The sequence below is a fragment of the Myzus persicae genome, unplaced genomic scaffold (assembly GCF_001856785.1).
Source record: "Myzus persicae strain clone G006 unplaced genomic scaffold, MPER_G0061.0, whole genome shotgun sequence".
NCBI lineage: Eukaryota > Metazoa > Arthropoda > Insecta > Hemiptera > Aphididae > Myzus > Myzus persicae.
The window spans coordinates 577,733-649,821 of NW_019104333.1; the positions used below are offsets into that span (position 1 = coordinate 577,733).

At 29.2% G+C, this 72,089-nt stretch overlaps 11 protein-coding genes, 1 non-coding gene and 1 pseudogene across 18 annotated transcripts in view; 6 read left to right on the forward strand and 7 right to left on the reverse strand.

Annotated features, from left to right (window-relative positions):
- The window catches only part of LOC111041226 (cytochrome P450 302a1, mitochondrial-like), a 7,231-nt gene extending 5,863 nt beyond the window's left edge, over positions 1 to 1,368 (forward strand). Inside the window, exons 7-8 of one of the 2 annotated variants that reach the window (XM_022325442.1) lie at positions 32 to 238; positions 1,201 to 1,368. In XM_022325442.1, the coding sequence (XP_022181134.1) occupies positions 32 to 238; positions 1,201 to 1,311 (318 nt within the window). In that variant the 3' untranslated portion in view covers positions 1,312 to 1,368. Of the gene's footprint in view, positions 1 to 31; positions 239 to 1,200 lie in introns of those variants that run through there. The other variant, XM_022325443.1, reaches the window with a different exon arrangement.
- A 2,307-nt stretch (positions 1,369 to 3,675) lies between these two features.
- Positions 3,676 to 8,321, reverse strand: LOC111041227. The gene is made up of 2 exons (XM_022325444.1): positions 8,195 to 8,321; positions 3,676 to 5,807 (listed from the first exon to the last, which is right to left on the reverse strand). Exons 1-2 carry the CDS (start codon positions 8,195 to 8,197, stop codon positions 3,882 to 3,884), a joined length of 1,929 nt encoding a protein of 642 aa, XP_022181136.1. The 5' UTR covers positions 8,198 to 8,321; the 3' UTR covers positions 3,676 to 3,881.
- Positions 8,322 to 16,234: 7,913 nt separating this feature from the next.
- On the reverse strand, positions 16,235 to 19,192 carry LOC111041246 (flexible cuticle protein 12-like). The gene is made up of 3 exons (XM_022325465.1): positions 18,170 to 19,192; positions 17,861 to 18,009; positions 16,235 to 16,649 (listed from the first exon to the last, which is right to left on the reverse strand). The coding sequence occupies exons 1-3, from the start codon at positions 18,182 to 18,184 to the stop codon at positions 16,448 to 16,450; spliced, it is 366 nt and encodes a 121-aa protein (XP_022181157.1). The 5' UTR covers positions 18,185 to 19,192; the 3' UTR covers positions 16,235 to 16,447.
- Positions 19,193 to 19,684: 492 nt separating this feature from the next.
- LOC111041247 lies at positions 19,685 to 21,849 on the reverse strand. Its single transcript, XM_022325466.1, has 3 exons — positions 21,681 to 21,849; positions 21,484 to 21,575; positions 19,685 to 20,254 (listed from the first exon to the last, which is right to left on the reverse strand). Exons 1-3 carry the CDS (start codon positions 21,693 to 21,695, stop codon positions 20,095 to 20,097), a joined length of 267 nt encoding a protein of 88 aa, XP_022181158.1. The 5' UTR covers positions 21,696 to 21,849; the 3' UTR covers positions 19,685 to 20,094.
- A 5,648-nt stretch (positions 21,850 to 27,497) lies between these two features.
- Positions 27,498 to 29,179, reverse strand: LOC111041236 (NADH dehydrogenase [ubiquinone] flavoprotein 1, mitochondrial-like). The gene is made up of 2 exons (XM_022325455.1): positions 29,052 to 29,179; positions 27,498 to 28,972 (listed from the first exon to the last, which is right to left on the reverse strand). Exon 2 carries the CDS (start codon positions 28,958 to 28,960, stop codon positions 27,512 to 27,514), a length of 1,449 nt encoding a protein of 482 aa, XP_022181147.1. The 5' UTR covers positions 28,961 to 28,972; positions 29,052 to 29,179; the 3' UTR covers positions 27,498 to 27,511.
- Positions 29,180 to 29,279: 100 nt separating this feature from the next.
- Positions 29,280 to 31,728, forward strand: LOC111041237 (major facilitator superfamily domain-containing protein 9-like). Of its 3 annotated transcripts, none has more exons than XM_022325458.1 (4): positions 29,280 to 29,699; positions 29,789 to 29,856; positions 29,918 to 29,980; positions 30,423 to 31,728. In XM_022325458.1, the coding sequence occupies exon 4, from the start codon at positions 30,441 to 30,443 to the stop codon at positions 31,611 to 31,613; it is 1,173 nt and encodes a 390-aa protein (XP_022181150.1). In that variant the 5' UTR covers positions 29,280 to 29,699; positions 29,789 to 29,856; positions 29,918 to 29,980; positions 30,423 to 30,440; the 3' UTR covers positions 31,614 to 31,728. The 3 variants fall into 3 exon arrangements, with proteins under 3 accessions (XP_022181150.1, XP_022181148.1, XP_022181149.1); XM_022325456.1 differs by having other exon boundaries at positions 29,281 to 29,699; positions 29,918 to 29,984; XM_022325457.1 differs by having other exon boundaries at positions 29,281 to 29,856; positions 29,918 to 29,984.
- Positions 31,729 to 37,435: 5,707 nt separating this feature from the next.
- LOC111041273 (anti-sigma-I factor RsgI2-like) lies at positions 37,436 to 39,548 on the forward strand. The gene is made up of 2 exons (XM_022325510.1): positions 37,436 to 38,260; positions 38,484 to 39,548. The coding sequence occupies exons 1-2, from the start codon at positions 38,207 to 38,209 to the stop codon at positions 39,459 to 39,461; spliced, it is 1,032 nt and encodes a 343-aa protein (XP_022181202.1). The 5' UTR covers positions 37,436 to 38,206; the 3' UTR covers positions 39,462 to 39,548.
- A 3,213-nt stretch (positions 39,549 to 42,761) lies between these two features.
- On the reverse strand, positions 42,762 to 46,239 carry LOC111041263 (putative carboxypeptidase RC0549). 2 transcript variants are annotated; one of them, XM_022325497.1, is made up of 2 exons: positions 45,878 to 46,239; positions 42,762 to 44,251 (listed from the first exon to the last, which is right to left on the reverse strand). In XM_022325497.1, the coding sequence occupies exons 1-2, from the start codon at positions 45,883 to 45,885 to the stop codon at positions 43,189 to 43,191; spliced, it is 1,071 nt and encodes a 356-aa protein (XP_022181189.1). In that variant the 5' UTR covers positions 45,886 to 46,239; the 3' UTR covers positions 42,762 to 43,188. The 2 variants fall into 2 exon arrangements, with proteins under 2 accessions (XP_022181189.1, XP_022181190.1); XM_022325498.1 differs by lacking the exon at positions 45,878 to 46,239 and adding an exon at positions 45,226 to 45,326.
- A 994-nt stretch (positions 46,240 to 47,233) lies between these two features.
- Positions 47,234 to 47,955, reverse strand: LOC111041225 (annotated as a pseudogene).
- A 7,480-nt stretch (positions 47,956 to 55,435) lies between these two features.
- Trnal-caa lies at positions 55,436 to 55,556 on the forward strand. Its single transcript has 2 exons — positions 55,436 to 55,473; positions 55,511 to 55,556. It is a non-coding gene; the product is annotated as a tRNA-Leu (tRNA).
- Positions 55,557 to 56,182: 626 nt separating this feature from the next.
- Positions 56,183 to 60,469, forward strand: LOC111041257. The gene is made up of 3 exons (XM_022325477.1): positions 56,183 to 56,506; positions 57,568 to 57,830; positions 58,300 to 60,469. Exons 1-3 carry the CDS (start codon positions 56,475 to 56,477, stop codon positions 60,111 to 60,113), a joined length of 2,109 nt encoding a protein of 702 aa, XP_022181169.1. The 5' UTR covers positions 56,183 to 56,474; the 3' UTR covers positions 60,114 to 60,469.
- Positions 60,470 to 61,936: 1,467 nt separating this feature from the next.
- Positions 61,937 to 68,013, forward strand: LOC111041255 (isovaleryl-CoA dehydrogenase, mitochondrial). Its single transcript, XM_022325475.1, has 9 exons — positions 61,937 to 62,286; positions 62,827 to 62,916; positions 64,573 to 64,794; positions 64,997 to 65,158; positions 65,317 to 65,479; positions 66,472 to 66,565; positions 66,707 to 66,797; positions 67,257 to 67,425; positions 67,496 to 68,013. Exons 1-9 carry the CDS (start codon positions 62,155 to 62,157, stop codon positions 67,627 to 67,629), a joined length of 1,257 nt encoding a protein of 418 aa, XP_022181167.1. The 5' UTR covers positions 61,937 to 62,154; the 3' UTR covers positions 67,630 to 68,013.
- A 4,015-nt stretch (positions 68,014 to 72,028) lies between these two features.
- Positions 72,029 to 72,089, reverse strand: part of LOC111041239 (bifunctional 3'-phosphoadenosine 5'-phosphosulfate synthase) — a 5,613-nt gene continuing 5,552 nt past the window's right edge. For all 3 annotated transcript variants that reach the window (XM_022325460.1, XM_022325462.1, XM_022325459.1), the window contains exon 11: positions 72,029 to 72,089. This exon is cut by the window's right edge and continues 76 nt beyond it. In XM_022325460.1, coding sequence (XP_022181152.1) covers positions 72,068 to 72,089 — 22 coding nt within the window. In that variant the 3' untranslated portion in view covers positions 72,029 to 72,067.

Genomic DNA, 72,089 nt, shown 5'->3' on the forward strand with positions numbered 1-72,089 from the left:
AACTGACAATTTTTTTTCCAAACACATATAGACAGTTGTCGTCACGCAAAATCAGGTGAGCTGCCGCCTGGAAGAATACTTCCGACGACCCGACGAATTTGTGCCAGAGAGATGGATAAAGGGCAGCACCGAATACGATAAGGTCAGTCCGTATTTGGTTTTACCTTTCGGCCACGGACCTAGGACGTGCATAGCGAGACGTTTATCTGAACAATTCCTGCAGATTGTGCTCATAAAAGTAAGTTGTATTTACGAATCGCATGCGGTCAGGCGTATTATAATTTATAAATGCCTTATCAATAGGCAACGGATTTATGTGCGAATGCATATTTTTATTAGAACAAGATATTTAAGATTCGATAAGAAATGTTTACGATTTAAATCATTCTTATTAAAATAACTCCAATTTTATTTTACATATTTTTACAAATTCTGCAGTATAATTAGGTACACATTTTTACATGTTTCACTAATTTGTAAATATTTTCAAACATATTATATCATTTTATCATTCATACGTTTTGAAGCCAAGCCGAGGTGAACTAAAACAACCATTTATCGGTATGTTATCGTTTAACAAAAAAAGTCCTTAAATAATAGTATGCAAAAGAAATTTTGTAATAAAGAAAATTCGTTCTAATACCTACAGAAAAAAATTCGAGCTATATTGATTTTAAAATAATCATAGAAATAATGATTGTATGATTGAACCCTTCTAAAAGTTTGGAATTATCTCTTTCAGAAATTACGCGTTTCTAATATGCTCCAATTACACGTGTTGATGTGAAACGATCGTTTAGCCGTTTCAAAAATATTTTGAGGCCGAATAGGCGAAATTTCAGATTCAATCATTTAAAATAAATTGTAATTATTCAATGCAATACATCATTCTACAGTATTTTTTGTATAATATTATGTCTTATATAATATATTTTAAATATTATATCTGATATTTATACAATTATATTTAACGTATTTTTCCATATACCTATGCAATCTACTTATGCAGAAATAAAAATATTTTTGCCCACATATTTTGATGTTTTTAGCACGTATTTTATAAATTATTTTTCAATATTTTATGTACATATTTTTGTATTTTTATTACCTACATATAAAGCCGTTCCCTACTGATCAACATACATATCTACCCTGTGCAAATTATATCGTTTTAAATACAAGTTATAACGTGTGTTTTAGATCGTCAGAAACTTGGAAATGACTTGGACGGGACCAAAATTGGACAGTAAATCCTTATTGATAAACAAACCGGACGGACCGATATCTATAACATTCAAGACCAGAGACTGAACAATATTATTTTTATTTTTGTTATTTCACTTAATATAAGAACAAGTACCTTTCCAATGAATTTTAATTTATAGAAGATTTATATAACGATGTACCATGAAAATGTTTCAAAGGAAAATTATTGTGTTGAACTACGCGGGCGTCTGTGGATACTGACTTTAAAACATGTTGTTTAGTTATGCATGTAATACAATTTAATTTAGTTCCTCTGACAGGGCTTGAAACCGGTTATAACCTAATCTCGGTTTTTTTTCATATTCTAACATACAGTAATCAAAATCGTAACTTAAAAAAAATATACTCCCAAAACACAAACCATTAAAATGTCACATATTATAAGTTTCAACTTTTCAAGGCTCAAACATTGGCTCTTATTGTGACTTAAATTTTAGCCTATGCCCTAGTAATGAGTATCTGAAGTTATTAATTGTCATATAACAAAATATAACAAATGAAAGATACATTTTTAAACCATCTGAAGTGTCGACCGATTGTAGATATATTATTTAAAACCATTTTTTAGAAAATTATATTTAAATATATGAATATCGGCAGTATAGCTGAATGAAAATATTTTTAAAAAATATTTATTTATATACATATTGATATATTAATATGCCATTATTATATTTGACTAATGGGTATCACTAATATTGGATACTATTATTTTAAAACTCTAAAGTTCAAAAATACCCCGTTCTGATATTAAATTATTATTCAGATGCAATGCTTTAAAATTACACATTTCGTATAAGAAAATTTAAAAATGCAATATTTTATAAACGTAGAGAAGTGTTATTGGCGTACATTATAGTGTACTATAGAGTGGTTCTGAACTTTTGTGTATATATTATGTTATCCAAGATAAAAACAATTTTTCAAGTTACATTTTTAAAATAAAGTTCAAAGTGAACTGTGGGAGGTTATATCCCATACATCAGCCTTAGATTTAACAACTAATTGCAATTCGAATCTAAGATTTATTGCTTTCGAGAACAACATTGTAAATAATAATATAATATATATTTGTCAAGGATAATTGTTTAAGTAAAAATGTCTTATAAAGTTTTTCTTTAAATTTAACCATTATTTATCTGCCATTCTAAAATAAAATAACAAAATATTATTGTAATAATTTGCTGGTGGCCCATACACAACATTTAAACATCGGATTGAGAAACACTTAAATAATATATTATAGCATCTGAAATCCATGTTTTATCAAAAAATCAAGAATAATATCTTATTTGTATAATATCAGTCCATATCAATTTGTTCATATATATCAGGGATGGGCAACTGTCGGCCCGTGCTACATGTTCAAATTACATTATAAACAAAATAAATGGTAATTAAAATGTATATTTTGAATGACCCCCTTTTCTATTTTTTTTTTGCTTTCTAGAGCAATTTCAAATTTTAATAGATATAATTGTTTAAAAGATTTTAATTTTCTAAAAAATGGCTCTCTAGTAACTTTGAGTGGCCCATGCCTGATATATATAATTGAAGTTAACTATTTAAGCCTTAAGGTAGGTATGCAATTCCATTATCATCATGATTCTAAAGATTCATTTTTATTTAATACTATATAGTTGATACTGCGTGGGGATGCTCTTGACAAATTATGTAAAACTGTAATCATGTTCATTAGTATAATTTGGAACCAATGGAATTCACTTCAAACATTCAATATTTGTGAGCCATCAAATTCCCGCGAGAGCTCTCTTTAAAATGAAAAATTTCCTATACGATTACCAATGTTGAATGTACCTGCAAATGTCATTACCATGAGTGTGATAGACTTGGCTTAAACACACTAACACCCCACTGTGCCATATGCAGTACCAATAACATCCCTACAAATTAACTTTATATTAATAGATATTAGATAAGTAACAATTTATCAATTTATCCCAAAGTTAAAAATAATTTACTTGCGATTAATGATTCAATCTTACAATGTAACAAATTACAGATTTTAGTAATGTAAAATAAATAACAATGTATAGGCCATAAATAACTGTATTAAGCTTATTAATTTTTAAATTAACAATCAATAATTGATACAATTTTTAATAAAACTTAAAATAGGTGTGATATATTTTTATTAAACTTGATAAAAATGTTCATATTTTATTTTTTTACATAAACATTGATATAATATTATACTAAATAAATAGAATTATTAAAGATGGTTAAAATAAAATGAAATGAATTAAAATTCTAATATTATAATGTTCCATATATAACAATTTATATAAAAGTGTATAATATATTATAGACTTAGAATGTGAACACAAATTTAAATCCATAAATATTTTATACATTACAAGTTTTGAATAGCTTTTGTTATCTTTTTGATTTTAATTGATTGCTGAAGATCTTGATTAGTTTTGGAAGTGGTGAATGATGACTAAACTAATAATAACGGATTGAGATTTCTACTCATATAAATACCAATACCTTTTCATCTATTGAAATAGGTTCATATTTTGATCTTGATTCTAATAAAAAAATTTGAAATTTTGAAATTTGTGACAAATTAATAGTGAACATTTATTTTTAAATTAGTAGGGATACTCTGAAGTAGTAGTCTTGGTTAGTGGAGGAGGTGATGGCAAAGTGATTGGTTGTTGTTGAACATATAATGAATTTTTTTTCTGAGGTATTAGTTCAGTGTTGAAAGTTTTGACTAGCTGTAGAGGTGCGGCAACTATTTTTTGTTTGTATGGTAAAGGTATTGATATTTCCTTTTGTATTTTAATTTGTTGAAGTTGTGGAGGCGGAGGTGGTGAAAGATTAACTATTGGTTGTTGTTGTTCATACGTACTGGACGTTGATTCTGCATTTTCACTCGGCATTATTTGAGATGTTGATTCACTGTTGTAAGACTCAGTTATTTGAGAAAGTGAAGATGAACTAATTGTTGATTGTTTTTCCTCGTATGGCACATTCACTGATACTACTGTTGGGACTGTAGTTTCCTGATATATTGATTCATTGTCAGGAGTCTGTATAAGTTGTGGATCTTGTGGTGGCAAATAAGCTATCGGTTGTTTTTGTTCTTTCGGTGCTGATGTTGAAACTTCTTTTTCGATTGTAGTGGGTCCGTGTACCTTTTCTGTCTCAGAAGTTTTTATAAATTGTGTAGGTGGTGATAAATCAATTGATTCCTGTTGTTTTTTAAATGGCAAATATATTGAAACTTTTTTCTCAAAAATTTTAATCGGTTTAATATTGGTTTCAGTGTCAGAAGTCTTTGTAAATTGTGTAGGTAGTGATAAACCAATAAATTCCTGAGGTTTTTTATGTGGCAAAGATATTGTGACATCTTTTTCAATTGGGGTTGGTTGAGACGTTGATCCAACAATCTTGACTATTTTAGGATATTGTGATGTCAAACCAATATTGGGTTGTGGCCGTTCGTTTGTTGAAGATATCGATACTTCTTTTGGGACAAAAACCGTTGGAAGTATCTGTTTGATGACAGGAGTTTGTATTAACGAAGGAAGTGTTGGCTGATACACGATAGGTGGTACATGTCTGTCATAAAATATGTCTACAGGTTTGGGCTTATTAAATTGAATTGGTGAAAGGGGCGAAAATGGTTTGTTTTTTACTATCAAATCTTTCTGGTAAGAATTGTTGTTCGGTATATATGGTAAAAATTGAGGCAATTTTGGTGGATTACTCTGTTTGTCACTATCTGTTATCAACCCTGCTGAATCAACATTATTTACTATTTCGGTTGGCCGTATTAATGGATTAATTACGGGATACTTAGTAAATTTAGGAGGTAATGAAAGAGTCAGAGATGGTTTGGCTAGTTTATTATGTAGACTTTCATCGACTAATTTGTCTGATATTTTTTCACCTAACTTATGTTGTTGTGTAGAAATTAATGATTTAATTTTGTTCGCCGTATCTTGCAAATTTAATTGAAGTAGTGAGTGTTTTGGATTTTGACTTATAAAATTTCCTTTCGTTAAAAGTGGTACAGTATGATATAACGGTTCTTGATCAATCACTTTCTGCGAATTAATGTCAATTTTTTTTAGATCTACAACTTTTGGTTTTTGAAGTGTCGAATGGTTATACAAATCACCATATGCGTCGTTTACAGGAGTAGATTTCATTTGCCACTCACTAGTTATTATATCTGGATTATTAGGCTCGTGATTTTCTTGTGCTGGACGGTTATAGCATCGTAAGATAGCATGCCTTTTAACAGGATTTGATGGTTCACTCAAATCCTTAGCTAATCTCCCATTTTCATCTCCATCTGAATCTGGTAAAGGTTCATAGTTATTATGATTAACAACCGGCGACGAATTTTTCAAACGATCGCAAATATGTGTTGTGTACCGTACTCGATCGCGTAAACTATTTAATAATAATCCACCATCTTCATTTAATTCAATACTCTCAGATAGAGAAAATATAAAGTTCCATAATAAGACGTGAATAATTGCTATCCACAACAATTTAGGTGCCTGGAAAGACAATAAAAAATTTAATTAGTACAAATTGTATAAATACTTAATACGTAAAAATGTAATTAAAAGCAAGTAGCCAGTAGGCAGTACATATATTTAAATTATAAAAACGAACAATTCTTCTTCAATCTAGCATAATATTAAACACCGACATCAACATGCTCAACTGAATTCTCCACAATACACAATCTGAATAAAATAACTAAGAAAGTGGCAAGTAAATATCCACTCTACTGTGGGTGTTAAATGTAGGTACCTCATCATTGAGTAATGAGTAGGCAACGAGTATGTAACTTTTATCTATGGATATGTTAAAAATTAGTTAAATTATAAAACAAGTATTGCATACAACAACAATTCTAAACTTATTAATGTGCATAATTTACTAAAGTTATATATTACAATTAAAATAATTTAATTCATGGTAGGTTCAATTATTTTTTTTCAAAAACATTCTCATTTATAATTGATTATAATTATAATAGTACCTAAATATTTATATGGTATATTAAATTGTTATTAACTTTTGAGTCGGCAAAATCCACCTTACGGTAAAACGATGTGAATAGCTTAAAATTAGTAAATACATTTGGAAAATGCGATTATAATATTAATTTTTAGATTTTTAGGATTTAGAAAGAATTACGTTTGAGGGGCATTATAATAACATTTTAAGCTTTGATTGTAGAAATGAAAGTTATATTTAACTAACTACAAAATAATTTATGTTTGTGATTTTGTAAAAATTTGAACCTTAAATATTTCTATAAAAAATCTCCCCTCGAGCATTCACTTCCAATAGATTTACGCATATGCTTATTGTAAAAATGTTACAGATTATAATATATATTCTAAAAAATGTTTAAAAAAAGTGCTAAAATAAATAAAAAATAATTCGTAGTCTATGAACGAAGTTCGTAATAGTCTATGAAAATAAAACATTACTGTTAAAGTACCTAAAAATCGTAATAGGTCGTACGTCTATCCAAAATAAAAAAGTATTTCAATTAAAGATACTGAACTTGCTATCGAAGTTTTTGTATGTATAAAATATTTTAACTTATAATTATTATTAAAATGTAATAAATCTCTAAGTAATAGGTAAATATTAAGATTTCTATCCAAATATATGTTTATAATTTATTTAAATTAAATAATTTGTATTATTTCTAATAGGGTCTTAAGACTATAAATTATTAGGTTATTTTTAATGTTCTGGGGTAGATTCAACTTAAATATTATTTTTAAGATATTATTATATAAATATTTTATAATCATATATAACACACAATAATAGGAATAACACTTATTATGTAATGTACGAAAAAACTTTAAAAAAAACATATTTAATTTAAGATCGTGATATACATTTGTATCTACTGCAATTCACAGTTTTTTTTATTTTTATCTACATATCTCAAATTCCAAAACAATAGGTAGTAAAAACTCCAAATTGTCATGATTCATATTTAATGCTAAGATATCACGTACAAGCGTTCATATATATAAAACTACTTATAAATTCAGCTTAATAGATTCAAATAATCTACCAAAAAAAATTATAGTTAGTTGAAAATCACAGTTTTTACTTATTAAAAATCAGGACCAAGAAATGTGAGATACTCGTATAAGTATATCTATAACATTGTACTTAAGTATAATAATAAAAAAAAGAATATTGACGAAAACGATTTTTCAAAAATTGATCATTTTTGAATTTGTTTTATTTATTGTTGTACGTGTATACGGAAGATTAATTCAAAATAATTATACACGGTAGAAAATCTTTCTTAAAGAATAATTATTAATGATCATTTATTTTATTATTGTCGATATGCGTATAGTTATAGTTCTAATCAGTTATTAGTTTAGCCGTTTATTAAAATACATGAAAAATTAGAAATACATTTCCGTCAAAATCCTTTCATTCATTTAAATGTATTTAAGATCAATGAAACAACATATTTAACAACTTATATTTTATGATTTATGACTATTTAGATGTAAACCCTTTGAACTTGTGAGTATTGAGTACAGTACACAGTAAGTTAGTGTACCAATGAGAAAATTATTTTTTAATTTTAATTCATCAGAAAATAAATTCTTCAATAAATTGATAAATAATTATTGAATAATGTGTTGAAAGTGACTATTTATTTTTCATTAAGGTGGTTAAGGAAAAGGTTGTGTATTCCTCCTAAAAAGTAATACAATATGACATGAATCCTATAATAATTTATGGACCTACCTACTTGCACATTTTCATAATTACATACAAAGCATAAAATTCATATACATTTAAAATAATAATTATTTGATTTATAAGTCTTCGTATTATAAAATTAAAAAAAATTTAATTTGATCACATGAATGAAACAACTTACCATGACTATTCCGGAGTTCAGCTTACAGTCTTGTCTGTACTAAAATAGCCACCATACACTACACTAAGTTATAAGTAGGTTTCGATTCGAATGCTACTGGCGTTAATAATGATAACACATCCTAAAATCATTAAAACAATATCTATATGTATATATGAATTGTGTTTGTTTGAAATGACATATTTTAGTTTATAACGCAGACTGGCCAGACTGTTGTTTATCTTGAAAAAATTTATTACATTTTCTTCCTAATCGACAACTGTTTAAGATACGCCTTATAAAAAAATCAAAAGAATGTCAAAACTTGGAATTTTTCACATTTTCAGAGTATCATACGTATATTATATAAATAATTTCGATTAACTGTTTTTATTCATAGCTAGTAATGCCATTGTAGTAAACATTTTCAAACATAAATACACGATGTATAACAATAATGAAATAAATCATAATAAAATTAAATATATTTGAATTTTTAAGAATTTTTCTGTTGACTGAATTAAATACCAAGTAGATCTAATAAATCAATAAAAAAGTGATTTCTTATTAGTTATTAAAAATACGTATGACCTAAAGCGTAGGTTAAAACATAGATATAAAATATATTATATATAATAATAATTTGTGTAAATAGCCGTGTGTGTACTTATATTTAATTATTGAAATGTAATTTTGTTAATGTAATTTAATTGTTACCTTGGATGAGATGTTGAAAAATTTAAAAGAAACATAAATATTGTTATATAAGTTAGTCTAATTACGAAAAACTACTGGAAATGCGTCGATAAAAAATATAAAAATAGTGCAATTGTATGGAATTGATTTAAAAAAATCGAAGCTAAGCATCACTGTATCATGCATTAGACGACCATATTTTTAAGGGTAATTTATGAGAGAATATTCTTAAAAGAATAAAAAAAAAATGTTTAAATCGTTTACCTATTGACTGGACAATATATAATTGACCAACCCGTTTGTTATAAAATTTTAATATTACATTTTGGCCATTTTACTTTAGAAGTATATACAAAATTGCTATCGATTTAGTCTTTCTATTCTTATTTAATTTTAATTGTATACATATTAATATAATATTAATTCGAAAATATAATATCATAATGATAGAAAAGTTTAATTGTGCTTTTCCAGTAATTTCCAGATAATATTTAAAAATCCACTGTACAATACATATTATATACAAAAAAATGTTTTAATTGTTTTCAAATGTTTACGTTATTACAGCTATAATGTTGAATACGCTTTTTAAAAAAAATTCTGATTATGAATTTTAAATATTTTTTTAACTACGGTGAGAAATATTATTGCCTATTGGATATGAATAAGTAATTTTTCGTAACAATTAATCATCACAATGTTTTATTTATAATATTTACTTTTACACAAGACGAGTAGATGATTAATTATCATCCCACTCGTTATTTTTCATCAAGAACCATGGACCATGGACGTAATTCAGAGCGTTTTATTTGGGGAGGGGGATATCAAAATAAATATTCATAACAAAGTCGTGGAGAGGGTTCTGCCCCCATGGCTCTTATGACTTATATATTATTATATATTTTGAACTATATATGAATTCATCACAGATTAATATAGTTCTTAATAAAAATAAACTACTTTCAATATTAAAAAGAAAACAGTAGTGTGGTAGTTTGTAGTATTTGTACACGAAGTTGCGAAAAACAATGGACTACTCGACAGCGTGCGTTAGTAGTATTCGTATGACATCTCCGAAGTACATTTTTTTATAACATTTATGTTTTAGGAATTGTGGTTATACCCATTACTCATTATCTTTATGTATTTAATACACAATATGCTAGTATGTAGCCTAGTATAACAGGTTTATAAATAAATATGAAAGATATGTGATAACAATGAAAGTGAAATCGATCATTTATTTTTACATCATAGTTATTTTTTAGCGAGTACACTAAACTAAACATTAACATTTAAAATTTAAAATGTTGTAATAATTTATAAATAAAACCCATCTATACCCCTACCCCTTCTCTCCGTAATTATATACCCCTCCTAAAGATACACGATTAACACTGTCTTGTAGGTTCGAAACATTTTACAGTGCCACCTTAGTTAGTTTTAAATTACAACAGTCCTCTACAGAGATTATACAAGCCTCGAGCCGTTTTCAACACATGTGTGGTGAAATACTTTTTACATCCATTAAAACATAATAAACTTTTTTTTTAAAACCCGATTAGTACAGAAGTATATAAATTCTTCAAAATTGTTGTTCTAATCAGGTATTATATTTGAAAACAACTAATACGTTGTAATCGAAATCATAGCAGAATTCCGTAAACAAATCAAAAGGTCAATGCAATATGATGAATTAGATACTTGAAAGTATTTATAATATATCCCAATTTTATTATGAATAATTCAAATTTCACAGACTGAAAATAATATAACTTCGATTCTGCAATGGGTACCTAATCTTTAGTATTTAAATTTCGAAAATTAATAAACTACAATAAAATCTTCACAATAACATTAATAAATATTCTCGGAGAATTACCTTATGTATTTACATATTAATTTTTTTAGTCTTGTGGATATTTTTGTTACTATCAATTTTGGGATGAAAACATAGAAATGCTCTGAAATACAATTTATTTATCGTTGACTACAGTTCACCGGAATGTGTGTGTAGCCTTTATTTGTAAAATTAATCAATTAACAATTATCAATCAAATACTTAAGTAAAAAAGTGACTATGTATACACATAAGTATTTTCGATATGTTTTCACTGCTATAAGAAATGCATATGAATAGAACCTAATAATTACACTTTCAAGCATTTTGCTCCTCAAAAAAATGTTATAACTTATCAATTTACCTACATCGAAAAAAACTAAAAACAGAACAAATTAAAAAAATCTCAAAAAGAGCCAAAATATTCTAAAAATTATATCGTGTGCATAAAATCGTAATATAAATATTTAGTGAATATTACGAGTGTCTACGGTTATTCCTTTAGAATTAATAACAACAATAAAAAAATCAATTTCCGTCAAAAACGCATGTTTTGTAAATATTTTGGAGTTATCTGGCTGTCTTTAGTTGGCTTTAAAAGTTATTTAAAAAATATTTCAAAATTGAGAACCTAAAAGATCAAATTTATCTACCAAAATCAACCTCAAAGTTGATGATTAAAACATTTTTACCACTCCAACAACTGTCATGTTAAACCCAAAAAACGAACCATTAGCTGTAATACTAATTAATTACTTCCCACTCAAAATCTGAAAAACGTACCGTTGTATACATCGTGTACAAATATTTACTGAAATAGGAAAACGTGAATTCACGATAAACTGGTGGTTGCAACCATGTGTAACACATTATATTTTTAATAAGTTAGATTTGTACCACGGTACCTATATTATGTGTATTGTGCATGTTATCTGTATGAATTGTAAATTTTGATCACACACTAATATTGATTTTTTAGCGAACGCGCCTCGAAGGTGTCTAATATTTATAAACACTAATCTCAGACATTGGCTTATGGCTATCATTTAAAACTCCCAGCTGAGGACAGGATCCTCGCAGTCGCGGTGAATCGAAGTATCTGCAGCAGCACCAAACAGTACAGTTTTTAAAAGTACTACTTATAAGATTCCAAATCCCAAAAACCTAACCTAACCATCATTGTCCACAACGAGAGCAAACAAATTAAAGATTATGACCAAATGATTGAAGTCGCTTCTATAGTATAGACTCATAGTTTGTAAATTTCTAATTAAATGCTTAAGAGATAACAAAGGTAAGCTCAAAATTGTATTTATTGCTTCAGAGAACTAAAATTTAAAATGTTATTTTGCAGATTTTGAGATTTTTTAGAATTTATTGCGATTACTGGACTTTCTGAGATATTTTTGCACTTTAACCTGTTTTTTAGTCAAAATTTGTAATTTTTTATGAAATAAAATTTGAATAAGCAAGTTGTTAATAATTGTCTAATTATAAAAGTAAATGTATAGATTGAGATTATATCAAATACACTAACGCTCTGACGCTATGCGAGTATATTATTTTAAACTTTTTTTATCGTCTACTGATCTCAATGGTTCCATTTTTGCAATTTACAGCTGGAATTATCATCGAACAAGTGATGAAAGCGTTGTATACTGTATTAATGCAGTCGACTAGTGTAATCGTACTATAATAGTTGTGTTTTTGGTTGAACATGTTGTAGTTATTCTTTGTCACATCTTAACTTATACTGAACTTCAGTGGAGTATTTGCGGGGGATCCTGGGGGAACTAGACCCCCTCAGAAACCCCCCAAAAAAGATAACCTTAAAGATATTGAAATTTTAACTTAATTACTACAAACTTGGAACACCACAATGGCGACAAAATTATAAATGATATATATATAATAATATGTATTATCGAATATTATCTTTGTCCACACTGCAGTGTTGGTTAAAACTCCAGTTTCATTGTTTTTAACAGTAAAAAGACGTGGAAAAATGCAATAAAATTATAATTTACGTTTAGCCCATTATCCACGTTATAATACAATTGTATACGGCAGTTTCTATTAAGTACCTAAATAATATACACACTTAAATAACACCCATTGTCGGATTTCAGTTATGCGTTCAACGATGAAACGGGCGAACGGCTCAGACGAAAAAAGGAATACTGGTACAGAATGACGATAGAACCGGTTTCGTTTTGAACCAAGAGGGGCCGTACTCGTTCGTCACCCCCGAAGGCGTCAACGTGAAAATGACTTACACGACTGACTAAAACGGATTCGTAGTGGAAGGATACCCTCTATAACAGCAGTTCTCAACCTTTTTATATCTGCGTACCTACCACCTACACAGTTTGAAAATTTTCATGTACCACTTGACCGTATAATGGTTTTTGTTTTGCTTATCAAAACTGTGGGTAAACGTTATTTTACTTGTATGGAATTTTATTTTATTAGGAATTACAAAATGATGATAATATAAGCATTTAATGTATAAAAAAGAAAATTAAATGTGGATATTGTTTATATCATTATTAAATTTTAATAAACCAAATAATATTTAATGTGAACAATGATCAATCCATTTTTTTTTTTTTTGTAAATGGAGATTTTTTTAGCGCACCACCTATAAGCTTTTGGAGTTCCAAAGTTTGAGAAAAAGTTCTGGAATTTAACATAATTTATAAATTACATACAAATTAATAATATAAAATCAGCTGCGTATATTATAGTTAATATGGATACTATAATATTATTTTTCAGTATATTTTTAACGTAATATTTTTATTGATTTTCTACGTTTATTCGCTCATCATTTTGATACCTAACTAACATTACGCATCATAGGTAAGAATGTATTACTATACTATATGGGTCACCTGTTTGAAAATAAAATGTGCATAAGTTTATCATTATTTGCTACTTATTAAAAAATATTAAAAACATATTATACTTGTATTTATTTGTACTAAATTATTGACATAAATGACAAGTAATAACAAAATATCAAATCTTTAATTTTCAAATATTTTATCAAATTATGTTCATTCTTGACGAATTCAGGCATACTAATCGATTATAAATAGTTGTATTAGTTATTAATGTATAGTAAATAGTAAGTACACCATCAGTCAGTTCGTATGGTTTACAGATAATGGGGCAAGAAGATAAAATTGAAAAATATAGTCGATATTCAGAATTCATATAGCATACGAAGTGCCCCTGGTTATTAATGATTAGGAATTATTGTTTAAGCGAGTTATTCATTTTTTTTAGTATTTTATACAATTTTTTAAAAAATAAAAATTATCATATTAGATTTTTCTTTAGAATTTTAAGTTAAAAGATATTTAGACTCTCCGAATAAATCAATAATATCATTAAATTTACTAATTTACGCAACCTTCGAAGAGTATAGGTATTATATTATTATAATTGGCAAGTATAAGATATTTTATTCTGTAATGAATAATAATATTACGTATACATTATATTTTGGCAGATTAATGCAATTTAATGCATATTTACTTATCAAAATATTAACTATACTAGCAATTAAATTGATAATCGTGCTCAAAACAAAATGTTTAAAGAAAATAACATGATTATAAAATATTGGTATGCGCAGTCTGCAATCTGCACAGATTAGCTATATATAATTTATAATCACATTTGTAACAACTATTATGAAGTGCAAACATTTAAAATAAAAACTATCATTATCATCTTAGCTTAATAAGAATGAAATACTCTCCCTGTATATAGTCATCAATTACTTACATTTCTTTACTAACATATCAAAATAAATGAAATATTATACATTGAGGTAATTAAAATACGTGTAAAATATTAATGTGCTATTTTATTTTTCATTTTAAACTAAGAAATGTATACATTTATAGCAAGTATAATTTTCTAACGTTGAACACTAATTTTTTTGACAACTTTTTTACATGTTTGTAAAAAAGATATTTAAAATATAGGTAGGTAGGTAATACGCATAATTGTAAGTATTTATTTTTCTTTCAACAATCATTTTTAATCTGGCTTTCAAAACATTGTTTTTAATTTCATACCTTCTACCGAAATATTTTTCCTGAACGTTCATATTACACATATTTTAGATTAATGATTGTGCATGTGAACACTGTACCCGGGATTACGTTAATTGTTGTAAACTTGGTTCTGCAGTGCCATGTTAGTAGAAAAAGGTTGATTGTACATTTTAGCCGAAAAAATGACATAAAATGTATAACCTGATTAATCTACAGATAGCAAAATATAATGTAGGTAGGGTATCTTATCGTGTACTAAGTCAAAAATCACTTAAACAATAAAAAATATAAAAATACAAAGCTACCAAAGTATAACCATGGAATACCTCCTCAGAAATGAAGAATGGTTTGAATGGTTCGAAAATAAATAATTTTAAAATCACACAGCTACACTACTTTAAAATAATAAAAAAAAAAACAAAGCAAATACTCGTATATTTACAAAACGTTTTTAAATGTTCATAAATTAGTGAAAATATGAAATTAAAACAAAAAAACATTACTAGAGTTCCCTCATGATCATGATTTAAGTATTTAGGATATAATTAATTATTAATCTAGATTATCAAAAATTCAAGTAATTTAGGCGCAATTTATTTATCGTTTTATATCAGAGCTCAGATAGCGATTCAAACTTTTCATTGCACAATTCTATCGTCTCTTTACGATATTTTAGTTCCACCCAAATTTTTCAGTATGAAAAAATATGATGTATGTTTGATGTTTATGTGCTTATTTAATTGTAAAATACTTATAGGTACTATAAATATATCAATATTCCACTATTTAGATAACAAAATGTGTAATACCGGTAATAATTTTTAAAACACTGAAATGAAATGTTATAATAAAATATGATATTAGTTGTTACCTATCCTCATTCAAATATTTATTATTTTTTCATGTTCTGTGCCTCAGCTCCCCTAACCAGCCTAACCAACACTCAGAAAATTTTAATATTTGAAAAGTAGGAGACCTATAGTGTATAATTGTTCAATTTAAATATAAGTTATATGATGATTATAAATCGCCTAACTGAATTTACAATCACCCAAATAATTACTAACCCAACTTCTTATAATTCTCAAGCACTTCAAATAAACGTAGAGAAACAAATTAGAACGAAAAAATTGTATTATTATTGTGTGTCGCACTTACTGTTATTCTCCTCTAATCATATAATCGAAACTTTATAATCCACAAAATAACGAAACTATTGGTTCAATAATAGATATATTTTGTATTTAACATGTCCTAGCTGTTTTCAGAATATGAAATTAAGTGTAAATATGTGCCACTTAAAAAATGAGTATGTATAAGTAAATAGTAGAAAATAGTTTTTACATAATTTATGTTTAGTTTCACAACTAAACAAAATAAGTTACATACAACATAATATTATATTATTATGGTATAGGTGAGGAAAAATTTTATTTTTTTTAAAATCATAAGTATGTGTTTCAAATGTTTTAATAGGTAAATACCCTGTATATTTTATTACATGTACACTCAAATATATACGTGATTGATTCTACATTACGACTATCTATTTGCGAACACTACATAATCAGTTTAAGATAATAATGAACAAAGCACTAAACCTTATACAATATTATAATGATGCTATGGACATAATAATATGACTATGGACTATGGGCTTTCCAGTTACACTCTGGCGGGGACGTCGTTGCTAGATTCAACAATCTTGAAACCTTCCTTGTCGGCTGTGTATGTCACCGTAACTTTGATGCCTTCGGGAGAAATGTATGAATATGAACCCTTCTGAATCAAAACGTAATCGTCTCCTTCGTCGTTCAAAACCAACGTACCTTCCCTGGTCTGCGATGTTCCATCATCCACCTGATAACTGAAATTGCACATCGTTACGTATATTATTATTTACCAATGGTTTACTGTATATGACTATATAGTCTAAAGTCGTTCAACAAGCATGTTGAAAATAGTTATTATTTATAGTGTTATATGTGTATATTTATTATATTTATATACTAAATTGTAGACATCTGAAGTGTTGAATGCAGTAGGAAATAGTTTTCAATCGGAATTAAAAAAATGTGCATAAATACAACTTTAAAAACATTTCCTTAAAAATTAGTATCTCACCGGAGCATATTATTATATTAATTTAAGATCCCTCAATAATAACATTATCGGATAATCCAGTTCGACGGCGACATTTAAAAATACGTTGGTACCTTCATCTCTTAAAAACTCATTGATAATCTGTCATTGATTCCAATTGGATACTTGGATGGCTCTTTGTTTTAATTTTTTTGTCCACTACTCCAATATGTATTATTTTTACTATGTATTATTATCTTTGTGTGTATTATACCCTTATAAACGATTTACTCATTAAGCTTCAGTATAGATGGTAAAATATATTCAGTTAAAAAAAAAATTAACTAATATTCAATCGTGTTGAGTTGTTTTTTTATACTTAACTTGTAATTTTTAATTGTCAACTTAACTTAGATATTCTATACTAATATGTAACTTTTAACTTTCAACTTAACTGACATATTCTATACTAACTTTAACTTAACTAGTTAATAAAAAGTTAACTTTTCCAGCATTGGTAATTAATAATAATATTGACAAAATGTATTTACTTAACTATTTAGAGTAAAAAACTATATGTGGTAAATGTTGGTATCATTTAAAAAAAAAATGTGTATCACCACTGTAAGTTCACTCTTTAGACTGTATATAAAATCACAGTATTTGAAGATATGATCTTAGGTATTTTTAAAAATTTCAAAAACCTAAATTTAAATAAATTTCATTTTTAATTGGGGGAACTATGTGTGTATTCTCGCTGAATCACAGTGTATTTAATAGTTACTTAGGTACATAATGATAATATTTTTTCAATATAGATAATGTATTTTATTTAGTAAAGTCAGGAAAAAGATAATACATTTTGATTTTTTACGGATAACTAAGGAGTTTATTTTATTTCCATTGACATAAAATAATACCTAACCATAATATTCTAAAAATCGATGAGACGAAAAAACTTTAGGTGTGTTAGTTTATTAACTATATGTAACTCACTTGAGGCTAAACTGTCCACTGTTATCGTAGACATAGTCGTTTCTCAAAAGTTGCGCTACGGCTGGGGTCTTTGGTTTTTCTGTCGAATATGTGGTCACCGCAGCAGTGGTCGACCATTGCGAGAAGACGAACACCGCCAAAACTACTATCTGTATTATCGAAGACACAAAAAAAGTAAGAAAACAATTTTAAAAAAATAAAAAAATAAAATTTCAATTTTTTATGTATAAATTATTATTACATTGTAATATTATTACTTTATTGTTTATAACTGCAAGTAAAACTGTAAAATGTAAATAATCGGCTTACCGTGATTGTATTCATTTTGTTTTTCGTCGATTGATGAAAAAAAATTAAGGTTGCTTATAAGAATGTCCAATAGTAATGGTTCCCGTAACTGAACTGACTGTGTGAACGATGTACATATCGATTTTATAAGTTTTTTTCGATAACAAAAATACCTTATTTTTCGAAATGAAATATGTAGACACATTAGGTCAAATGACGTCTACATCGGCAGATCGAAAAACAAAGATAATTTCGTCTACATCGCCCATACTTAAAAACTCATTAATTTTTACCCGTGAGTCCCCTGCATGCAGTTGTATTTTAAATTGTTAATACAAGACTGACCTCCAACTTGATAATATTTTTATTCGACCCGTGTAAAATAATATTTTATTGAGTCGAATATTAAAACATCGCATACCTTCGAAATAAATTAGTCTACGAGTAATATAAAAACTAGTATAGGTACCAACTCGTAAGATATAATTAGGTAATCTTTAATTTATTATATTGTATTAATCGTTATATAGTAATAAATTGGTGATAAAAGTGTAGAATAAAATTCTAGGCTATAAGTTAGATATAACTTATTAAAATCAATCACAAATCCTTGGTGAGACATTATATAGTATTATGTTATATAGTATAATATTAATATTTCAATATTTGAAATACGATCACTGAAAAAATAAAATATATTATTAAAAAAAGTACCCATGCGTCCACATATTCAGTATGGGAATAATGATAAAATATCATACTAATATGACATTTGTCATATTATTATATTAATTATATTACTAACATTAATCTTAAGAAAAACATCAATATGACAATATCAGTTGACTTTCCTCGGATCTGTCGACTGTCACTGCTCTCATACAACTAGAAACTAGAAAAGTTCTTAGTGTTACGTTCATGTGGTAGGTACACCAAAAATAATTGTATACGTCGTATACACGTATTAACACAATTAACAGTGTATAATTTGTATTCCATATAATTGTTATTATAATTTAAATTAAATGGTAAAAACTTTATATTTTTTTTCTAATATGAGACACTGCTTATTTTTTTTTTTTTTTAAGTATTAATTGATGATATATTTATAGATATTAGTATGCTTTATAAATATATTTAGTTTAAAAACAGTTAAATAATTTTAAAAGAAGACTATTCAATAAATCAGTGCAGTGGTATAAGTATAAAATGTTGTTATTCTTAAACATATTTTTTATCCCAATAAATAAATAGTGGAAATGAAATAACGAGATTTAACTATTTAGAAGATAGATTTCATATTTTCATATCCCAATTATGGCGTTTATTTTGTATGATAAATACATATATTTATATAAAATATACGAAACCATGAAGTGGTTATGAAACCGTACAAAGTCTTAAATAATAATCAACATAAGTAATACTATTTTCTATTCCAACTGTATTTTAGTATATTTATTAAGAGAAAAATCAACAAAAATCAAAAAAAAAAAATAATAATAATATTCAAATAAATAATCAACACAAACTATGTATTCGTGATTACATAATATTATATTACCTTATATAAAATATTATATTCCTGTTGTTACTAGTCCAATAGTATAATACACTGAGATTTTTTGTGATAACTCTGACCGTTAAAATAGGAATATAATATAACATATAAATCATAAAAAAACATTATGATATATCTAATTTAAATCGGTTCTGAGTTGTGTAAATAAAAAAAATAGTAAATAAATATTATAATAATATAATATCAAAAATATAATTTTTTGTACCTTACGTGTATTATTGTTATATTGCACAGTTTCGCCCGTCATGATTATATAATGTATTTTTGCGGTAAAATCAACAAGCTGTCTAAGAAAACACAATTAATATTATAAGACGAACGGTTAAAATTCGAACATATAATATTAGGTGCCCCGATGTTGCCGTTATATGGAATTATCGGGAGAGAATATTTTCATCAAGAGTTTGACCACGGTTTTGACGATTACATATAATGGGTGCTTGGTGCTTATCTTATTGTAATGTCCATTAGACCCAGTAACTCGTACTTGCGGGATCATGCCATCGACTGGCCCGGTAAGTAAGCTGAAACCAATAAATTGGGCATATTAATCAAGGTGTTATATTATAACGCAAACAAGAAGATCCGTTCATGAGGATCAATAGTAAATTCAGTGTTGGTCTGTCCTAATATAAAAGGTCTAGGTCGAGGTTTTCCTCTAAGTCCTCAATTTTTTTCTTCATATTTGATGACATTTGTATAATATATTAACAAGGACGTGCCTGGGAAGAGATAAATGGGGTATTTGCTCTTCACTAAATGTTTACAAGTTTGTCTATCGACTACTGGTACTAGCGAGAATCCAAAGATAAATAAAATACATACGTTTATAATTGATAAAAATAATAATTTATACCGCTTCCGAAAAAAAAAATTTTAAAAACGCTCGTACACACTACAATACATTAGAAAAATAGTATTTTTACCTCAGATTGATGAAAATACTTTGTTTTAAGGCGGTTTCAAATGTATACAACATTTCCCTGAGAATAAATTAAAATAAAAAATAATCATATTTGAATAAGACAATAAGTACATAATTTATCTGATCTAACATTTTTTAATTTTTCAACACTTCATTACTAGTGAAGATTACTAACTTATTGTTAAGCACTTTTCACAATATGATTATCATATTATCGAAAAACATGCTGAAAGGTCATAAGGACATAATAATTAGTTTTTACGTATCCTTTTCAACAACGTCAAAAGTAATTACTTACAATCACGTGCCAATCAACAACTGTTTACTTAACGAGTTACTTCTTATTTCAATTTAAAGTAAGCTCCACGAGTTGTTTCATGTTTTCCTAACACCACAAATTTACCAGTATCACGTTTGTTTTACTATATTATTAATGTAACCCTGTATTTCAACCCTAAAAAATCGCAAACTGTGTAAGTTACTTCAAGATGTGTTTACATAATATAATAATAATTAACAATTTCACTTATTTTTTTAAACACAATTTAAAGAGCCAACCTAAATAATCAACCTAAAAAACCCATATGAGTAAAACTGTGTTTAAAACCGATATTTTATGAAAGAATAAGAGGAAAACAATTTAATATTTTTAATAATTCTATATGAATAAGTATTTTCACACAATATCCCATGTCAAGATGTTCCAATGGGCGTTATAATGTTTGATAAAATATAAATTAATAAACCATAATATAGTATTATTCTTCGATAATTAAGTATAACACCATGTGATAATTATTACTAATATATAAATATTAAACAACGTACAACATATCATTCGGGTCTTCATAATCAGCAGGGGCTGCTGCCGTGTCCGTGGCGAACACGAACATGATGGCCAACGCTACAGAAATCACCACCTATATCAGGTGAAAAATGTGATAGTCGTATTAATGTTCGAAAAGAAAAACAAGTACCTACCTAGTAATTTTTTATAACAAATAAATCAATAATGCATGACTTACCACAAATGATTTCATTTTGTATTTCGTTTGGATTTAATTGTTCGATGTTGTAAATAAAAGATGAGTGATTTTGATGTTCGAGCGTACTCCGAAGAATAGACAATAATAGATATTGGTAACACAAGCAATGACTCTAAATCGGCGACTGGCGAATGAAGCATTCAATGTCTGGCATTTATTTTAATAAAATAATTGACTAATTTGTAATTTATATAATAACTATGTTATTGAGTACAATAATATCTAATCTACATATACCATTACAAATAGAAACGTCGTTAGGTCAACTGAAATATTTTCAAAGTAGTGCATCATCTACTCTGTACAATTATAAATACTTAACAATTTGCAGTAGATTTATCTTTAATAATATTGTACATTCTAACTTAGATTCAGAACAATTTTAAGATAGGTAGCTGAGGGTATTAAACTATTAATTGCAATTTATATGTATTCTTAATGATTTTTGCCAGACACTGCAATATTTATCCTCAAGGCTACATTTTTTGATAGAACGGTTAATTTGTTTTGAGGACTATAATGTATATTCATTAACTCATTTTTAAAAATAGAAAATAATTTTAAAAATGTGGTTAAAACTGAAACGATTTACAAACTTCAATAAAATAATTTCAGCTTTATTAGAAAATTCGAATATGTAAAACTATACTTGTATATTTTCTACATATTTGTAAAATATTAGCATAATATATGCTAGGTATATACTGTATATCCTGAGAAAAGATGAACAGATATCAAATAGGGCACTCTATATCGATGTATCTTGGTTTTAGTGAACCTCAATTCAAGAGCAAAACGACATCAGTGTATCAATATAGTATCTCCCTTTGTAAACTAATTTAACTAAGATTGCCAAATCAGCCTGTTTATTTAACGTGATTTAAACTACTCTTTAAACTGTTCTGATATCTCTTAATTTTTTGTTAAAATCGGTAAATTAGTTTTTGTGTCTATAAGTTACAAATATAAGGACAGACTCTTGTTGAAAATTTGAATAACAAACAATAAATTAAACATTATTTTCTTTTATTTAAGAATAATCCCATAGCAAAGTATGATGACTTGGCTAGCCTATTACAAATGTTAGGTTCTGAGTTTTAGAAATTTATTGATTTTTAATGATGTGTGCTTTTTTGTGTCAGGAGAAACTTTTTCTAATAGCTAGAAACGTTTCTCTTAATGGAGATTTTTGGTAACAAATTGGATCTAGTTGATACTTTTTGGAAGTCAAAATTGAAAATTCTCAGTCGTTTTTAAAATAATAATAAAAAAAAAACGGAAAAAAGGTTGTTAAAATGTTGATAGGTACCTACTATTATTATCATTTTTATTGTAAACCTTAGTTACCAAATTGTTAAAACGTCTTCGCTTGGATCGTTTTCGATTTATTTTAGTTTGTTTTCTATAAATATTGAAAAAAAATTATTCGTTCGGTCAAAAAGCTTATCAGTATATTACAAGGACCCTCGTAAGTAGTTCACACTGTAATCAAAAAATCACTGATAATTTTAGAATAATAGGTATCTAAGTATAGGTATGCAAATGCAATGTTTTTTTGCAAAACTGGATTTAACCTACCTAGGTACCTACTATATAATTATTAGTTACAACTAATAGCAATACTAATATAATTTAAACATATTCTAGGCTAACACATCATTGTCACAGCACAAAATCATTTTTTGTATACAATGATATATATTATTGTTGAATCCAAACTTAACACATCCATTACAGTGGCCCCTCTATCTCCTGAATAGCAAAATAGAATCAACTTCCATACCTTTTTTTTTACATTGTAAATAAACAAAATGCATTCGATTATCGACTATCGTAAGGCTAACCTAACCTATAGGAGTTGAAAAATAAGCTTCGGTGCAGTTTTTTTCTGAGATTAACCGTTACAAAAAAAAACCAATTTCAAAATTGCATTTATTATTATACCCATATAGATTTATAAAGCTATAATATATACAAGCATAATATACTACATAAGCATGTTATCATATAATATTATTCCTACTGTAGTTGGTAAAGTTGAAATAATTGTAGTATGCGTTTATTCAATTATTTAGTATGATATAATAACATTAAATTATTAATTATAAGTATTATAAATTATTCAATTATATAAGCTAAAGCCATGGACTACATTAAATTTAATTAATTAAGAATGTGGTATGGTTTTATAATTGTTCATAAAATAAAATGACTTAAATAATAATTTTTTATCTTTGTTTTTGTTTTTATAAACAAATACACATTTAATAAATCATAATACTCAAATAGTATAGTATTCAAGAATAAAATATCATAATATTATTGGATATTATAGAAACTTAAGGAAACTTATTTGATTAAAAATAATGAAAAATTAAAATAAAACGTTTAAAAAACACCCATTGTTGATAAATAAAATATGGTAACATTATCTTACTCTTAAATATTTAAATATTGTAAATATTATATAAAAATTAAAAATATGACATGACTATTAATACACAATTTTTCATATTTTGTACCTACTACCGAAGTTTATTTTATTTTGTTTTATTGATAATATTAAGTTAATTTTATTATAATTTGTTAGCATAATTTTTGATTAAACAAAGGGCAATTTTTTTTTTTCTTGAAATATTTACACCAATAGTTATTTATATTTGTATGCATATACAGTCTATTTTTTATTTTTTAATAATGTGACTGGGTTCAGTATTGCAATATTTTATTAAGTTGTTATACAAAGTAATCAGACAAATCGATAATAGTGGGGTCTTAAAGCCATTGTAGTAGCCAGATATTATGGTCTTCACTCTTGAATCATAAAAAATCTTTAATTTTAAGTAAACTACATTACAAACTACATAGATACAGAACTAGTCACACGAATATCATATAATCACATAAAGTAACTATATAATTAATTCACAAACGATTTGAAAATAATTTTCAACCTTTTAAATTGCTCCTCCCGAAAACTAGACATTTTTGACAAGTCGTTTGTATCAAGCATTAATTTTTCATTTTCACCTTAAAATTCTTTATAGTTTAGTCTATTTGTTTGTTATTTTTTATTAATGATTTTTTTTCATGAAAACTCAAAACTCTTTCGAAAAATTATCAATATACCACTTTAAGGTATTCCTACTCCCAAATGATTATAAAATAAACATTATAGTTAATTACGATAAGCGCAATTTCATTTCATTAATCAAATTAATGACACCAATAATTATACCATAAATTATAAATCATGATTTAACAATATGGTACCTAACAAAATAAGTATAAATTTAGTATGTTGACATTTGTAATTATTCTTATTGTGAATGCATTTTTATTAAAATAACACAATTCATTTATCAGTAAATGTAATTTATTTGTTTTTATTTTCATGCATTTGTAACATTCTTGTATCATCATTGAAATTAAGAATAATTGTACGTAATAATAGGATAGCTAGTTAAGTATTAAAAAGTTTAGTTAGTCTAGTAAAAATGATAAACCGGGAATTAATATTTAATAGGTACCTACGTTGATAAAAACCCGAAGGATTAACATAAGTGAGATACCTAGGTAGGTATTTTAAATATACTATTAAATGTTTTTGTAATTGAAAAGTAATTAAAATTACAAATTAATGTAACAAAACATAGTATTATAATTTAAAAGTTTATTGTACCCAATCGATATAATATTGTTGTATCACAATCATGAATACGTATGAAAAGAGCATAGGACCCAGGCAATTTGATTCTCCACTAATTTACTTACCACGGACGTTCGAAGCTTAATACATTTAATAAATAACTTTGACTGGTCATTTTGACAGAAAAAAAAATTATTGGATAATAATTATTCAGTTTTTAGTAAATCTCAAATCTCAATTTTTATTCATAAAAAAAAAAAATGTATTGGTCAATGATTTGTTGTGGCCATCCCACCATCTGATTGGTCTTTTTTTAATAGTTATTGATACATTAACAACACAATACAATAATCCATTTCAACAACCATTAGAGAGATGTTGCTGTTGATTCGGAGATAATATCTGAAAAAAATAATTAATCGAAAATCAACTTAAATAAATTATAACTTCAGTTAATATTATGATTCTATTATAACACCACTGTCTGTCAATATTACTCTTATAATATATGTATATTTTTATTTTTACCACACATGTTTGTTTTTGTGTATATACTATATATGTTATATCAAATTAACTTATTGTGCTTTGAAGTAAATTGTAAATAAGTATTCAAATTGAAAAAAAAAAATAACTAATTTTTTTCTACTTATAACATTTAGTAGTTACAATAAAAATTAAATTACATTTTGATATTTTAACTTCACTTCACTAGTTAAAATAATAGGTAACTAACACACCATATTCTTGAAATTATATAGGTACTAAATAATTTAGGTAAATGTAAACTTAGTCAATACTGAAAAATGTTTAAATGCTTGTATATTAATGTACCAATATTGCCTATATATAACGCCGTACAACACATTATGTAAGCAATTAACCAGGCCATGGAAACGACCAATTCCATCTGTTCAACCAGTTCTAATATTGTCCTTTCCATATTTTATACAATATATTGATACATACTCATCATTTGAAATAAATTTTTCTTGTCTTACTCGACAAAATTTTGTTCGTATATGAACAAAATGTAAGTTTAACTTAAAAACTACTAATGAAAAATTAACAAATATTACAATCTTAGTTGAGAGATTAAAACCAAGTATTACTAGATTTAGCCATAAACCAATGAGGTATCAACGACACATAATTGTTAATGTTATGTTATGGCAATAATGCAATATGTATTATGTTACCATTATTCTTTAGAAATGATTATAATATAAATGATTATAATATAAATAATAATACATAGCAATACATAAAAATACATAATAATCATGAACAATATATATAAAACATTTTTTGAAGTATTGGTTTTTCAATAAATAATTGAGACTGGAGTTCCACAAAACACAAACTTAAGGGTGGCGTTGTGATAAAAGTTTGAGAACCGATGCCTATTCCATTTAATACTAAACCAAAACTCGTCTTGTTCACATCCCCCCCCCCCCACAGCATATACGAGCATACAAGTATATTTAATAGTATTAATAATTATACACTAATAATATATACATATTCTATACTAATATTATTGGAGCAGATCATAAGAAATTATAAACTGCACATTGATAATAATTAGCAATATTGGTACACTGTTTGTATAATATGTAAATAAAATGTAACAAATTAATAATTGGTAGGCAAATGCTACTCAATTACTATAATTTATTACACTTTATTATTATTACAATTGGCAAAATAAAATTTGCTATGGAGATAAATAACCTAGAAGAAAATATTCCAAACTAAATTTTAAATTGAGTTTAACGTACATCTACATTCTCAATTGTATTGAAAAAAGTTTATTAATGCAAGTTGGACATAATATGAAATATACATAGAAGTTTTATTTATTGTGTGATTATATAAGTTATAAACATCATTTAACTCAATACAAATTTATAATAAACTGTTATTTAATTTAAATTCTACGTCTTTGATAAAAAAAAAATCATTTGGATATAGATAAAAAAAAAAACAAATTAACATAGTAGGAGGTATAAATATCAATAATACATTTTTTTTTTTAAATTATTTTATTAATATTTATGTATTTATAATATGTAACTAATAAACTTGTCGAAACAAATATGATAAAATCACAATTTAACAATTTGTAGACCAATGTTAGGCAAATACTATTAAAGAACTATTAGTTGGATAAAGCTTGTTTTTCATTCTGCTCTTGGTACTTTTTCATTCTACATTCAAGTTCAGGTCTAAAATGTCTGATCAGCCCTTGCACAGGCCATGCGGCACCATCTCCAAGAGCACAAATTGTATGCCCTTCAATTTGCTTACTAATCTCCCACAACATGTCAATTTCTGAAGACTGAGCTTGTCCGTCAACAAACCTGTACATAATTTTGTTCATCCAATTAATGCCCTCGCGACAAGGTGTACATTGCCCACATGATTCATGTTTATAGAACATAATCAAACGAGCAATAGCTTTTACAATATCAGTTTGCTTATTCATTACAATCAAAGCTGCTGTTCCTAAACTAGTTTGAGCTGCTACCAAACCGTCAAAATCCATAATTGCTGTTTCACAAACATGTTTTGGTATAAGTGGTGTTGATGAACCTCCAGGAATTACAGCCAACAAATTATCCCAACCACCGATTATACCACCAGCATGTCGCTCGATCAACTCTTTCAATGGAATTGACATTTCTTCTTCAACAGTACACGGGTTGTTTACATGACCAGATATATTGAAGAGCTTAGTCCCAGAATTTCTAGGTCTTCCAAGACCAAAGAACCATGCACCGCCACGACGGCAAATGGTAGGTGCAACAGCTACTGTTTCAACATTAGATACTGTAGTGGGACAGCCAAAAACTCCAACATCAGCTGGGAAAGGAGGCTTCAACCTTGGTTTGCCTTGTTTGCCTTCGAGTGATTCAATAAGAGCTGTTTCTTCTCCACAAATATAAGCACCAGCTCCTCTGTGCACAAATACATCAAAGTCATAGCCAGAGTTGCACGCATTTTTCCCAATAAGACCAGCTTGATATGCCTCACAAATAGCTTGTTGCAGGTTTGAAGCTTCATTGTAAAACTCGCCACGGATGTAGATATAAGCAGCACAAGCTCCCATTGCTCGGCCAGCAACCAAACATCCTTCAATCAATTTATGTGGATCGTGTCTCATAATTTCACGATCTTTACAAGTGCCTGGTTCACCTTCATCAGCGTTAACAACCAAATACTTTGGGCGGCCGTCAGATGGTTTGTTCATAAAACTCCATTTCATCCCGGTTGGGAAACCAGCACCACCGCGTCCTCTCAAACCGGAAGTCTTAACTTCATTAATAATGTAATCGGTACCTTTTATCAAAATTTCTTTTGTATTGTACCAATCACCGCGTTTTAACGCACCCTTCAATTGCCAGTCGTGGCGTCCATAGAGATTCGTGAATATCCTGTCGGAATCTGATAGGTTACCGTACGACGCCTTTAATTCTGGTGGAGGAGCCGCTGCAGTAGTGTTTCGGCGTGTCTGCAACACATTTTTAAACGCCAAACTCGGCAGTCCAATAGCTCCGCCGTGACCTTTAGCCACCAGGTTTGACCTCACCAAAGCTGAGCCGTTCATCTTTTTCAATAACTGTAAAATGAAAGCAACAATTAAAACAGAACGTTTATGGAAAAATCAAACGAAGTTGATCAAATGTAAATGTACTTACCCTACGAGCTGGTAAAAAACTCGTCGATTGTCGAAAATAGTAAATTATTTTTCCTTCTCTATTGCTCCTTGTTGTGAAACAGTGATACGTTGATAGTGTTATCACTTTTGACGTTTCGGTTAAACAAACCAAACCGTGGTTACCACATAAAGAATGTTATCAGTTATCACCCAGAAACAATACTTTTAATTTTTATCGTAGATACAAAATATAAAATGTAAATACAAAATTCGTATTTACTATTTAGTAAAATACGACGTAAACAAGGAACAATCCAATTAATAAATAAATTTATGTATCATGAAAGTTGGTACTATGTACCTAATTTTAAATTGAACACAAACTATTTGTATAATTGTTATGTTATGTAATCGATAATTTAGGAAATATCAAATAAACATCAGCTCGTGGACGACCATGGAGGGAGCTGCAGCGTTTCGATCATTTACTGTTCACTGATCATAATTATTAATTATTTTACAAGCTTACAACATAGGTGCAAATTTGCATTTTCAATTTGTGATGTTATCCGATAAGACGGCAGAGATTTGATACCGTCGAAATAAGTACTGACTACTGCATGATTGTGATTTACATAATGTTTAGTAATATATAAACTAAGTAATATCGCCAGTGTACGGTTATAGGGTATGGCGTAATTTATTTTTTTTTTCTTTCGTTGAGTAGGTACTCTATTCAATTGACTGTTTAATACTCTTATATATACATTTGTGCAGGATGATTATCTACAACAATGGTTGAAGTTGCTGATGTGTTCATTATATATCTAAAACTTCGTATTTCTGTGAGTCTTAAAAGTTTAGGGACCCAGACAAGTAAATGGTTTTAAACATTATCCGTTTTAGGGTGTTGGAAACAAAATATTTCTCCTGGATATTCCTGCGACTTGAACTTTTTGAAATTTTTGTGTAAGTAAGTAAAAACCTAATCAGTTTATCATAATTTACTATATTAGACTAAAATGTAATTTATTTTTATCTATCGAAAAATTTCCTACAAAGCTGATAAAATTAACCACTGAATGCTCAAAAGACTGATTTTAAAATGACCTTTCAGATTTCAATAGAAAAAAATTCAAAATTTAACATAATATTATATTTTTATTGTATATCTAATGTGAAATGTCCTTGTAACCAACTTATTTTGCATAGATAGAATATTAAGAAAGTATAAATGATCTATTCCTAAATAGACATAATCACACAATTGGTACTCCCTAAATATATTAAATTTAAATCTTATATTTCAATTCTAAGAAAAGAAAAATAATTAACTGCATATTGGTTTTATACGTAATGTAAAATAATATGTAAATTTCATTGTTAACTTTAATTTTTGTTTGTTTTTTAGAAACTGCATTTTCCAGCCATGTTCAAGTATTCATACATCTATGTTATTGTATTCTTGGACCTAATCAGCATTAGCCTCATCATACCAGTATGGGGCACTCACTTACGTTCTTTAGGCGCTAGTCACTTTCATATAGCCTTACTTGGTTCTACATATTCGTTTCTACAATTCCTATCTGGCACACCAATTGGTGCACTCAGTGATCATTATGGTCGAAAGATTGTACTCGTTGTTACAATATGCATTTGTGCCGTAGCTTATTTCCTTTTGGGCTGTGTGAAATCGTTAATATTCATAGTACTAATTCGTGTACTTCAAGGATGTTTGAAACACTCACAACTTTTGTGCAAGACATTAGTTAATGACCAAGTACCTGCTGACCAACAGACTGCAGTTTATGGAAGAATGAATGGATTTTCATCACTCTCATTTGTTATTGGACCAATAATTGGTGGTCATCTAATGGAAAAAAGTGAAGGATTTTATAGCCTGGCATGCTATACTTCCATAATATTTCTAATCAACGCTTTAGTCGTTTATTTTACGGTCCCTAACACAACTGTACCAAAGAAAGAAAGAAAGAGTGCTTCACCATTTAGTGATTTGATGGAAGTTAATTGGAAGGAATGTTGGCCTGCTTTTTCGCTGAAAATGTTAGGAGCTGCAGCGTTGTTTGCATATTTTAGTTCAGTTGGTCTTGCAATGAATGAAAAGTTCAACTTATCCCCATCAGAAGCTGGTTATACTGGTGCTTTACAAGGACTTACTGGTGGCATAACTGGGTTTGCAGCTGGCAAAATAGAAAACCTCATATTTCCATCTAAAAACCCATTTACCAAATGTTTTTATTCCTTCATAATGTTGGGTATAGGATTTGTTAGTTTAGCCTTAGCACCAAATTTAATTATATTTATGGCAGCTATGATTCCAATCAGCGCTTCAAGTACACTCATAAGAGGATTTAACAATGAAATATTGTATGAACAGTCTTCATCTGACCACAAAGGTCTAGTCGCTGGTGCAGGAGCTAGTTCTGCAGCAATAGCAAGATTCCTTGCACCAATTATATGTGGATTTACAATGGACATGTTTGGGAATAACTCTGGATTTTTGTTGTCTGCATTGTTTTCATTTACTGGAGCAGTGGTGTCAATATGTTTAACCAAGAGATCAAAAGCTCATATTGAATAAGTTAGAAAGTGTGTGACAAACAGCAATGCTTTCTAACTATTGCAAATTATAAATATTTGGTTTGCATTTGAAAAACAAAAGAAAAAAACAAAGTACTGGTTTTCAAATTAAAAGATGCTATTAGTCTTAGTTAATATTAATTATATTATCAATTATCATAATATATGAATATAATATTGTTGTTGTCTAAATTTAAAATTATTGAAAACAAGTAAATTTAATATTTTTTTATTGTTTTTAAAACATCTGATTGTCCAATTCAAAAACTGTATTTTTTATATTTTATTTTTTAAATAAGACATTTTATTCTATATGTGATTTTTAACTATTTATTAAAATATAACAATTAATAATGTTTACTTGGGTTATTTAAAACTGTAAATGACATCATCAATAATTTATAATGTTTATTTTTGTATATGTTGTATACATCTAAAATATTTTTAATTACTTAACTTTAAGTACATAAATACTTATGTATTATAATTATGTGTGATATATAATCTTATATAATTACATCTTGAAGTTTGTCATTTGCGTGTCGCGTGTTCTAAAAAAAAAAATATAATAGTAGTGACTACAGTGAGTATTAGTTTTAGTAAGATGATAAACCGTTAACATATTTAATAATATATCATGATAAAATTTTTTTAAATTTTTGTTTGTAAATGAATTAACAAATCTAGTCAAATTTAGATAAGCACATTAAAAAAAAAAAAAATGCTTATAACAATAGTTATGAGCGAGTGACATACTTTTATGCAGATTGTGTTATTTTATTTCAGTGCTTAAAATTGAGATGAAAAATTTTGATTTCAATTTCACTTATTGATGTTTGTTTGTTCTGATTTAAATTTAATATAATATATTAATTTCATAATCTTATGATTTTTAAATTGTTGCATAATATTAAATTAATTGTATTTAGATTTTAAACATCATTTTTATTTTTTCAAATTAAAATATCAATTTTATATTTCTAACTATGAAAAACCTGTCGTACGTGGGACTGTGTAACAAGCCCAAGAAAACAAAATATTAGTTATTTATTACCTACATAACATGAACAAGATTATAGACCTATAGGCTATTGTTGAATTTTAGATTTTAAATCGAGTTGTATAATAAAAAAATGAATATTATATTGGTACAACTTATTTATTTAAATATACATTTTTAATATTAGAAAAAATATTTGATTTCAAACTTTGTTTTATTTACCATTAAAATAAGTATACATTACTATAATTATTATTTTATTTATTTTATATAATAATTTTTTATGTTAAAATCTCATTTAAATTAAATTTAAAAAGTTGTATTTTTAATAATATTTCTGTTGGATATATATTTTTTGCTCATTGAAGTGCAGAAGTTTAATTGTATAATAAAATATATATTATAATTTATAACATATACCTAGCCATTTATTTTTCAGTAGAAACCTACTCAAAATATCCAAGTATAAAAATTACCAATTGGCTATTAATAAAAACTCAATTGACTAAGTAATTGGTGATTTATGTCAAGATTTCAAGTAATATCTGGTATCTATAGGTAGATACCAACCTATTTGAAACAAATTCAATTAACTACAACTAAAAACTGTATTTCTCATTTCTAAATGATATATTTTATTACTACAATTTATTGTAGGAAAATTTTATTCAAAGAAATTGGTTTAGTTTGGATTTTTTTACCTTTATATAATAATTAATATATTATATAACGTAAATCAATTGCAAATTAATCGGAGGATTGATAACAAGTAAGATATAATAAAAATAATATAAAAAACAGCTTTATTACACATTTCAATTTTTTTATTGATAATTTAAATACATTTTATACATTATAATTGTGCAGATAAGTACTTATATTAAAATAACACAGTTTCATTTTAAAACATTATGTAAGTATTAGATTTCAAAAAAATAAACATAAAAAATAGGTTTTAGGTATGCATTGTAAATTTATAATAAATTAATAATATTTTAAAAAAATGTATATAGATATATATAATTACAAAGGTTTTGATGGTTTCTCCACTAAAGGACTCTTAGAGTTATCCTTGTGATAACTGGTCAATGATTAAAAAATATAAACAAAAGAATCTACTATGGTTAAGTAAATTAAAAAAATGAAGAGGGGAATGGGGCGCCCAATGCCCATGTACAAAAAAAAAATTGAAAAATATACCTACAGTAGGTATTGAGTATACGAAAGTCCAAACCGAGCGCACCGACCAAATCTGGTTCTTCCACTCGACACCTTACCAAAGGTGAACCGGTTTTATGAGTGTGGTGACACGCATGGCTTAAATACACGGAGGGATGCGCAAGACCGGCGCCGTCCTCTCCCTGGACAGATTACAGGTTCATACTGGAGACAGTGAAGACTGCAGTCTATGATCTCCCCATTCTTAAGTACATATCATATTTTTTTTTTCAACTTGTGTTATTGCGTTAACACGTTTTCTTGTTAATATTTATTAATACATTGAAATGCTCAGTTTATTTAAAAAACATACAAACGTAGACTTGGATGACCCAGGTGTGCCTTGTTAGTCGGGTACATAAAAAAACGACATGGGCGTTAATGATTTGGGATAAATTCAAGTGAATTTTGGTCATTACTAAACAATAATTTATAATTGTATAAGGTATTTTAAGTGTAAAGATCGATGTATTAAAATCTGAAATAATGGTTGTTACCACAAAACTTAACAATAGAAAATATGAAAGATAAAATAAAAAAAGATTCCTTTCCAAATTTATACTAACTTTTGCAAATTGCAATTACAATTATTCCGGTGAGCTCTGCTACTTGTGATCAAAGTTTTTCGATAATGCGGCGGATAAAAAACTGGCTAAGATCAAGCGGGCGCCCGGGAATAGGGCCACAATTCACCTTTGTTTCCAAAGGTATAAGGTAATTGGGCCACTAAAATTTTATATTTATTACAGGTAGGCCCGGTAATTGGGCCACTAAAATTTTATATTTGTAACAGGCAGACCCGGTAATTGGGCCACTTTTACATTTTAAATTGTAATAAAATAATATTTAATATAATACACTGCAACGCACACGAAACATTATTCGAAGCGACTGCGTATGATTTATCAAAAGGTAATAAATTATCCAATATCTTATGATATAGAATTATCAATTGTCAAATGAAATGGATAAAAATAGTCTTACGCGTAGTGTGCAAAGATTATGAAACATTGTAAATTGTGATCGTTTAGTTGATTAGCAAACTTAATAGTATTAATACTATTAATAGTATATTTGTGTGCTATACTTCTATGGCCCAATCTCCGGGTACACTTTAAAAATATAGATTTAATTTGTGGCCCAATCTCCGGGTAGTAAAATGTAAACAAATATTTTATACGAAACAGGTAGTTAAAATGTGGCCCAATTCCCGGGCGCCCAGATCAAGCATGCTTCAGCACAGGTTTACTTATTTATCTTTGTTGTGTTATTGAAAAAGATTTATTAAATCAGCTTAATACCGAAACTATTTTGAATAAATACTGCATGAAACCCAGGAAAATTATGCTGATTTAAAATGTAAGATTTCTTAGTTATTTATTAATAAGATTATGAAATTAAAATTTACCAATATGTTATTGATAATGTAGTAAAAAAATAGTATTATTAATTTATTTTATTTTATTTATATGAAATGTGTTAATATATATTTTAAAGTTTAGATTTATTGAGTATTGTGGGTTTAGGTGCAAGGAGGTGCCCTCCACAAGGCTGTGATGCATTCACAGATTTAGCACCCCGCATTTTAGAGAGGTATAGTTGCACCGGTAATCGGTAAAAAAGACCAAGGAAAAAAGAACACGGAAAAAAAGAACAAGTAAAAAAGAACACGGAAAAAAAGAACAAAGGAAAAAAAGAACACGGAAAAAAAGAACAATTTTTAAAAATTTTAAACAGTGTCCCACTTATCAATATTTTTAACACCGTAATGTAATCAAAATTATTTGTTTTGACATTTGTAACATTTGTTTTAAAATAATAATATTATAAAATAAAATATGTTCACTCAAATTATAGCTCTAAAGTATGCAAAGTCTACATGGGAAATTTCCAGTAATAAAATGTTGTTTTATATTTTACCACTAGTTATATTTTATGATAAAGTATGAAAAGGTCACCTATAGTCAACTATAAGGGAACTAGGATTACTTAGGGAATTTCCAGTAATAAAAATGCATCTTAGTATCTTACTCTATGTTATTATACTAAGCTTTATTGTATTTATGTTTCGTATTTTTTTTTATAATAAATAATAATAATAATAATAATAAATAATACCAAAAATATAGCATAAATGTCTACGCATCAAATACGTCAAATTTTTTTTAAAAAAAATATTGATTAGTGGGACACTGTTTAAAATTTCTAAAAATTGTTCTTTTTTTCCGTGTTCTTTTTTTCCTTTGTTCTTTTTTTCCGTGTTCTTTTTTACTTGTTCTTTTTTTCCGTGTTATTTTTTCCTTGGTCTTTTTTTCCTAGATTCAGTTGCACCACTGCCCAACTAAGGCTTTCATGCAAAGGTAGGTGACGGGGGTAAAACCCATATAAAGTCATGAAATGTATACAATGTATGGCTTCAATAGTAGGTACCTACCCATCTACCTAATTATTATTTTATTTAACCTCTTATTATACAATCTAAGTAAAAGTATATAGTTTGTTCTTTGCAGAGGTCGTTTAAAATATTACTTAAAGAAGACAGTTTTTTAAAAAAAAATTAAGACAATTTTAGTTTTGTTAGTTAGCTATACATGAATTTACTCGACCAATTTGGATTAACTAATGACTCGATTAATGCTAAACATTTCACTTGGGAAAGGTTCACACATCATCATCTTCATGAAACTAGGCTTATAATTTTTTTTTTTATAATGTATTATTAGTAACTACCTATTGAGGTTGTGGATTCAAAATTAAAATTATAAAAACATTGAATCTTGAACTTGTGACGGTTTTAAAACTAATGTTAAATTATTACGAAAAATAATAAGTCACATAACTACCTACATAAGTTTTATGAAAACTATAAGATGAATAAAATATGAGATAAACCAAGGTAATTTAGGTTTGTAATGTAATAGTTATAAAGTGAATAGTGATGTCAACTTGGAAAAATGTATCAAGAACATAAATTTATAAATCAACTTTTAAAAATTAAAATGTTACTTAAAAATGATTAAATTTGTTTAAATAATAATATTCAGTTCATTGATGAAGGGATTATAATTCACTTTATAATAAACAATAATATTAGATAGTTACTAACTACCATTAAACATTTTACTTTAATACCTAATAGATCCAATAATTGTTTAGCTACGTTTTAACAACTCGACTAGTAAATATTATACAGACTTTATACTATAGTTTTATTAAAATTAATGAATCAAATAATGAATAGTATTTACTTGGCAAATAATTTCAATATAGAAGTGTAATATGATTTTTTTTAGACGTTTGTTACCTTTGAACAAAATAATGGAACGTATTGATTTTACGATAATATTTGTATTATTATATTTTCAGTAAATATTTGTTCAGGTAGAATTGTAGGTGAAAAGGTACTTACAATTAATGAATAAAATAAATACCGAAATCGGGTTGAATAAAAAAGTATATTGTTAACTAAATATAATTTGATAATAAATAAATAAATAAATCAAACCTGACATTAAATAATTTTATTAATAGTAGATATACACATTATTTAATTTTGTAAATATTTTTTAAATACTATTACAATATTTTCCTTATGGCTGCAGTTCTGTTTCTATACCAAATTAAAATTAAACTATAGATCAATCAAATAATCAATCGAAAAAAAAAGTGACTGAACTGTGTTTTGTTTTTCTCTACTAACTTCTCCTTTAAAAGTAGCAATTAACTCTCCACCTAAATTCTGTAATTATACCTAAACCTCCAATCAATGATCCTTTTACTTAAACTTGTAGATATGTTGGTCAATCAGTATAAACTTTTAATCCTTGTCGAACTTATTCATCATACCAAAGGCAAATGTTTCATAATCAATGCTATTGTAAATAATTTAATATTAATAATAACTTATAAGTTATAACAATATGTCAGTGTGTAATATGGCTATTATGGGCAGTAACAAAGCCTAAAGGTAGTTATCAACTAAAATGAGAATAAAATATTAGGTACCTTGGTGACTATATTGTATACCTACATTTATTATGGCATAGCCGCGTAGTTATATGTCCAAACATAGTATTATATACACAAATTAAAATGCGATAAGAGTCATATGACAAAACATAAGAGATATTTTACTGCTATCGGACTGACTGCGTGATCTATACAATGTCATAACGATATTATCTATTTATCATGACACGCACATCTTCTGTAAATACGAAATTCGATAGTGCGCTAAATGGTATGTCAGCTTTACGGTTTGTTTATGCTCGATGCCGAGTATCGCGTAGGTATAAGTACCTGGTAGTTGTATAAAACATTGGACTTGTCCAAATACAGTCAAACACACTCATCCGAGTTGTATCGAGAATAATAAAATGTCGATCAAAAGGATTTCAGTCATCCTGGTGGTGACAATCGTTTCTAATACGGTACGTTTGCAATTCACGGTATAATACGATTTCGTGTTCACACGGGTATTATGTGGGTAACGTATATAATATTAAATAATAGTATTGTCGAATTCTTTTTTCCTGACGATATTTAAATTACGTTTTACTGTGCGATCGTCATTCGAGAATTAAACCACGACGAACGATTGGAAATATAAATTATTGACCGATTGCGTAAACCCTACAACTTACTTTTTTTCAGGTCCACTGTACGCCCACACTTGACGTTGTACCGGATACGCCCAAGCCAAAGACATCGTTTTCGACGACTTTGCCTGCCTCGAGTGCACACACTCCGCTCAGTGACGAATTGGTGGATGTCCTGAAAAACTTCCACTCATCGTTACCGACCGCAGGACAGAAAACGTCGTCGGCCGCGGAGACAGCGCCAATTTCACCGCCTTTGGTAAACGATCGAATTACGGTTATGCATTTTCCCGCTGCACCAACTCTCGGGTCCAACAACGGCGCAACTCCTCACGCAATGGTCCCGGGTGTGATCCACGAGCGAATACCGTTCGGCCCAGACATGCAGACGCCTGACCACGGCAACAAGCAGATGGCCGAACCGCTACTACAGTCGCGAGAGTCGGCCGGAACACCTCTTCCGGTTTCCGTTACTCCGCCGACCGCCGAAACCGGCCCTTCGTCTGCTCCTGCGCCGGGCCAACAATCGTCACCCATCCCTATTTCCCCGACATCCTCTCGTTCCTCCGACCCGGCTCTAACGAAATTAGATCCCATCACTTTGCCACACAACTTCAGCCAAGAACTGACACAACTTTTGACCGATTTGCGGATGACTCCAAGTTCACTACAAGCACAGGCTGCGGCTGTGGGCCAAAACCAAATGATCCCCGACGGTCCGACCACTCATCCTGCGGAAACTGCCCCATTACTTTCTCCCGGTACACCAGCCTCGCCACAGCCCTCCAAAGTCACGCGACCGATTCTCGGCCCGAATCAGACGCCGTTAGACTACTTATTGAGTCCGTCGTTCCCGATGCACAAGTTGCACCCCTTACCCGATTATTCTACACCACTAACCAATGGGAATGGCCAACCACCGAACGGTAAACCACGTCCAAACTTAGAGTTTGTAAAATATTTACTGACTTTACCACGGTATCAAGATGCTTTAAACGAATTGATTAAAGCTCAATCTTCAATTCCATCGTGAATATTTAATTCAAACGTACCTATAATATTATACGAATGAGTTAAACATAAATTATTAGATGTATTATATTATTTAATCATTGTAACATTGTTTTATTCATTATTTTATTTTATAGCATATAATAAGTCAGCTCTCTAGCTACCATTTACTTATGTTATTTTTTTAAACTATTTTATAATTTGATTTGACACATAGTTTATTTAATCATTAACTTATATGTAATTTTGTTAATTTATTGCAGTTTATTTTATGTATAAATATAAATAAATATAATAGAGTAATCGACAAAACTTTTGCTAAAAAACATTTATCTACTTAAATAGTGAAATGGTGAATTAGTGGAATATAATGTACCTAGGTATATTAATTGTACATCTGTAACATCTGTAAACAGTTCAACGAAAGAAAATAGTTAGCTAATGAAGGCAACCATTACCGTTAGCTGCAGCGTGAGAGCAATTATTTCTTAAAACTTAACAACTTTATCCAACATTATTAAGCTCCATTAAGACAATTAAAATAGGTATGTAGAATAATAAAAAATTTAAATGTTACATATAAATAATTATTTTCTAACATACATTATATATTTTATAAATGAAACTATACAACTTGTATAGAAAATAAAAACCATAATTACATCTTATTATACATTCTCAGTTATGTTCTCACGTTGAGTTTTGATATACATATTTTATTTTTTATATTTATTACTACTACTTACCTAACATAAAGTAAATATTACAATATTTTGGTTCAGCCAATGAAATCAGGTCAAAGAAATATTGTGGATTCAGCAAATTATAAAAATCTGCTTAACGCGCGTACGTATATCTACCAATACGATATTCAACTAAACATCACGTAGGTGATGGTATTCGTATTTCGTAGGTATCGTCGTGTCATCACGTAGGTCTTTCATAATTTACAGTAGAGCGTCGATTATCCGTCGAGTTATCATTATCATTTATTACACAAATAGTAGACTCATGATTAAACATTTTTTACATTTATTTATTTACACAATTGCACAATACCTATCAATGTACGAATTCGCTATAATTCATCTATATGTTTTGGTAGGTAAGTACTATTTACTACCTATATTATTTTATATGAGCTATAGTGTTTATGATTTAGCTGTTTTTGAATTTATTTAGTCGATTTTTTCATTCGTTTTTTTAATAAAAGTTATTTTTGAATAAATACATTTTGTAGATAGCTTAGGTAAATGTACTTCCAAAAATAATAATATACTTAATCAAGGGGGATGGAGTGGCCGAGTGGATAACGCGTCGGTAGCAACGCGCACCGTCGCCGGTTTCGAACCTCGGTCACGGGCGGCATTTCTCTCCGGGCAGTCACGGTGTCTGGAAAGAGGCCGCCATCCCCCAACCGGGCATGGCAGAAACCTACGGGTGCCCACTAGAAATTCTGCAAAACAAACACTCAAGTGTTCCAAACCCTACAGTACCACAACCTACAGTTCCGAAACCCTACAGTACCACAACCTACAGCTAATGGCCTCAGTTGTCGACGCTTCATTAAAACAAAAAAAAATACTTAATCATATAGGTATTTATTAATATAGTTACATCAATCATAAATACATTTATACAACGTATGTGTATGTATCAACACTATAATTTAATTAAAATATGTATGTATTATATATGGTAAGTACGTTTTTAATAATTGTTTGATTACCGCTCACCCCTTGACCTCAATTAATGCGCATAATTGAAGCACCTCTAGTCCATTGTATTTTAATAAGCCTAAATAATATAGTATAATGAGTAATGACATCAGATTTAGCTTAAAACGATAATTTATCAAAGGATTGTCAAAAGCATTGTGCGCAGTTATTGTTATACTTTTATAATATATATTATTATGATTATTTTGATTATTACATTATTATTTATAATTAGGTGCATTAATAAAATACCATTATAACGAGTATCAATAATTATTATGATATACCTGAAAATTAACCCAAATAGCAGTTGTACAAATTCCGGGACGAAAAAGGGAAAATAAAATATCTATGATGTATAAACCATAATGAATACTTGAAAAAGAAGCCCGAAAGCTACTAAGATCACTTAATTTTGGTGGATTAAGCCAGTAATAATTGTCATCCGTGTTGTTGAAAATTGTAATTTTATATCCATACATCATTTACATTTTTAAAGTTTTCAAGATGATATTATAAAGAAATAGAACAACTGGATCATGGAAAAAGAAATAAAAATAGCCATACTCGCCATAGGTCTTCCCATAGGTCGCCATAGGATTTCCTTTTCACGGCTGATACCAAACATTTGAGTTTTAGGACCAAAAATAATATAACTTCTGATGTTAGTAGGTTAATAGCCACAGTCATTTGTTATACAATTGTACGCAGCCTATGTAAGAATCAACGAGGTTAGCGCTTAAAGAGTCCGTTCCACATGCAATTGCTGGGGAACTATAATTAAATAAGCTGGCTATAAGTGCATACCGGACGACTTTTATGTACGGAGTCCCACACATTTACTGGTTGGCGGTCGAAAGATGTTCGGTACTTACTGAAATGGTGAGAGAAATGAGGAAATCAACCAAAACAGACTTTCTGGCGACTACCCTTAATCAGTGGTAAGCGAAATAGGATTCAGAGCTCAGACATCGGAAGACGGCTGACGCGTATAAGTTAATACTGTTGCTGTTTGCCAGGATTCTGAAGAGATACGGCCAGATAAATTTCGATCTCTGCTGTCCCTTGTGGGTCACGGCTATTTCCAGCCATACTAACATCACATTAAGGAGGCTTCAGATAGAGCATATTATCTTCTCGAGGTTATCACTCAACAGGTAGTGGAGAAATGGTACAACTTACCAATGAAAATCGGGTCCATTCTCAGGCTGGACAACATAGTGGGTATAGTCAGTCAAAAGGGCATGGGACGTAATATTATCATACATTATTATTTATTGACGCACTTAAACATAGTTGGAGAAAAACGAGATTCAAATGCAACGTCATACCAAGTAAAACATATACGTGGCAGCTTCGGTTCCTACTTGCCACGAGAAGATGTACTCTAAGTTTCCATCATAATTTGGGCCAAGTGCCAAATTAGTTCCGTCGCTGGATGTGTGTCATTCTTATCACTGAGGTACAGTTTTGTTTTCAAGTTATTTGTTTAGTTGATCCAATGGATTACGAAATTATCATACATAAACTTCATATTGTCTACAGAGTATGGTGCAATTGAAACATTTAGTCCTATACTTTCTAAAAAAAATAGATAATAATACTAATCATGATTTAATATTTATTGTAATAAGTAGTAAATTAAATATCAAATTTTTAATACAACTATAGTAACTTTTTATGTGAAACAAAGTTTGACTTGTCCCAGCACAAGGGTTTTTAACTAGATAACAAAGACAATAGCATATGTGTATAACTTCTTCAATATCTAGTTTCCTAGGTAATTCTTTTGAAATGAAATTTTTAATTTATTTTTATAGAGTAGTTTGACAATATTATAGTTGCTTATAAAAGAAGTAAGAACCATGTATTCTTCGGGGTATAGTATTAAGTATTGGCTTTTTTTCAGAGTCACTGCAGCTTCGAATCATGCCTCAGTGGCATGCCCCATAACTCAGCCCCCGCCTGTGAGAGCTACACCTGCGGACTAAGCTGCTGGTCAAGTGGTGCAGATGGTTGACTATGGTTAGGTTAGGTATTCTTATAATAGACGTTGTCGACGGTCAGGGTGTAAGACGATGTTTCGGAGGCGTCGTCGAACCGCGTCGGTCCCACCACTGTGGCTTCAGTGTTGAGCGGCAGCGGGTTGTTGACGAAACTATGACCTATGCCATCGACGTTGAAGACGGGAAACGGTACAGAAGCCGCGAACCGCTGGAACACCAAGGCTGTCAGGTGGTCGTCCGACGAAGGTCCATCGTTTAAGCTACTCATGGGCCGCTCGTGCACATTGAACGAACCAAACACGACGGCTGTGGTGCCGTCGAACACGCCTGCCAGTTTCATGTGATCGAGGCTTCGTTCCAACGAGTACGGTTGGACGCGCACGTCTTCCAAGAACACGATTTTACCGTCACCACGGAAGCCACAAGATGTGCCCAGCGAGTTCTCGACTAGCGTCAAGTTGCCGCCCGCAATCTTGGACCTCAGCGAGAGCCCGTCCCGGAGGCCGCGGCCGTTGGTAGAGATCAGCCGCAATTCGTACCGGACTCGGTCTGATCGGCCGGTCAACAGGGCCACCAGTGCGTCTACCGATCGCCTGTCCACCGTGCCATTGGCGATCATTTCCAACATTGTGCCGTGAACCGTCTGCCACCCGTACACCGTCTGTAGGTACACGTGCAGTGCCGTCGCATCGCTGTAACCGACCAGTGTTTTCCGGGCGTCCCGGATCCTCTGCTTCCGGTCCGCAGGCAACGCCTCCAAGTACGGTATCAACCGGGACGCGCCTTCTCCTCCTCGAGCACACCACACCACCGTACTGCTGTCCGTCAGCGCGTCCACTAGGTCGGCCGCCCGGAACTGGTCGGTATTCGCGTAGAATAGATCGGCGCCAGCCCGGTATATCGAGTCATCGACGTGCGCCGTCATGCCTGCGTCCCTTAAGAATCTCCTGAACACCTCCAGGTTCGAAGATTTGCCCATGGACGACGGCGCGATCACGCGCACGCGCACGGTAGTCCCGTTGCTGTCACTGCAGTTGTTCGCTATGCCGACTGCTGCACCGCTCATATTATGACGCGACGTATGCAGACTGCAACAAGGAAATCATTTTATTTATCGATCTGCATAGGTATCTACGCTGTGTACCTATCTAGGAGCCAAATAACTATTAACTTCCTAAAAAGTATCGTTACAACTATATAACTATATTTTAACGCAACTATTTTATGGACTTAAAATAACTATACTGATTTGGTTGCTAAAATATGTAAAAAAAAAAGCAAAATACCAAAATGTATTGTCCCCGGGCTCGTTTTGAACCACATACGGTCGCCTATTGTGTTTGTGAGATCCCTAACCTACAGCCTAACCTACCGAGCCACTGCCTAATAGTCCCAATGATAAAGAACGTTGTTATTTAAATGGAGATCTAAGTACCTATTATTTGACTAATGACTAATGAGGAAGATAACCGGGTTATTTGTATATGGATAATTGCATTCCGATATCCGTTTATCGTTAACAATAAGATAATAAATTTATTGAGATTACATTACATAAAAGACAAAATTATAATATACGTATTGATTTTTTTTTTAATAATAGGAAGTTTTCTCGCTACTGAGCAGTGGTTCAAATAAGTAAAAACTATAGCAGCTACAAAAATACAAATGTACAAATAATTTCTACTAACATAATAGTTAAATATAGTAAGACTTAAAAATTAGTTTACTGTATTGTTTAGGCACCTATATAACATTTTTTTATAATATTGTTACCTACTTAATTATTCATTTTGATTGCAAGCTGCATCAATATTGGTAACTAGAAATAACTGAATTGTTGTTGTATTAAAGGGTCAAATAGATCTGGGCTGCTTGTGAATTGTTCATGAAGTTCAATAAACTTAGGTTTTATACTATATATTTCGTCATTTATTTCAGTATCTTACATATATGTATAGTCAAACTAAGATCAGCGAAAATATTAAAAAACATGAATTATGTTTTTCAATACTATAATAAATACAAATGAAATATAATAGGTGACTATTAAAATACTTACTTCAAGAATCAGTTCTAAAGTGGAAAGAATTGAGAGATGATATTCGATCAATAGAAATATACAATATAGAAAATAGAGAATTAAAATGCTCAATAATCAATATATTATTATTATAATATTATATTATGGTAGAGTGGAGTACTGTATAGAAATGTATAACATAATAATATAGTCTGTACTTCTGTTGAACAGCAAAAGTATAAAACGAAATTTGAAAACAAAAATACCGAATAGCGAATACTGCAATTATTAAATTATGCAATTAACTGCAATTGTGTATTGTAATAAAGAAAAACTAAAATTAAGCTTTTTTATAATTATATAACATAACCACACTTGCGGTGGGTGCCATTCGGTCGATGATAACGATTACAAGCAATTGCAGACCTCAGTGGTGTTCTCATATTTGACATTATTGTTGACGGGTTTAATAAATCAACTACATAACTAGTTATAAAAACCTTCATTGATATTTATTTTAACTGTTAAAATAATTCAGATAATGGCCTAAACTTTTAGTAAATTTAACACTCCAAAAACATTAAACTAAAATAATATATAATATTATATTTGCATATAAAAAAAACTTTGTCACGGGCAACGCCGGGTGGGATAGCTAGTATATTTAATATTTATTTATAATATATATTACCTATACATGGACGTTGCAACAATAAATATGTAATTAAAAACAAACAACACAGGTATACATTTCAGTCGACGGGAACCACAAATGACACGAGCTTAGACTTCTGGATAGTAGAATATGTTATATAATTATACATATATAAATATATTTATATATGCACGCAGAAAAATAAACCACTTGCCTAAATTCCAAAACATATGAAAAATGATTTATTCTGATAATAACATAATATATTATTATGCAAACTAAAACGAGAAACGAATGAATCGCGACTGTTCAATGTTTGTACCTATACCATAACCGTACTGCTGCAGCATTTTCCAACATTCGAGTTTTCGATGTATACCATAATATGTCCATGTATACCGTGAACGAATATAATATATACTATAATATAGTATATAGCATACCATTACCCATACGGATTACAAATGAACATTGGACCATTATCATCGGTAACCGTTTCCCATTATTCTATATAACTATTTATTGATAATCGCTTAGCGGCGGGTCAAAATATTAGTACCTAGTTAATTAGTCAGTTTACAGTCTTAATCATATTGTAGGTACACTGTCGTACTACAGCAGTATAACAATGCGTAGTGTTTAAGATAAATATGTTGTTACTAATATTACAATGCGAGGCCAGGCAAATACAAAATAAGAAACAACTTATGTTTACAATTGGTCAATTTAACAACAACTTAACTGTGTTGTAAAATATGTAATAATTTGTACAATCTTGTCACTTTTAATAAAATAAATCTATACATAGAAACTTTATCAGTCACACACTCACACCTCACCTACTCATTCGATAAATCCTATACAATTGTATTAATATTATTATTATATCTCGTCAAGATATTATATGAAAATAATTGCTGAGTCTGTCAATAGATCCAATCGCAGTTATAATCGTACTATGTAGGTGTCCAAAACAATGAAGTGCAACAATTAACAAAGCGTGTGAAAAAATGTATTCGAACCAAAAATTGAGTAGGTACCCCAAGTACTGAAGTACCTATGTAGTATATTATTATGATATAAGTAATACATTTATTATAGAATATTTATACTCCTCAGAAATGTGCAGATATAAAAAACAAAACGCTGCAAGTAGCCGCAAAGAACGCGTAAATAACGTGTCGTTATATTATAATGAATATAAAACATATATACATGTAGGTATAATACAATAAATGCAACAAGTATTATTAATATGTACTGAACATTCTTATTGCGACATAATAAGTATAAGTAATTAGTATATGATGATGTATCAAGCGCATCGATCATGCACTACTTATGCAACAACAGAGACCACGATAATGTGACTGTAACAGACTACTGCAGCTGCTACGGATTCACCGGACTACTGCACATAGCTGTGGGTGCACCGGACGAGTGAGGCTGTGAATGGGCAGGGATAACGTCGTCGGCGAGGCCGTGCACCAGCCTGTGGGCATACATGTTGCGGTTGTTGCCGTAGCGCTTGCCACACACAGTGCACCGTATTATGCTCCGCTGGTGAGGCCGCTTCGGATCGGATTCACTGTCCGTCGTCTCTGTCGTGGTCTCGGGACAGATCTCGAGGGCGTGCCGGCGCTGCACGTGGTCGATGAGCGACCACACGTCACCCTCGTACGAGTGACACACGCCGCACATGGCGGCCTGGGCTTCGGGGTGCGCCGCTTTCACGTGTCTGTCGTACTTGGACCGGTCATCGGACAGGTGGCCGCACAGTTCGCACGTCAACGGCGGCCGGTCATTGGGGCCCTCGATGTCGTGATCGGCGCGCTGAACGCCGCCGCCACAGTGGTGAGCACGGTGATCTGCGCACATGGCCGCAGCGAAAAATCGACGGCCACAGCCGGGCACGTGACATGATAGGGTCGGGTCTGCGCCGTGCTCATCGCGAGCGTGCCTCCACAATTCCGTCTTTCCGGCTGCAAAATGTGCGTAGCACGTTTCGCAAACTTCACCCAAGTAAGGTTCGGTGACCGTTTGTCCGCCGTCATAGGCGCAGGACGCCATAAAGTGATCGGCCACCGGCATGGGACGTGCGTACAACATGTCCATCTGCGGCCGTGAACATAAATCTTATTATGATATTATTATATTTAAATTTCACATCATAAAATAATGGTATTGCATTGATTTTCCATCAGACCTTTTTTGTTGGGGACAAAGGTATAGGCAATCGTTTTCACCGCAGATCAGGTAGTTTTGAAACGTCACCTAACGGAACCTCGAAAAAGTTCAAGGAAAATAATATATATAAGCTTCCCTCGAGCGAAAATTTCAAATCGTAATTTTATCAATAATTTTTTAAATGTCCATTATTAGACAGTATTTTGTTATTATAAAAAATGTATTATATCATATAAATTAGGTCTCAAATATAAAAAAAAAATTTTTATTTTTATTTTTTTTGTATTAACTTTAAAAAGTTTTTTATGTTTGAGTGAGTTTGATTTTTAAAACATCTTTAAATAATCTGGAATCATTTGATGTTGGTGGCTTATGTGCTAAAGTCAGTTAATTTTTTTAATTCCCCTCACTCTACACTTTACATGAGTTCCGATTTTTTTATTGTACTCATTAGGTCCACCAATTCTACAGACAGTATTAAGTTTAGACAACAACAAAAAGGTAAGTTCAAACTGTCCAAATATTTCTTAGGCTATTAAAAAACTATATAAAGCACTATAGGTTGGGTTAGTGGAGTCTGTCCTTTTTTGATTTTGTTTTAATTTTAGATATAAAAAACAACTAGATGGAGGATTGCATATTACATTCATATAGAAACATTTAAGTTGTGCTGTCATATACCAACAGGCCAATGTTTACAAAATAACTCGATAGACATTAGACAATATAGACGTATGTTATATACAACCGGAATATATTATGATGCATTATTTATCTGTATATTAGATAACTACTTTATTCCATAATAATGCATTTTTGAATTTTCTTAAGTCTTATTGAGGAATATTTGAGTACTATTATATTAAACTATTATGAGTTTATTGTATTAATATTGTTATTCTACATTTTTATTTATTAATTATTTTTAAAGACTCACAAGTATTTATGAAATTATATTTTCATATTTCATGGTTAGGACGCAATCGAAATAGGCACCTATACTAAGTATATACTAAATACTATACTTGCGTCCAAATAGAAGACAAGTAATAAGTCTTCTATTTGGACGCAATATCCTGATATACCTACCTGAATTCTAATCGCAATCGGACATCTCCGGGTGAACCAGAAGTCAAAATAATGATTAGGAATATACGATATACAGTTCACTAAGCCTTGATTCTATGATTATTACTTCATGAGAGAAAAGAACACTACTTTAATTGTTTCCAATTTAAATAATATATTATAAATATACGGTATACCTACATCTAGAATACATATCTTAGTGATGGACAATGATGATTAAACAAATGTTTTTAGAAAAATGTAAGCCTGCAATTTGTAATAATATAGTATGATATATAATATTATACTTATAATTTATAATTCATTTATTTATTTACCATTTAATGGTCTATCTATTAGTATTTAATGTAATTCGAAATACTACAATATACCCTTCTCTGTATTTCAATTAATAAAATAATATTTAAATATATTAATTTTATATTTGTATACTGTATAACAGTCATCTAATAAAACATAACTAAGAATTGTGTACTTGTGTCTATAACAATGTCAATAAGATAAGTTATGAGTTATGACTTATGAATTTATAATAGAGTACATTTAGATAGATATAGAATTAAGAAAAATATGGCTCATTTTGAAAATGGAACATATTTTTAATTATTATACAAGTACTAGTTGAGATAATTATAGGTACCTATATTGTAAAGTGCAAATTTAATATAATCTCCATTTTGTGTCATGAAATTTAAAAGATTCTATATACTAAATAACTCCTGTACATTAATGTATGTTTTATTAAACAATAAAAATTCCTAATTTTATAAAATTAAAATTATTTAATATTGTAGGGTATAATTACTATCTCTGAATAGTTCATTTTTATTTTCTATTACGACGATATTTTCAAACGTAAGTAGGTACGTATTGCGTACTTAATATTTTGAATTACAAATCAAAATCGAAAAAAAAACACACACAATTTTTTACACAAAAAAAAATTTAGTGCTCACTTAGAAAGATTGATATAAAGTGAAAACAATAACGTTTGTTTAAAAGTACATATGATAACAAGATGACGGCATTTTGCATAACAACGAATCATCCATAATGTTATACAAGTGTACATAAAATATGACCAGTGTGTTTATAAATACATAAAAAACAACAATTGTAAAATTAAGTCAAAATTGTAAACTTATAATAATAAAATATTATTTTATTGTAGGTAATACATCGTCTAACCTAACCTTGACCGACGTTGAAAAGACACGAGTCTACGCCGAACGTGGCCACGACTTCTTGTCATCAACCAGCCGCAGCAGGAGACTCCGAATAGTCTACCGCCAGTGTTGGTCCGCTGCGGCCGAGCTGCCCTGCAAGCCTTTTGAGCTTTCTGACGTGCTGACACAAAATGGACCCCCATTCAGTCCATTGGACCTCGAGATGTCCGTTCCAAAAGACGCAGGATCCAACGCGGCGCTACAGTATAATGGTGCTGTGAGTTCGATGGATATACGCTGAAAGGAGTTAACACGTTATGGTGGACGTCCCTGTAATCGGCGCCCGAACTACCAGCAACATCGCCCAAAGTCAGGGAAACAAGCGAATTTGAAGACTGTTATAAATTGATATTCAAATAGATTTTCAAATAATTAGGTTCTTTACAGTTATATCATATATTACTTAAAATATGTTTGTTTTGTACAAAGAAAAACTACGTTCTGAAATGAAATATGCAGAAAGTACATAACTCAGGTTGATACTTTATACAACACAATATTTGATCAGATTTGATTCATCTAGTGTGCAAACACAAGTGAAATATCAATTAAAGTCGGTCTTTAGTTATAAGTGTTATAACTTATAAGCAATGCTGGAGAGTTGCAATTTCCTAATTATCATTTATTTTTGGCTTTAGCAGATAGTGCCACTGAAACTCATGTCAACATTATGTTACAATTATTTCAAATATTAAATTTGAAAATTCTGTTTTTTTTTGTACTTTTATTATTTTAAAAATGAGGGAAATATTTTATTCCTATGTTTTAAATTTATTGACCAATTGTCCGGAACACATTATTATTATCATGTTTTGCGACAAAGTCAGTCGCTCACAAAACTCGGACGACATTTGAACGATACTTTAATACGTGACTCGCGCTGTAAATATCATCACATTTTCTTATTCTTATATGGTGTATAAGTCTGCCTTATGCCAACACTGGCTTAGTATATTATATAATGCACAATGTGAGACGTGGTGCACTGATGAGCGATGTAGTACGTGATATTTTAAGTATACCTATTGTATACAATCGCCGGCATTACCTTCATATTATATTATCTATTATCTATTTCTGTGTACTGAGAAATAATAATAATAATAATAATAATAATAATAATAATAATAATAATAATAATAATAATAATACTATATTGACTGTTCCAATGCTGAGCTGTCGTATAAAAGTCAAGTACGTAGGTCGTAGGTATAGGTAGGCATATAGCCATATAGGTATACAATATGAATAGGTAGGTTATAATGTTATATACTCGTATATTATCCTCAAAACTATTTATATTTACGACCTTGCAAGGTTTGCTGTAATGCTGTTTGGAAAATGTGTAATGTATGGCTTACGATTTTAATCACACTGCACATGATTTTGAAAGTTGAACACTTTTTTGTCAACTGCCTAATTGAAAATATTATAAATTATTCGGGTCGACGATGTCGTTGTTTCGCCGTCAGTTATAATTTATAAATAAAGGTAATATAGATAGTTATACTGACCAAGCATATAACACATGAATTACAACATACTTAAACTTAACTAAATGTTTTTTGATATGCACTCACAGAACTTATTCATATAGTGAATAATGATAACAATTCAAAATCTTTGATAATATATAGTAGATATTATTATACACATTGGTATATGACGATCTACATGTTGAATCCATGAAATATCTGTATAAATATATAATAATAATATGAAAGTTAAACTTATGATAGTTTACTATAACAATGTTGATAATAGGCATTCGAAAATGTTTAAATAACATTTAAACGATTGAATTATGCTCTTCTACAGGGTCCGGCAAAAATATTTTAAAAGGCAATTACAAGCTGGATAGACGCACTAACACGTGCCACATTATACTGCGTTGTTGCGGTTAAAGGTCGGCCAGGCGATTTCCTCTTTAGCGCAGAACCCGTTGCTCTAAAGTTTGATAACCAAACTTGAATTGTTTTTCTATCCGGAACAGGATCATGTCAGCCAAGTTGAAATCGAATGCGAAATGCTCGGCGCTCGCTGAGTAGTAATCGCAGAACCACCATTACGGATATATTTCTCCAACTTCAAACTTAGCAAACTATATGGCCACACCCTTTGCCTCTGCAGCTTCTTGATTTTTAGTACTTTCTCTAAATGCATTAAGAACTTTTAAAATATTAATAAAATGATTTTTTTTTTATGTAATACCCTTGTGTTTTGAAACCCACCTTGTTTCACAATGTTGTGCTACTTTATACTTGGTTTCTTGTAAAAAAGCATCATTGTAGATACCGATTGGAATGCATAAATAGCTTCTAATAAACCAAGTATTTCATCTACTTCTAGAATATTTTTCGTTACATCAACTAAAACTAGGTTTAACCTATGAGCATAACAATGAATATACGGACACGAATTTTGTGCTAATTCCCTTATTTTTGTTTGAACACTAGAAAAAGCTCCGGGCATTAATGACTCATCGTCATATGATTGAAAACATTATTTAAAAAAAATATTATGCCATCACACAGTGTTTGAGCATTTAATTCGTTCAATACGACAAAACCTAAAAATCTTTCTTTAATTTTTAAATTGTGCAAATATCGAATACAAATACTCATTTCAATAAAACCGTTTTATTCGTGTGTACTCATTCAAATCAGCACTTATCAGTTTATTTGAGAATAAATTTATTTAAGTAACATTTAACAAGATTATTCATTTTTTAGCTCACATGGTCTGACACAGACTTAATTACTTCATGATAATTAATCGTAATATTTTACTATCTATAATGACACTAATAATCATTTGATAAATATAACTGCATATTAAGACATATCCCTAACTGTATAATGTGTCCCTATTTTTTAAAATAATACAAGTTCAATAAAAAAACAACAATTCAAATTTACCTTATATTTGAGATCATTGTAACATATTGACATGAGTTTCCGTGACACTATATCTGCTAGACCCAAAAATAATAAGCAAATGTTGCAAGTCTCCAGCCCTGCTTATAAGTTATCATACTTATAAGTTATAACTGATAACCGGCTTTAATTGATATTGCACTTTTGTTTGCACACAAAGTAAATCAAATCTGATCAAATATTGTAATGTTAACAATCTGGGTGCCTCACAAACTAAAAATTCGCAAAAATCGAATGCATGCACAGTCGCATCTTGTACGCCATAGATACCTATCTACACTCATAAATACGCCCTATATACAGGGATGGATAGATAGTATTTTTATAGAGAAATATTTTAAGGGGCCCCAAAACTGGTTCTTCAATTTTATTCTCGTACTTTTACACTAGGTACATTTCTATTAAAAATATTTTTACCTAGTTCGATAGTTTGCACGTTGTGGTGGACGTATTACATATTATATAACTGAATAGTTCATACTGTAACCAAAACATCTAAAAAATATATTAACACAGTTATTTTTTACAGACATTTTAAGTTCAAACTTTGACGAAATCACATATTAAAACTAAGAATAATGGTTGTAGTTAATTCTTTGTAATTTTAAAATATTATTTGTGGGTACTTGAGACTTTTAGAGTACATTATTATATTGTATATAGTAAATACACAGTGACATTTTCAAATGCAATTTTTTTGGTAAAAATATATTTAAGATTTAACCTATTGTAGTAGGTACTAATGGCCACTACTAATGCTTAATAATAAAATCAATTACTTAAATCACAATATCATACAATTTACTTTGTAATATTAAAGGCTGACGGACTGTCTTCATTCAGAATCATTTATCGTTTACAATGATTATTGATTTCAAATTTAACCATATCAATGACTCTCTATAGTATCTAAAAACCTAATTACCATGTATAGCAGAGTGTTACCCACTTACTCTCTTTTTTCTTTTTTAAATATTATTATTATTCCCATTATGATAGACGATAGTAATAATACTTACCTACATGTATCATTAGGTAGGAATAAAAACAATTATATTTACCAACGATTATATCTTAAATCGTGGTTCAGTCTGAAGATTGAGAATCCTGATAATTCACCTGGAAAACTGATGACAGATTGTACAGCAGTATCCTCACAAGTTACACTAATATCAAAAATTTTTAAATTCAACTGTTTATTTGCATCTGATATTGGAGTACGCGCACTTGATCCATGGTCATTAGGCTCAGAAACCGAAACAGTTGAAACAGCAGTTGATTTTAAATTACCTGATGTGATTAAAAAACGTTTCATTTCTCAAAAATGAGCAGCGCGACGGATTAAGTAAAAATAAAAGCGAAATATAATCACTACGTTGTACTAAAGGTGTTCGCAGTGACGCAGTGCGATTAGTATTAAACTATTTAAACTAATCGACAATCGCAAGCGTATCTATCCGACTACAACTTATATTACAGTCTCGTTATTTTTGGAAATAATCGTCAATTGAATGGATAAGATATTAAGATCTATCATATTGGTAATTATAGTTGAATATATTCAGGTAACGGGCAATACGGGCTGTCGGGCTATAATATTATATTATTCACTGGCTTTGATGCGCTGTAAATTTCGACGGATGCCGCCGATTAACAGGAATTGATCGGTTATTAAACCACAACACTCAAAATAAAAGACGTGTCATTAACTGATTTGCAGAACCGATTAAAAACCATCGGGATTTAATTTTGTTAATTAAAACCGTATTTACAATATGTTAATTCTATTATTTTAAATATATATTATAGTCATGTACACTACACATTTAATAGGACAAAAAAATTTTTTTTTTGGAAAAAATTGGGTAGGTCTGGGCCTACCCGCTGGCTACGACACTGACTTATTGAATGTGCTATAACAAAAATGTATCAGTAATTTATTTTAAATTTACTTAATATTAGATACACTAAATTACCAAAAGGTGTACTGATTCTGCTATACTATCGATAAAACTCAAACGAAAAATATTTATAAACACGAACTAAAAAAGCATGAATGAAAATGTCAATAAAAAAATGTTTAAAAATAAACAAGTTAGGTATTACTATAGCGATGTGCTCATACAGATAGTTCAATTTGAGCAATTGCCACACATGTCAGGATGGCCGAGCGGTCTAAGGCGCCAGACTCAAGGTGTACCTTGGCCTACCATGTAGGCTTAATTTGAGCGTTCTGGTCCTCATCTGAGGGCGTGGGTTCGAATCCCACTTCTGACAAATTTTTTGCATTTTTTAAAAACTAATTTTTATGATAGTTTTGAAATTAAATAATATATAATTGTTTTTACACATCATAGTAGTTGAGATACTCCCCAGAGGGCTAACGGACTTCAAATTATTTTATTTAGCCCTTCCCCAAAACAATGCTCTATCAAATGTTGGTACATAATATATGTATAACTAATGAACTACTATCGTTGGAAATTCAATTTTATGTATCCAAATACTTTGGAAAATATGATACTTCGTAAATATTAATATCGAATTAAAAATGTATGGAACCATCACTGCATAGTATATATCTAAGTACGTGGTCAGTACAACACCATAAAATAAACCAGCATGGTACAATGTACAAAACTACAAATGGTAGCATTAGATTAGATACATTGAATCCTATATGTATATAAATTTATATAATTCAGATTGTTTGCATAATAATGTTTTCAGTAATTAAAATCAATTAATGTGTAATGTGTATGTTAAGAGCAAACGTTTCTTTATAGGTAATAAATAATAATAAATATTTGTGGGGTCCGTCTCCTTATCTCTTGTAATCTTATACGGTTATTCTGTGCTATCACTCTATTGTCGTTATTTATTATTATTTTTTAGTTGATAACAAAGTTGTTGTCTGCTTATGTTTACGAGAACATCGTATCATAATTTATAACTCAAAAGTTGATGAGAAAGGGTGCAAAACTGGCAAACCGCAAAGTGCAAATGTCTAATTGTAAATTGCAATTATTTGATGCGTTCGATAATTACATGGCACAGTTGGTTATTATAGAGGATTTCAAATATATCGGTCGTTTAGTTAATGACTATAATTTCTGTGTTCTGAAGTGTATGATTATCGCTAACATTATAAGAAATTAAAATTATTGAACATTTTTGTTCATTGTTATTGCCATTATGGTGAACATTGACTATGAAAACATTAAAAAGTAAGTTGGCAGAAAATAAAACCTAAGTAGCTAAGTATTGTCTACAGTTATAAACAGATCATTTTTGAATTTTACTGCAAAACGCTGAATGTAATCACAATATTTTACCATTTTACCATGTTCTGACTTATGATTAATTTTGTTATGGCACATAAAGTCTGGTTAAATATTGTTGACTTGTTGGACATAAAATAATTGAATTAAAGTATTTAGATTCATTAAACATTTTTTGGTCAATTCAACTTGGTAGTTTTAAGGTATATTGACATATGACATTTCGTATTTAAATGGAGTATGTCTGGCATACAATTTAAATGTAATATTGGAACACATATATACATTATTACTTATTTAAACCATAAGTTTGAACTATGTCAACTTAAAAATTAATATTAGATATTTATGATCTTATTTTACTTGCAATTAGCAGTGGCGGACTGAACTTAAATTTTAAATGATGCATTTTCATAATTAAGTACTTACCATCCCCCCACCATTTTTACTAATAAAATGTGGCCGAAAGAGCCAAGAGGTTGGGCCCTGGGAATCGCTCCACGGTCACGAGGTGGCCCCACCTCTTATGAAAAGCTGAAGCAGCTGCTTTAAAATTAAACCCTTTGGCTCATGTAACCCTTACTTTAATATGACATTTCATAATAAATACAAAGTAGGTGTGTAATTTTAGTTTTAATTATTGGTGCCAAAATGTTTGAAGGCTTTTTTAATGATGTTTTTTATTAGTAAATTGATAGTAACATAAATTGTTTTTCAAATGGCATCAATTGCCATTGTAACATTGGAATACCTATTTTATAGTAATTTATTTTTATGTTAAAATCTACAGTTGTTTGAAAGTGTTTGATTATTTAATTATCTGCATTGTACAATATAGTAATATTTGTATAATTTATAGGATAAAGTTTCAAATTTAAATTAACGTATATTAAACTATACCTAAGTACCTAACTTTGTTTATAGAGTGAAAAAAAAGCCAGAAATATAACAATCATAACTATAAAACAAATTTACATTATTATTTAATGTCTTTTAATGTTTTTTAGGTATCCTACTGTGGAATGTGCTCTTTGTGGATTTTTGTTTCGTAATAAAACAAGCCTAAAAAATCATCTTGATTCTATGCACAATGGAAGTAAAACTATATCAGGTGTTATAACAAAAAGACCTAGAAAATGCACTGATTTACAATGTTTGGAAAAAGGATGCAAATGTAAATTTTACAATAAACAGCTCTTTATTAGTCATTTAAAATTTGATCATTGTATTGATTTTGACATACGCTGTCTGAAGTTCTCATTAGAAGATGGTAAGACAATAATAGACATTAAACTATGAATCTTTTCTTCTTCTTGGGCTTTTTACAGGCCTTTCGTGCCCATTGCCTCAACAACCTATTGTCTCCAATCCTCTCTGTGTTTGGCCGTTTCTTCTGCATTCCTAACTCCCAATATCTTTCATGTCTTCTTTTATTCTGTCTGCCCATCTTTTTCTGGGTCTCTTTGTGTTTGGTTTCCCTGCAGTTATTTGTCCTTTTGATCCCCATACATGTGGCTTGGGACATTACTACCCTCATTACTGATTCTAGGGCGATGTTGAACAGTGAAAGTGATTAAGCATCACCTTGTTTGAGACCAGTCGTTACCGAAAACTCCTCAGATAATTCTTCTCCAAAACTTATCCTACTTTTTGAATTATATGTGCATTTTACTCTGAATAATGTATATACATTAATAATCTGTTTTGTGTACTTATCTTAATAGTAAATACATTTTCAGAATTTCTAACATGGAAAGAAGACTTTGAACAAGAAAATAATAGTCGTTACGTCCGCGTTACTGGTTGCAAGACACTTCAGGATGGTAAAAAACTTTCTTATTACTACTGCAATCGGTCTACATATTTTACTAGTAAGTCTAAGGGAGTGCGAAAGCGAAGTACTCCAGTTAAAGTAAAAGGATTATGTACAGCATCTATTAAAGAAGTCCAAAACAAAGATGGCTCTGTTGAAATATTATTGTGTGCTACTCACTATGGTCATGATATATCATCTGAACATATGAGAATGACCAAACGTGAACGAGAAGAAATTACTGAATTAGTTCAACAAGGAGATCATCCAGACTTTGTCATCAACGCTGCTCGTGCCAAGGCATCAGATTCGCTGGGACGTGTTCATATGTTAAATAGAAAAGATATTAAGAATATTGAACGGAAATTGGGAATTCGGCATCCAGAATTTATAAAACAAAGGACAATTAATGATCTCAGCACAGATAGGTGGATTATGAAATTACAACGAACTCCTTACAATCCTATATTGTTTTACAAGCCTAATAATGTAAATTGTGAAAACTTTGAACCTAATGATGTTATGTTAATATTTATGACTCAAAATCAGTACAATTGGATAAATAAATTTGGAACTGATGGAATATTCATGGTGACTGAAATGAGTATGGTTTGTGCTCGATTGTATTTGACTGTATTGTATGTGTGTGATGAATTCAATGTGATGCTTCCAGTATGTTTCATGATGTGTAATGATAGTAAAATTTATCAATCATTTTTTTTAAATACAATTTTTAATAAAATGGGCTCTATTTATGCTAAAGCATTAATCACTGATGACAACTATGACTTATATGAAAGTTGGTGTTCAATTATGTCACCAGTTAAGCATGTTATTAACCAAAGATATATTGATAATCAAATAATAGAAAAGCTTCAAACTGATATTGAAAATCAAGATTTACAACATGAAATTTATGATAAAATATGTTTATTTTTTAATGGATCTGATGAAAGTATGAAAGAAGAAATTATAAGTTATATTAATAATAACTTAAAGATGAACAATGAAACAAAACCATTTGGAATATTTTTTGATCAGATGTTTGCTAGTAGAGCAGATATGTGGGCTTTCTGTTATTTAAAAGAATCTCTTAACTTAAATCAAATGATAAACATTAACACAGTTTATAATCAAATGATAGTACTGTGTGAAAACAACAAAAAACATTTTACTCCAAATTTGTCTAAAAATATGCACATTTTTTTTACAGCTCTCTTAGAAATTCAGAAAAATAGAAAATCAAAAATTGAAGAAATCAATATTAAAATTTCCAACAATCACAAAAACGCCATGTGTTATCCATCTAGACTTATTTTCCCCCTCTCTGATAACAAGTGGCGGGTTACACTAGAAGATGGTACAAATAATGGTTATGTAACAATTACTCGAAAGTTTTGTAAAATCATTGATTGCACGGTCAAGTGTCAAGCATGTTATAATATCTGTGCCCATATTTACGAATGTTCATGCACACAAGGAGAAATAACTATATGTGAACATGTACATATGTTAGGCATTTTTAACAAAAGGTCATTAATTGATATGGATGAACTGAAAGAAGAAAAACTGGATGTTGAAGATATGAAAACAAACATTTTGTTAAAATTAAAACGAATTCTTGGCAAAATAGATTTTGTCAATGATGAAGAAGTTCTTAGAAGAATCAGTGAGTCATTAAGTAAAGTAGAAAGTATTATTGATAAAGTTAAAAATGCAAATGATTGGTATGGTGATTAATTACTAGAAATTTCTCAGTATTATTAAGCATTATCATTGATTTTATAAATTAGGTATTATAAAACTAATGATATTAAAGTGATTAAGCTAATATTTCATAGCTCTTCATAGCTTTTAAAATGTTAAGTGTTTCCTATTTCCTTTGTGACTTATATCTCTAAAATTTACTCTCTAAAAATGACATTATTTTTTTGTGAACAACATTATAACAATATAGTTAATAACTGTTGAGTTTTCTTATAGCGTAGATCTAGGATTTCAATATGTATGTAAGGACCAACTTTTAATTATAAATTATTCATAACTAAACTAACTATTATGTATTATTTAAATAATCTCATCTCATCTCATTATTATATAAACTACTTATAAGAATATTATTTAGATAAAATATGAAACAAAGACTTGTAGTATTATTAACATATATTGTTTTTTTCAATTAAGTTATAATTTAAACTAAATGTATGTATTAATATAATCTGTGTGTAATTATAAAAAGAATATAATAAACACTTTGTTCATCAAATATCTATTGGTTTTAATCCAAAGCTGTTAAATCAGTAAAAACAATGTTTTTAAATCATTTTTATAAATTCTAAAAACCATTTCAATAGGAACTCTGTTAACATAGAACTCGAATACTTGATTACATTTTTATTTTTTCAAAAATATTCTACTGTTGTCAGTTTATGTTTAGGTAAAAATAATGAGAAAATTAGAAACAATTTCTTCAGAGTAGGTATTTAGGTATCTATTGACTGCTAGAATAAAACTTCAAGGGCTACTTGAAACTTTAAAAAAGTGTTAATGAAAAATCAACAAAAAAATATATTGAATAAAACCCATCTAAGTATATTTTGCAAGTTTTATTTAAAATTATTTGCTTTGCTTATTAGTGTTCAATATGTAAGTGATGGGTTTTGATTATGATTTACTATTACCTACATTTATAACAAAATCAAATAATAACGTATTAACCTGTTAACCTTAGAATACTAAATAACACCTTTATCAGTTTCCCAACAAGCCAACACTATCAATTAGTGATTGCTAGTCTCCTATAATAAGAAGTATGAACTGTAGATATGTTGTTTAGATAATATACCAAAGTGCTGTCACCATAGGAGGCAATCCTGGGATAAGCTCCCCCCCCCCCCATAAAACAAAAAATTAAAATATAACTTTTTAATTGTACAGCTTGGGACCATGAAATTTTTCAGTGTTCACAGTATTTCCGTGTTGATGGGGTTCAAAAAAATTAAATTGAATTAAATTAAAGATTATTTACCTATTTTAAACCTGTATACATACATAATATACAATTTATATTTTTAATTACATTTTATACTTATTTATTTATTTTTAGCCAGTATACATCAACAATAATTTTTTGAAAAAAATCGACTTGTTTTTTATTCCGTAAGGCGCAAGGAGTCGCGTTCCACACGCTCTTTCGGAGTCAAATCCAAAAGCTCACTATTGGACACCGTTAGGGAAAATTAGATACACGTATATGGAATCGAAGCCCCCCGCTCACATTGTTGTTAATAATGTTAGTCCCTCCTGAAATTGTAATCGATTTCCGCCTAAGCCTATTTCACGTACAACAATAATTTATTATTGCGTGAACAAATTAAATAAAATAACATACTATTATACATGTGTACTGCAGTTATCTAATCGGTATTCGGTAACAGATCACGTGTATTAGGTACTCATTAGTTATTACTTTATTAGCTTGTACTTTATTACCTATTTTACTCCTGTCTATTGGTTATTTACTATAATTGTGGGTTGGTCTTATTAACTGTTTAATGAATAATGATTAATTTCACTGCAGTCAGGCAGGTAAACACTTTCAGTTTCAATAATCTATACGGCATGCGCGATGTATATCCAATAATTGACTATAATATACCTCTTAATAATATATTATGATTATAATATAATATACATAGGTACCTACATTATAAATCTACTTTTTAAATTTTTAATCGTACATTATAATAAGTTTGCCTACACGGATTAAACAGCCCAAAATATGAGTAATTCAGTTGTTAGAATTGGCAGTTTTTTACATACAAGCTTCTGTCATCGAACAATAGCACGTCGATTTTTGTCGCACTATCCAATCGACGATGTTTTGTTTAACCTCAACGATGAACAAATTCAGGTAAGGCAAAATATTTAAATGAATAAAAAAAAATATTCTAAGATACCTACTATAAATTTTAAAATGATATACTTACAAAATAATTAGGTAGATCTAAGTTTACTATAAAATAAAATAACTAATAATAGGTACGTGATTTTATTATAATAATAAAAGGTTATTATTGATTAGTATTTAGTATTTTAGTGGTAAGGTACAGCTAATTAAGAGTTCGTATTGTTGACATTTATACATTATGTAGAGACTAAAGATCAATATTTATCATAAAATAAAGATGAATCTCATAATATTTATCAATAAATCTTTAACTGTTGGTTATTAGAATTTATAGAGATTTACAAAAATACATAATATATAAAATAGTAAAATAGGTAGGTATCTTTATTAATAAATATTTGAATAGACATAAAATGAGATGCAAAAAATTAGTAGGCTGATATTAACATATTGGGATATATTAATGTAGAGGTATATAACTATAGAATTAAGATAAAAGATTGTTGACATTAAATTTTATTAATTTGGGTTACCTATTTTCAGTTACGGAAAACCGTTTTTGATTATGCGCAGAGAGAAATAGCACCAAAAGCGGCTGAAATAGACAAGACAAACACGTTCAATGACCTAAGGGTAATTTAATGCTATTTTGTATGAGTTAAATGTATAACATATTATTATTACCTATATAAGTATTATATTAGCTACACCAACTATACCTATTTTGTAGAAGGTATTACATACATGGTATACGTGGGTATTAGGTAATAATATGTAGACAGTTAATATTTTTCTCGTTAGTTGTTATTCTTGAACAAGTTGAAGGTAACGAATAAGATAATAATATTATATTTGCGTACATATAACGTTATTGTAATTAATGCGTTGTTGTTTCAGTAAATATTATTAAACATTATCATATTATTATATTCATATCCAAATATAAAATGTAGCTAACTACTTGCTAAACTAGTCTTTTATACATATAAAAATAAATAAAATATTAAAATGCATACAATGTTCCCTATAGATAAAATACAGAACAAACCAGCTTACACTTTTTATGGTTGTTGTATCCAAAAACCATACACTTTATAATTAAGTTCATAAAAATATTTTTAGTTGTAAAATATATATCTAAAAGAAATTTCTGTTAGCCAAGTACCATTCACAAGTACATAATAATTTTTTTACATGTCAGTATATGTTACAATAACAATAGTAATTTCATATTCTTTGTAAACATCAGTCATTTTTTCATTTCGGTTGATTAGAATCACAATTTAAAATCAAATGTAGTATTTCTACCATTTCTGGTAAACTAAGTAAAAGTTTTTGACGTTCATAATACATCTGGTTTGTAGATTAAAAATAGTGTTCGAAGTTCGGTTATAGTTTACCGACCTTTTTGGATGAAACCAAATAAATAAATGTATCTCAACGTATTAGTATAATACACACTGACGTTTAATGATTATTCATTATTGATTATGTGTTTTGAAACTTTTGATTCCTCTTGCAGGTGGAGTGTGGGCTGATATTTCTATGTACCTATACTTACCTGTATAAAATATAATATTTAATATATTGCCAACATATAAACTCTTCAGAGGTGGGTGGGGGGGAGGTTATCTCCCCGTTGTCCCACAAATTCCTTTCCTTGTGCCTTTTGTACTAGCATTACAATTAATTCAAATGTATTACCAGGGTTCTGGGTTAGGATTTTATGGCGTTTGTATATTTCTTAAAAAATTCTTAGTGATAGCAGAGTAAGCTTAAAATTTGTTTCATAATTCAGGGAATTGAACAAATTGAACATTTTATTTTGCATATTTTGAGTTTTTTTAGATTTTAATGCTACTTCTGGACTTCATATGATTTGTTTTTATCGAAAGTTACATACAAGTTCATATTTTAATTCAGTGTTGTTAAGGAACGATTCCTAGAATTGATTCCTTTTTAGAAGAACGAATGAAGGAATGAATTCTATTATGTTTTAAACTTTTAATTTGTAAAGGAATAAGGAAGTGAATTAATTCCTTATTTTTAGGAACAGGAACGTAAATATAATTCTTTTGGTCTTTTCGGAAATGTGTTAAAATACATTTGGTGGGTAAGAAAAATGTTGCACAAGAATACACGATTATGTAACATTTAAGTATATTAAATAATTCAGTTATTTTCTATATGTATAAATGTACAATATATAATACATAAGTATCTAACTAGGTACCTAAGTCATGTATACAATTTTCACGATAATTGGTCTGTTGTCAAATTGTTTCACAGAAATGCTGGCTGGAACTGGGATCGTTAGGTCTTCTGGGCATTACCATTCCAACAGAATACGAAGGTACCGGAGGCAGTTATACCGATCATGTAATTGCCACGGAAGAGATTTCTAGAGCCAGCGGATCTGTGGGCTTGAGCTACGCTGCTAACACTAACCTTTGCATGAACCAAATTCGATTGAACGGTACGCAAGAACAAAAGGCCAAATACTTACCACGGGTTTGTATAACATTATACACTTTATACGAATATACGATCATACATATATTTTTTTAAACTTTAATCAAGAATTTAAGTAAAAGTGCGTTAATAATATTATAATACTATTGATCATAATAATATATACGTATATAATTACTACGGCCCGTGTTATTTGGATCATAATTTATAATTTGAACAATATTTTATGTTTGGTTTACAGTTATGCAAAGGTGAAGCTGTTGGAGCGCTGGCTATGTCTGAACACGGCTCGGGTTCCGATGTAGTTTCTATGAAGTTAAAAGCAGAACGTAAAGGATCCCATTATATTCTAAATGGTAGTAAATTTTGGATCACTAATGGACCAGACGCCGATGTGCTAGTGGTATACATTTTTATTTGGTTATGATAAAAATTAGTATGAAAATATTATTGTTTGTACAATTTCCAACTGGATTAAAATAAAAAATGTAAACGTACCTGTATAATTATATAATTATTATTATTATTAATTACGATTCAAAGTAATATTTTTCTATATAGGTGTACGCTAGAACGAATCCAGATGCTAAAAAGCAGCATGGTATTACTGCATTTATAATTGAGAAAACTTTTGAAGGGTTTACTACTGGCCAAAAACTCGATAAACTTGGCATGAGAGGTTCAAACACTTGTGAACTTATTTTCCAAGATTGCAAAGTACCTGGTAAATATACACAAGATATAAATAATGAAATAGTTGGTACAATTTTGTTTGTACTCAAAAATTGTTGTAATTTTTAAAAGCAATACAATTTGCCAATTATACCTATTAGTTATCTAGATTTTAATACTTAATACTAAACTAAAGTGGTGAGTTATGTAAAATTAATTTTGGGATTCTAAGTCCAAAGATTCAAAATCATACATATACCCGGTTAATCCTAGCTATACCTTGGCATACCGTTATAGATGTCAAATAATATTATTATAATGAAAAGGACACTACATCCACATGTGTTGTCTCTGTCTTAAAAATTGAACAACATAGCAAAAGCTGTTTTGAAAGTGGATAGAACCACTCAGTCAGGCTGTGATTCTAGTAGAGACACCGCCACACCATAATACATTATTATACTCGTATAACGTAAGACATATAAAACTTGAGTTCAGCAGAACCAATTTTATATTGTTAGCTTAAATATTAGCGTGTATTAACTTGTTAACAAACTTACTTAAAGTTCACAATTGTATCTGTGTTCTTTTGGTTTTTAACGAATTGGTTCTACTGAACGCAAATTTACGGTTCAGTAGATTTGTGTGACAGAGACACTACTTCGGAGTGTGACGTCCTCCGTGTGTGTATACCATATATGTAGAAAGGTTTAATAACTATCAATTTAAAATATATTTATTTAAAAATTACTAACTATTTAAGACATTGGCCAAGCCCCCCCCTCCCCCTATTCGCCTATGAATATAGTGTCGTATCCGGGATTATAAGAGGGGGACTTTAAGTATAAATTAAACTAAGTTTTTTACAGTTTTCGTAAATAAATAATATAATTAACACATTAATTATTAAGGGGGAGACAGTGAGAAGAGTTTAAACACCCGAATCCCCCTGCAGGCTACGCACTGTATGAATATATTATAATATTTAGTATTGAATTCTACAAAACATGACCGTATATTTATATTATTTTATGTTTATTTCAGTTGAAAATGTATTAGGTGAGGAAAATAAAGGCGTATACGTTTTAATGTCCGGTCTAGACTTGGAAAGGATGGTGCTTGCTGGCGGGCCTGTTGGGTATGTTGAATCAATAATATATATCAATTATTAGATCATTAATCGCTATTATAAGCTCTTATTCAGAAGTCCTGTACTTCTGTAGGTATCTTTATACGTATGAATTATGTTTTCTAAATTTTTGTAATGTCTAAATTTTAGATTAATGCAAGCGTGTATAGACTTGACATTTGATTACGTACATTCTAGAGAACAATTCAATACTAAAATTGGAGAGTTTCAATTAATTCAGGTACCCCTCCAATTAATGTTAAATATTAAAATAGACTAAAAATATTGTTTGATATTATATATATATATTGCTTATAATATGTAGTATAATAGTATAATATGTAATACAGGTATATATCAGATGAAAGATTTAATATTTATTCCGGATAATTTCAATAGAATAGTGAAATGTTTGGTCTTTGGTTATCTTTAAATATGTTAAACTTTTATTTATTGAAATACTTATAATGGTTTATACAATGCTTTGTATGACTTTATATAAAATCGAATTTTCACACATTACCTACCAAGGTGTGGCTGAGTTGCATTTATAGCCGCTCATCGGCGTGTCCTCAATCAAAACAAAAAAACAACATATTATTCATACAGAGTTGGCTTTTAATCAAATAGATTATATTATAAAATACATCTAAACATATATATTTACTCATTACTCATATTTTTCTTTAATACATTTCAGGCTAAAATCGCTGATATGTATACTACATTGAGTGCCACTAGAAACTATCTATACAACGTAAGTAGAGCCTGTGATAAAGGTCACGTGTGCAGCAAAGACTGTGCTGGAGTGATACTTTTTTCTGCTGAAAACGCTGTTAAGATGGCATTGGACACAATACAATGTTTAGGCAAGTATCATAGCTTTACCTCCAAAAATTTGATTATCGTTAAGCATATTTTTTTGTACTGACATAATAGGCGGAAATGGATACATAAACGATTACGCATCAGGCAGATTTCTGAGAGATGCCAAGTTGTATGAAATTGGTGCAGGGACCAGTGAAATCAGAAGACTAATTATTGGCAGATCGCTTAACAAAGAATACTCTTAAAACGGTTGTGTTTTTAATAACATTTCAACAGTTGGTAATATCACCGTCCACCGATTACGTTAAAATGGATTTTGCGTATATTATTATAATGTATTTACATTTTTAATTTTAAATACACGTTGTGCCTATACCCTGTATCAAAAGAGAATACACCAGCTTTACGTAAGGAAATCGGTTTTTCCGGTGGCCGCCTGGTGTGTTCTCTTTTGAAACAGGGTATACACTATACAGTGCAGGTATGTTGTATATTTGTATGATTTTGATTTAATTCATTCATTTTTTATATATTTAAAAAGTATACATTATAACTGTATATATAGTATTGGTACCTAGTGACTAATTTTGAATTGCTTATAAAATTAAAATTCGTTTTTCCTTACAAAATATGTATTTATAATTTAATTTGTTCATTAATTTTATGAATTACTCAATTTTTAAAAAATATTAATAATGTTAAACTTTGAGAGCTTTGGGGTACGGGTTAAACTTATCCAATTATGCTCAAATTTTGTATGCGTCATTTTTATACATATTGGAACCTAATTAGGGGGATCGGTCACAAAAATTTAAAAGTTTAAAAATAAGAACCACCCTAGGTAGGTATATATATAATAGTATAATATTGTCTAATACTTAATAGGTATTTGATTACACATTTGCAGTACCTACCTATAGATATTTTATTTTCACATTAAATAATAATAACCAAATTAAATCTAAATGCACCTATAGGCTATAATAAATGAATATATTATGTCTCTTATGCGTGTCTTAATGAGCGACTGGACCGATTTTAATGTAATTTTTTGTGTGTGTTTGAGTGGTTACCTGGATGATCATCTAGATTCACACGGTACAGAGATTTTGAGAATTACGAAGGATATTTTTGGTGCATAGCATTTTGGTGATGATTTTAAGTACAAAATATTTTTTAATAGTCATGACAAAAATATTTCTTGGTAAATATTTTGAAACATTTTTCTTTAAAATATTTTATGACTATCATACGGTATACAACTTTAAAATAATCTTTTTATATTACTTGAAAATATTTCCTTATATTTACATCTAAAATATTTTAAAAATAACTAAGAGTTATGATAAAATAAATGAATATATTCAATAATAATTATAAATTATATAATATAAGTTATAATATATATGGCTATAGGAGAAATAATTAGTAGAAATTAGTATTTTTTTTTTCGTTTATTGGTTGCCATTGATTAATCAAAACATGCATCAAAATCATATACGTAATAAAAAAAAGCGGGTAGGTGGATGTCGCTCTGCTTATTAGTTGTCTAGGAGGTCGCTGTAATGGGTGGTATTAAATTTAAATTCAATAATACCATAGAATTTTTTACTAAAAACGATTTTGAGCGGATATGGTATGTCAGTCTAGGATAGTTTATATTGTTATGACTTATTAATTATTATTAATATTTAATATGGTAGCCGGTGAGTTTAATTAATATTATTCTTAAATTATCGGTGATGCTGGAAAATTATTAAATATGACTATGTAAAATTGGACTACTTTAACTGCTATTGTACAAATATATCAAGAGTCTTGTATTAAATTTTCATGCTTTTAGACCCGACCAATAAAATTTTATTGACATTTAAAGAAAAAAAAATGAAAAAAATGAAAATTGAAAATAATGTCTGTCAACAACTTAGAACTAGTTAACATTTTCAAAATATTTGATCAAGTATGAGAATTGATGAAATAAACATATGGTGTAAATTACAAGTGTTCACAGTAATTTGTTTTTGAATTACAACAATATAAGAAAATCGCTACAAGAAAAATCGAGTGAATAACCAATGTTGTAAAAATTTCAACATAAAATGCTCATAAAAATTTAATTTGACTTTCCGGGAAAAAAATTTTTTGTTGATAAAGGTAGACAAGCTTATAAAGAATCTTGTATTAAATTTTTAAATCTTAGATATAAAAAGAAAAATTTGTATGAATTTCTAACTAAATATAATTTGCTAATTTTAGTGATTTTTACGAATTGTGTAAAAATTCTATGTTTAAAATGCTCATAAAAAAATATAATGGCTTTACGCTCAACTTTTTTTTTAATTTGCACTATCAACAACTTAAAAGGAACCTTGCATTTCATTTACAAGTTTTATGTCAGAGTGAAAAATTTGTTATCAACATTAATTTAAAAAAAAACAAATAATAATCGAAAATTTCATATGCCTATACATAAAAATACGAGTAGTTCAACACAAGTCAAAATATTTTGAAAATTGTATGGCGTATATATTATAAAACACTAACGCAAATATTCAGTGAAAATTTCATGTATCTGCGGTCATTTTTTTAAAGTTACAGTGAGTTACACCGAAAACCAAATTCGAAGTTTTTCGAAGACTGGTTTTGAGTAAAAATTCCCGTTTTTCCTTAATTTTTCTGTTTGTTTTACCTGTTGCTTTTGAAAACTATTAAGAATATTAAATTTGGACCTCCCGAATACACCAACCAGATTCAATTTCTTACCAAAAAAGTTGCCGTTAAAGAAAATCGAAGCACTTTTACTGCAACAAACCGTGATGACAGACACAAAAAAAAAAACACACACATCATTGAAAAATCAATTCACTCATCGCTCCGCTCGGAATCAAAAAAATAAAAAGCTGGCATTTTTAATGCGCAATGAAGTGCACGGGATTACGTGTATGCACCTAGAAGGGTCTGCAATCCACCGCTGCAAGTGGATTGCCTACCTGATAATTTACTGCTCGTATTATCACAATCAAATCTCATATAGAGAAATATCTGTTCAGTATTCGCTTCAGGATCGTGGTCTTTCACGTCAAATTTACTTATGCTCATTAAAATTTCTTCGTCATACTGTTCAACAAAACGGCCGTCATAGCGACGCCCATATTTGTTACATTATTTATTATACCTACACATTTTTGCTGTTGTTTTGTATACACTCGGGTCAGTTTTTTTTTTAAATTGTCATTTATATAGGTGTCCTACCTATGTCCTATATTGTTTTTGTTAGAATTATTTTTCATTATTATTTACATTTTACCATTACCATAAAAATGTCTTTTGTCTGTTCACTTGCTTGGTACCTACCCATTTTCCACCACGCAGTTAATATTTTGTTTTCCTGTACAAGTAGTGTTTAGTCATAATATTTTGTACAGTCCATTATACTCCGAAACACTATCATCGAACAATAACTATTGTTTATTAATCATTAAGTTATAACAAATAAGTATTATTAAGTATATTTGAGTTTTTCGTTGAAAATTAAAATAAAGGGGTTATTTTCTATTCCAAGACTAATGCCTTTTACTTTAAAATGATTACCACCATGCATTTTTATTTCATGTTTATGACGGTATTTAATTTATATTATTTTAAATTAATTCATAAATTAATAGAAATGTGAATATTATTTTTTCCCAAACAGATACACGGATTGCCTATAAAATTACGTATTTGAACTTAGGTTTTCACAAATCCAAATGGGGTGATAAATGTTATAAAACATATTTTGGAGAAAAAAAGTGTTTGAAAAATTTGATTGGGAGCTAAACTAGAGTTTTTCCAAGTTCCAATATTAGTTAGTTCTGTTTTCACAAAAAAGTATTTATGTGATTGCACGCCAAATGAAAAAAGTCAAATTTGAGTTACTTTAATTTGGGAATGTTTGAAATAACTTTATAATTATGTTGTACGTGATTTATTAACAATACCATATAAAGTAAAAATCTGATTCCATTAAAGCACCATTAAATTAAGCATGCAAAACACACATTTTGGAAAAAAAATTCCAAAAAATATAAGATAAATATAAACAAACCATTTAGAAATAAAAAATATATATTTAAATTAAAATGTTTAACAATGGTAACATATAAATTAAGCCATTGGTATCAATTTTGTAATCAATAGCAGTAGAATAATAATTAATATTAAACAATACATTCTGAAAACAACTAATTTATATAATATAATATATCTAAGACTAATAGTAAATATGAATAGGGATATACACTTTGGTCGTTTAATCGTTCATTATAATAAATAGAATTTATATTTAAATCACCATTAAGTAATTGTTAATCACTTTAATATTGTTAGTTCAATGACTGTAATTAAACTATAAAAATTAAATTTACTACTGTCATTTTTTCAAACATTTTTTTTTAAAATTATTATTAACATTATAACGTAAACGAGTATTGTACTAATGCATTACAATAATAAAAAAAGCTATTCTACATACTACCAATATAAATTGTTCAATGCACCAAAATAATAATAAACAAAAAAAAATTAAAATAATTCACACATAGAAATAAAGAAGTTTAAAAAGGAATGGAGGGATTGTTAATTTTTTAAAATAGGAATGTCCTCTGTCCATAATGGACAAATATAAATAAATAAAAATCTTGCTCAAAGTTTGTTCAATGATTTG

Coding starts and splice junctions, on each gene's coding strand:
- LOC111041246 (XM_022325465.1), bottom strand. Junction 16,650..17,860: donor AGTGGACAGTTTAGCCTCAA/GTGAGTTACATA, acceptor GTGCAATTTCAG/TTATCAGGTGGATGATGGAA.
- LOC111041247 (XM_022325466.1), bottom strand. Junction 20,255..21,483: donor GAAGACCCGAATGATATGTT/GTACGTTGTTTA, acceptor TATTGGTTTCAG/CTTACTTACCGGGCCAGTCG.
- LOC111041236 (XM_022325455.1), bottom strand. CDS start 28,960: ATGAACGGCTCAGCTTTGGTGAGGTCAAACCTGGTGGCTAAAGGTCAC.
- LOC111041237 (XM_022325458.1), top strand. CDS start 30,441: ATGTTCAAGTATTCATACATCTATGTTATTGTATTCTTGGACCTAATC.
- LOC111041273 (XM_022325510.1), top strand. CDS start 38,207: ATGTCGATCAAAAGGATTTCAGTCATCCTGGTGGTGACAATCGTTTCT. Junction 38,261..38,483: donor TGACAATCGTTTCTAATACG/GTACGTTTGCAA, acceptor ACTTTTTTTCAG/GTCCACTGTACGCCCACACT.
- LOC111041257 (XM_022325477.1), top strand. CDS start 56,475: ATGGTGAACATTGACTATGAAAACATTAAAAA. Junction 56,507..57,567: donor GACTATGAAAACATTAAAAA/GTAAGTTGGCAG, acceptor AATGTTTTTTAG/GTATCCTACTGTGGAATGTG. Junction 57,831..58,299: donor GAAGTTCTCATTAGAAGATG/GTAAGACAATAA, acceptor ATACATTTTCAG/AATTTCTAACATGGAAAGAA.
- LOC111041255 (XM_022325475.1), top strand. CDS start 62,155: ATGAGTAATTCAGTTGTTAGAATTGGCAGTTTTTTACATACAAGCTTC. Junction 64,795..64,996: donor AGGCCAAATACTTACCACGG/GTTTGTATAACA, acceptor TTTGGTTTACAG/TTATGCAAAGGTGAAGCTGT. Junction 67,426..67,495: donor GGACACAATACAATGTTTAG/GCAAGTATCATA, acceptor CTGACATAATAG/GCGGAAATGGATACATAAAC.